A 72,089-nucleotide genomic window follows, 5' to 3' on the forward strand; every position below is an offset into this window, starting at 1 on the left:
TTGGTCATGAGCAGTTGTATAAAGTTTGTAATAATATTAGTTTGGATTTTTCTAATGTAAATTCTGGTTGGATGAATATAATTTGTTACCTTTTTACATTAGTCTTAGATGAACTGACGAAACATATACAAGAGAGTATTCCTTGGTGCATGATGTTTGCGGATGATATTGTTCTGATAGATGAGACACGAGAAGGAGTCAATAGAAAGCTAGAACTTTGGAGAAGTACTCTAGAGTCAAAGGGTTTTAAGTTAAGTAGAACAAAGACAAAATACATGCATTGCAAGTTCAGTGAAGGCCAAACTGGTGATAGGGAAGGAGTTAGTTTGAATGGAGTGATACTGCCCCAAAGTAATCACTTTAAATATCTAGGCTTAGTCCTTCAAGTAGATGGGGGATATGAGGAGGATGTTAGTCATAGGATTAAAGCTGGATGGTTGAAGTGGAGACGTGCCATGGGAGTTTTATGTGATCGTAAGATTCCCAATAAATTGAAAGGAAAATTTTATCGTACAGCCATACGACCGGCTATGTTATATGGTAGTGAGTGTTGGGCACTGAAAGAGTCATATGCATCTAAGATAAGAGTTGCACAGATGAGAATGTTAAGGTGGATGAGTGGCCATACTAGACTAGATAAAGTCCGTAATGAGAGTATTAGAGAAAAGGTAGGAGTGATGCCAATTGAAGATAAGTTGAGAGAAGGGAGATTGAGGTGGTTTGGTTATGTGAAGCGTAGACATACGGAGGCTCCAGTTAGACAAGTAGAGCACATTAGGTTAGAGGATAGAAAGAAAAAAAGGGGTAGACCTAAATTGACTTGGAGGAGAGTAGTACAACATGACCTAGAAGCATTACACATTTCTGAGGATTTAACCCAAAATCGTTCAGAGTGGAAAAATCGAATCCATATAGCTGACCCCAAATTTTTGGGATAAAGGCTTAGTTGAGTTGAGTTGAGTTGAGAAATGAATGCAAGTATTTTGTTTTAATTTGAATGAAATTACTTAGTATTATTTTGGATGATATTTGAATTGGAAATTATTGATTTGAATTTGGAATTTGAGAAATGATATTGAAATTGGTTGTGATGGATGTTGATTTGATGAAGTTGATGAGATAAATCATTGGAAGTGCTTTTTATAGGTATTTGAAAAACTGTTTTATCAAAATACAGACGGTACTCTGCCGAAATTTTTCTAAAATTTGCGAAAAAATAAAAAGGGATAAAAATTTTAACTAGTTTTCAACTCTAATTAAATGTTTTAATACCTATTAGAAAATGCTCACCACTTCTAAAAAGTAAGAAAATGGTTTTAAAATCCCTTGTAGGGTACTTAATGAGTTATCAGTAGGTGAAGTTCGGTAGTTCATTAGGTATTCTACGGGATCATGTTATGCCTTACAGAGGGGTATGGTGTGACTTGTTTTAGTGGTATCAGAGCGAATTTTTTTTTAAGTATGTTTTAGCTTGTGAATTTGTGTCTTTTCTTTGCTAAGTACAACTGCTCAATGTCTTTATTTGTTGCATATAGTGCATTACATCATAAATATGAACTAACAGAGGGAATCTCCTTATGTTATTTATTCAGGAGATATCTTAAACTCCAATTTGAAATGGAAAAAGGGGATCGCTCAGTTGAGCAATCGGTCACCACTTCTAAAAAGTAAGAAAATGGTTTTAAAATCCCTTGTAGGGTACTTAATGAGTTTTTGGTAGGCGAAGTTCGGTAGTTCATTAGGTATTCTACAGGATCATGTTATGCCTTACAGAGGGGTATGGAGTGAAAGGACCCACTACCCATTCTAGAGTGGAAATGGGAAAATGTGGCCATGGATTTTGTTATGGGGTTACCAATCGTCTCTAATAGACATGACTCGATATGGGTTATAGTGGATAGGTTAACCAAGACTGCTCACTTCATTTCTATTAAAGCTAACTACTTTGTGGATAAGTTAGATCAGGTGTACGTGACAGAGATAATCAGGTTGCATGGAGCTCCAGTAATGATAGTGTCCAACAAAGGACCACTGTTCATATCAAGGTTTAGGCGTTATTTTTAAAATGAATTAGGCACTAGGTTAGACTTTAGCATGGCTTTTCACCCTCAAACAGATGGACAGTCAGAAAAGACCATACAGACTTTGGAGGATATGCTGATAATATGTGTATTTGACTTTGGTGGATCGTGGAAAAAGTACCTTCCCTAATTGAGTTTGCATATAACAACAGCTATCACTCTAGCATGAGAATGGCACCATATGAAGCTCTATATGGGAGGAAGTGTAGGTCTCCTATGTGTTGGGAGGAAGTTAGTAAAAGAGCCTTAACGGGAATAAATTTGGTGGAAGTCACTAATCAAGCCATAACCTTAATTAGGACAAGGTTGAAAATAGTAGCCCGTGGACAGAAAAGTTATGTAAATCTCCATAAGAGAGAAGTGGTTTTTAAGAGGGAGACATGGTGCTTCTGAAGGTATCTCCAATGAAAGGTGTAATCCAGTTTGGAAAAAGAGGCAAGCTAGCTCCAAGGTGTATTGGACTATATGAAGTGCTGCAAAGGGCTAGAAATGTGTCTTACAAGTTAGATTTACTGTCAGAAATGGAGAAAATACATCCAGTATTCCATGTTTCTATGTTAAGGAAGTTCATGTCAGATCCAAACAAGGTTATAAGTGAACCAGACATGGAAATTTTAGAAGATCTTTCTTATATTGAACAACCTATCAAGATTATAGACACTTAAGTAAGAAAGCTGAGGAACAAGGAGATACCTATGGTTAAGGTGTTATGGAACTGCCACAACATGGAAGAGTGTACATGGGAAACCTGCGATTCCATGATACAACAATATCTCCACCTTTTCTAGGTATATTCTATATATTATATTTGTTATGTTTGCTTTTATGTGTTTGTTTAACATTTAAGGATGAATGTTCTTAAGGAAAAAGGGGGGGGGGGGGGGGGGGCGGGGGAGAGAATGTAATACCTGCTATTTTTTGATGTCAGAATATCTGTATGTGATAAAATATTCTAGTGAAAACTAAAAATTCACTATCACAGGAGTGGCAGTAAAATGTGAAAGTAGGTGCATGTATGTGTGTTTAAAATATTCAAAATGTATTTAAAAATGTAAAATATTTTAAGAGTGTTGTTTTTTAAAAGTTTTAAAATGGTTGTTTTGGGCATAAGAAGTTTTGATAGCAAAATGACACACTTTCGACAGCTGAAGTTCTTTTCATGATTCAAATGCCCATTTGAGCAAAACCTACTCTGACAGCCAAAAGTTGAACTTTCGACAGCCAAAAGTCCCTCAATAGAGAGGTTATAAAAGGGAACTCGGTTTATTTCCTGTTCAAACACTTGGGTTTTCTTTCTTTCCTTTCTCTCTTAACTTTAGGGTATACAAAGAGCTCTTTGAAGAGATTCCTTTCTGTTTTTGAAGATCCGGAGGTGGATTCTTCCATTTAGAAGTGTGGAAGAGTAGATTCAAGTTTTAAAATTTTGGTTCTCTCACCTCTAAGCTGCAAGAAAAGAGGTAACCTTCTTTTCTTCTTGATCTATAGATAGATCTAAGAGAGAGTTGATGAGGAATTAGATTTCTAAAGCTTTAATTTCATGAAAAGCTATTTTAAGTTAAGTTTTTGATGAAGTTTATGCATATGGGTTTGAGAGAAACCTAAGATTTGGGTTTTGATGAATGTATGTGGGTATTAAGCATGTTTTCTAGTTGTTTTAGGCCCTAAAGATGTGTATATATGATGGGATTGTGTTTTGAAACTTTGAAATGAGCTTGGGTGTTAATGGGAGAAGGGATCTGTAGGTTTTCGATTTAGGAATTCTGGAAATTCCTAGGTTTCGCTGCCAAAAGCCAGAGGTTCGACAGTCGAAGCTTGCATTTTCTCAGAAAATCTAAAAATTTTTTAGGTTTGGTAGCCTAAGTCTAAGAGTTTGATAGCCGCAGTGGCTACTACCCAAAATTAGGTACCTGATGTTCCAAGGTTTGACAATTGAAGTCCAAGATCCAACAGCCAAACTTGGTTTTGCCCACTTATTTTTTCCTTTGATTTCAAGATTTCAAAACCTAATTTCATGGTTCCTAAGGGCCTAAAATAGGATGTTTATGTTATGTATAGAGTTTTAGACCTTGTATAATAATATAGGGTCTGATTTTATAAGATCGAGCTTGAGGGACTTTAAAGGGTATGGATATCTCTCGTTTGAGTAAAGAGGTTAATAGGCTATAAGAGGTGAGTAACTCTAACCTTAATAAAATGAAAACTATTTATAAGTAATTAATGAACATCGTCATGCATTATGTCATATTTATTTAGGATGTATATATCTAGAATACGAAGATGTTGTATAATTACATAAATTATTGATGGTGCATTGATGGATATTGGATGACCCATTACGCCCCCTATGTTATGTTTATGTAATGTTACATATATTGTGGATCCATAAGTAAATCTTAAGGGGAGATCTTGACGTTGCTCTTTAAGGGAGATCTGAAAGTTGCCCCTAGGTGCATGACACAGGTTATGTTTAAAAGGAAAGTTTGGAGAGTTATTGGTGAAAATGTCCATCTTACGTAAAATGTTTGTGATGTGAAAATCCATGTGAATGATTCATTGCACATATATGAATGAATGATAAAGTTAATGATAGTTAGTTATAGTTAGTTTAATCACTGAGCTTGTGTAAGCTTGCCCCATTCCCATAACCCTCAGGTGCAGGGTTGCAGATTAGAAGAGTTCCTTGAAGAGAGAGAGCATCAGAAGTAGTCTTAGCCCTTCTTTATGTATGATGACTGGGTAGATGGACATGTAATTTATTAATGGATAGTGCTGTGCTGGTAATTAAAGGAAATATGTAATATTTGTTTAAGTATAATGATGTATAAATTGTGTTAATTCTTGTGAGGGTACACATGCGGAACCATACACTTTGGATCTTATGTATATTAAGGTTCAAATTATGAACCATTATTATATTTATATATGGATAAAAAACACTAAGGTATAATAGTTTGATGTTGTTTAAATGGTAAGTCGTAGGAATGTATGTAAGTTTTACAAGTTTCAGGCTTGCTACAGGTTCCGACAGCCTTAAGTTTACCTGATCCCTAGCGCCGATAACGGCCCCTAGCCTAGGTCATTACAAGTAGCAATCAATTTAATAACCAAAATCAATGGCTAATAGTAATCGAAATCTAATTAGTTACAAAAAAAATTTTATGTCTTTAATTTTATAATTTTGTTACAATTTTGTAAATCGGTTTGTTATTTGCAATTAATTTAGCAACAAAAAAGTTAGTTGCTAATTTAAAAAAAAAATTCAAATTATAAATAAAAAATTAAAATAAATAAAATTTTCAAAAAATTAATAAAATATAAATTATTACTAAAAAATTAGTATTAAAAAAATTAATATAAAAATATTATAAATAAAAAAACTAATAATAACTATTATAAAAATATTAACAAAAAATTAAATATAAAAAGATATTTATAAGACAAATTACTAAAAAAAATTACCCCATATACATGTATTATAACAAAAAATTATTAAAAATTAATATTAAAATAGTTTTTTAACAAAAAATATATTTGTATAAAAATTTTTAGTTTATGCTGAAGAAAAATAAATTAAATAAAAAAAGATGAGAAAGAAAAAAAAATGATGAAGATAATAGATGAGAAAGAAAAAGATGATGAAGAAGAAAATAGTTGAGAAAAAAATGATGAAGAAAATAGGTGAGAAAGAAAAAGATAATGAAGAAAATATATTATAAAAAAATGATGATGAATAAAATAGATGAGAATAAAAAATGTGATAAAAAATGAGAGAAAAGAGAAGAAATACAGAGAAAAAAAAAAGCATGATGGTGCCAAAAATCTAAACCTTTGTGAGTTTTGGCCTTTTTAATCCAATTCTTCAAATTTTGAATCAATTAACCAAATTTCGAAATTTTGGTTTAATTTTATCCAATTTAATTTTGAAATTGAGATTGGAGGGAGTGTGTCCAATCTGATGTGGCCTTCGACATGGCAGTTTAGGTGGCTTTTTTATTTATATACTGTGGTAACCACATCACACATATGATAAAATTAAAAAATCTCTCTCTTTCTCTCTCTCTCTCTCTCTCACACACACACACACACTCAATCTCTCCTTTGTTTTCTTTGCACAACCCCTGCATCTCTCTCTCTCTCTCTTTCTCTCTCTCTCTCTCTTCTAGTTAAGTATATTTATCTTGAGTTGAATTTTGCTTACAAATTTTGAGAGCTCTTTTTATTTTTCTATGGATATCCTTTCTTTGACACTTTTCTTGTGACCCTTTTCTTGGCTCTTCGTTGGAGGTTTTGCACCTCTCTGTAACCAAAATAAATTCACGTTTCCAAATCACTGAGCTAAAGGTCTTCTCTGTAATCAGTAGCTAATCAATGGCTGCATCTCAAGCCTGTCTCCTCCTCCAGAAGCAGCTCAAAGGTCAACCTCCTACCACCAAACCAAACCAACTGAAATTCTCTTTTTTCTCTTTCTTTTTCGAATTGGGTTTTTCTTTCTTTGTTAAAAGTTTTAATTTTTAACTATTTTTAACTTTCTGTCAATGTTCATTTGATGCCTTGTAAGATATGGGGTTTTCAACTTGGAACCACAAGAGATGGTGCAGAACTTGGTCTAGAAGAAGCAAGATATGATACAAAATATCCTGGTTTTAGGATTAAGAATTATCGCAACCTTTCTAAAAAAGAAGTTAACTAAAATACAAGAAAATTGTTGAAGGCAATTTCATCTTGAGAGATATTAATCAAAATTTTCTCAGCAACAATTTGGAGGGATTCTCTTGCAAGGAAGAAACTTGTTTTCATAAATAAATAGCAGAAGGTGCCAATACACTGACCGATGAAGACTTACATTGAGTGGTTGGGGACCTTTTGTCTAGCAGAATTGAGAATGTAGTGTCGAAAAAAAAAAAAGGAAATCATGGGTCTAAAGAGGGAAGAATGACAGGGCTTTATGTGGTTGAGGAGCACTGGTGGGGGATGAGGGCTTACTTTTCGAGAGAGAGAGAGAGAGAGAGAGAGATTTTAATTTTATCCTATGTGTTATGTGAGTCCCACAATATAAGAATAAAAAAAAGCCACCTAGACTACCACGTCATTGCCACATTAGATTTGACACACTTTCCCCAATCTCAATTTTAAAATTGGATAAATTTTAATTAAATTTTCAAAATCTAGTCAATTGATCCAAAATTAAAAGAATTGAATTAAAATGCCAAAACTTGTAAAGGTTTTCATTTTTGGTACCATTAGGCAAAAAAAAAAAAAATAGTAGGGAAAGAAATTGAGTGTGGAGAAAGAAAATAAGTAGTGGTTTAAATGAGCAAATTAATAATCGATTGTCAATTGCTAATTATTTTTAAAAATTGAGCATTAATTTTTCGGAGAAAATTTTGCAATTAATTCTCAATTGATTGCAAAAATCAATTACTGTTAGTAATCGATTTGCAAATTAGTTACAAATAAAAAAAAAACAAAAAATGTTTAGAAATTTTGGGGGAAAAATCGATTAATAGCAACTGATTTGCAAATTGGTTGTAAATTAAAAAAAAAACAAAAAAATTAAGGGGGAATTTTTTAGGAGAAAAAATGATTGTAAAATCAGTTACTAATAGGAATCGATTTAATAGGTTGCAAAAATTAGTTGTTGTTAGCTAGAGGTGGCCACGGTCCGGTTCAAAACCAAAACCGAACTGGTCAAATTCGGACTAAAACTGATCAAACTCGAAACCATTATCAAACTAAACCTAAATTGCCCTTCCATGGTTTAGTTCAGGTTTAAAATATTGTGAAACTATTGAACCACCGATTCAATTTAGATTAGAATCGTCGGTTTGGAACCGAATCAAACCAATGATTCGATTCACAATAAATTTTTGCAAAATGGTAGGCCAGACCTTGCCCAACTAAGAGTTAGGCACCAGGCCCAACACAACTCTCTTCTGTTGCATTTGAAATGACCATTGGTCATTTATATTAAAAAAAATCCTCCAAATTGAAATTACTATTGATAATTTATAATTAAAAAAAAAATTTTGCAGAAATGACCATTGGTCATTCACAAAAAGGAAAAAAATCCTGCAAATTAAAATGGCCACTAGTCATTTATAATTAAAAAAAAAAAATTCCTGTCAAACGATAAAATTTTTTTTCATTGCATCTTTTTTTTAATTTTAATTGTAAAATTACTCTTTGGTCCTCAATAACAGTAGAAAAACAATTAATTTTTAGGATAATTTTAAAATTAAAAAATTTATAAAAACTCTATAAATACCTTAGTCCACTCTTAATTCATTCACATAACTTTCAAATCTCTCAAAATCTCTGCACAATTATTATTAGATCTCTCTTTAATTCTCAATATTATCTAAATTTCTACACTTTATTTTTATGCACTCATAAAAATTTTTAGTGCCCATTATTTTACTCAATTAACTCTATTATTATTTTTTTTTATAATATCATTAAAATTGAATATTTTCTCTACTATATTTTTTTTTATCCTCATAAAAATTTTTAGTACCCTTTAGTTTTTTTAATATTCTACACTATTTTTTTAATTATCAAATTTCTAGTACCTTTATTTTTTTTATCTTCTACACTTTTTTTTTAAATTTCTAGTACTTTTTTTTTTAATCTTTTACACTATATTTTTTTTTTAATTTTCAAATTTCATCATAGTCATACCATTTTTTGAGAAAATGGCAAGTAGTGGATTTGGAAGTTCATCAAGGAGTAGGGAGAAAAGTAAGATTGGTGAATCAACATATCCAAATCCAAATGAGCTTATTGCAGTTGATTTAGACAACATAATGGAGGGGATGATGATGATGATGATGATGATGTTGAAATTTAAGAGTCATTCCACCACATTCAAGAAAGCCAACATCAACAAACTGAGAGAGATGAGGCAAAAAAAAAAAAAAAACTCACTTATGACATTTTCAAAGTCTACTTTACAAAAAAGCGAAGATCTGAAGATACATCTAATGTAATTTGCAACTACTATGGCCACGTCTATAAGTTCAAAATGGGAGGTGGATATGGCCCATTTCAGAGGCATTTGGAGTAGAAATATCCAACAAAAATCGGGCATGATAAGTCTCAAACTCAAATTTTTAGGTATGCAAATATTAAATCTTAGTCTTTACTTAAATATTCTGATCAAAAAAATAAAGAGGAATTAGCAAAAATAATTTCTATTGAGCATTTATCATTTAGTTTTGATGAAAAACTTTATTTTATTAATTATTATCAAAATGCTTTAAATGCTAGTCCAAAATGTGCTCCTAGAAATACTTTAAAACTCACAAATTTTTCTTTATTTAGAAAAGTAAAAAAAAAAGAATTACAAGAAATTTTTTTAAATATGAGTGAACAAGTTTCTATTTGTAGTGATCATTAGCAAATGCATTCTTATGTGGCTATAACATATCATTGGATTAGTGATGATTGTATCATACAAGTAAGAATAATTGTATTTTGTGTTTTTGATGAGCGGCATACTGTTGAAAATATTTATAGGATGATTAAAAATATTTTAGAAGAATACACATTAGTTTATAAAATTTTTTCAATTGGTTTTGATAATGTTGTTGCATATTCTATATCAATTAGTGATCTTTAAAAAGTATTTGCCAACCCAATCTCAGGGAAAATTTTTTCATATTAGGTGTGCATGTCTGTTTTAAATTTGTGTGTGCAAGATGGTTTAATAACCCTTGACGAATCTATTTCTTCCATAAAAAAAAGCAATTTCATTTTTATAGGGACATCCCCAAATTATGAAAGAGTAGGCTAAGTTTTGTAAAATAAATAATAGAAGACCAAAAAGATTTCTAAAAGATGTTTTCACTTGTTGGAATTCAACATATAAATTGTTAAACAAGTCATTTGGATATAGAGATTTATTGTGCACATTTATTAGCAATAATGTGCCATAAGTTCAACTATATCCACAAAATTGGAACATTTGTATAAAACTTTTGGATATTTTAAAAGTTTTTAATGATGCCACATATACATTGAGTAGTGTTTATTATCCTACATCTCATTTATTTATGATTGAATATAATATTCGCCATTTTCCGATATCGAAATTTCTATCCTTGACGGGATACTCTAGTGAAAGGTAAAACTTCACTGACAAGAGAGTGGCAGCAAGACGTGAAAATATATTTTTGTATGTGTGATGTGTTTAAATGTATTTTAAAATGAAAATTTTTTTAAAAGTTTTATTTCCTAAAAATTATTATTTTGGGCAGAAGGAACTTTGGCAATTGAAGGACAGACTTTTGACAGCCAAAGTCCTTTTTATGGTTTAGATGCCCATTTGGAAAAAACGGACTCTGACAGTCAAAAGTATGGATTTCGGTAGCAGATATAAAAGGGGCCATAGCTTATTTTTTGCCTAAAACACTTGGGTTTCCTTCTTTCGTCTCTCTCTCAACTACTAGGGCATACAAAGAGCTCTTTAGAGAGATTTTCTTAGATTTTTTAAAGATCTAGAGGGGGATTCTTCATTTAGAAATGTGGAAGAGCAGATTCAAGTTTTAAAGTTTTGGTTCTCCCACCTTCAAGCTCAAAGAAAAAAGGGAACTTTCTTTCTTCTTGATTTAATGGGTAGATCTAAAAAAATTAATGAGGGATGAGGTTTTTATAACTTTAATTTTATGAAAGTTGTTTTTCAATTGAGTTTTGGGGAAATTTGTGCATGTTAGGGTTAGGGCTTTATGATCTTGTATTGAAGTTGTATGTTTTATTGTTAAAATAGTTATGTTTAAGTGTTATAGGCCTTAAATGGCTAATTTCCCTTGATGGATTCAAAGAAATCCATGTATATACCATGTTAGGTTTGGGGGAAACCTAGGATTTGAGTTTTTAATTAATGTATAGGGGGTATTAAGTATGTTTTCAAGTTATTTTAGGCCCCAAAGATATGTACATGTGATGGGATTGTGTTTTGAAACTTTAAATGAGTTTGGGTGCTGATGGGAGAAGGAATCTATAGGTTTTCAACTTGAGAATTTTGGAAATTCCTAGGTTTGGCCGCCAAAAGCTCGAGTTTCACAGTTAAAGTCTAGGACTTCAATAGCCAAAGTCAGCACTAGAAAAAAGTGCTGTCTGAAGCCTAAGGCTTTACCAGCCGAAGTTTAGGACTTCGATTGCTGAAGTGAGTTTTGTTTGACTTTTTCTCCTTTCTTTTTTAAGGTTCCAAAAACATGGTTTCATGGTCCGTAAAGAGCTAGAATAGGATGTTTATGATATGTATAGATTTTTAAAACCTTGTGTAACACTATGGGATCCGATTTTATAGGATTGGGCTTGAGAGACTTAGAAGGATAAGGATCCGAGGATAGCTCCCATTCGAGTAAGGTGGTTGATAGGTTGCAAGAGGTGAGTAACTCTAACCTTAATAAAATAAAAACTAGTTGCAGGTCATTAATGAGCATCCTCATGCATCATGTCATATTTATTTAGGATGTATGTATCTAGAACACGAAGATATTGCATCATTGCATAATTTATTATTGGTGTATTAATGGATGTTGGATGACCGACTAACTCCCCCCCATGTTATGATAATATAATGTTACGTATGTTATGAATCCAAAAGTAAATCCTATGGAGAGATTTTTAGGTTGCCCTTCAAGGGAGATCTGTAAGTTGCCACAGGGTACATGACATAGGTCATGTTTAAAAGGAAAGTTTGGGAAGTTATTGGTGATAATGTCCATCTTACGTGAAATGTTTATGACAAGAAAACCCACATGAATGATGCATTTCACATGTATGACTGAATGATATAATTAATGATGGTTAGTTTACTCACTAAACTTGTGTAAGCTTACCCCATTCTCTTAACTCTTAAGTGCAGGGTTGCAGGACTAAAAGAGTTATTTGAAGAGAGAGCATCAAGGGTAGCCTTAGCCCTTTCTTTATGTATGATATATGGGTAGATTGAGATGTAATTTATGAATGGATAGTACTGTGCTGGTGATTAAAGGAAATTGAAAACATGTAATATTTTTAAGTATAATGATGTATATGTTGTGTTAACCCTTGTGAGGGTACATATATTGAACCATTGCACTTTGGATCTTATGTATGTTAAGGTTCAAATTATGAACCATTATTATGTTATGGATGTTAATGTGTGGATGGAAAGACTAAGGTATAATGGTTTGAAGTATGTTTAAATGGCGAGATACAGGAATGTATATATGTTTCTTAGGTTTTAGGCTTGTTATGGGTTCCAGCAGCCTTAAGATGACCCGATCCTTAACGTCGGTAATGGCCCATGGTTTGGGTCATTATATTAAATGTCTTAATATTATTGGTGCATTGTAAGACCATGAAAATAATGTTGATTTAAAAGATTGCATTTCTAATATGAAAAAAAAAAGGTTGAATTATTTCAAAAATATTCCTCTATTTTATCTTGTTGCTTGTGTTTTTGATCCTAGATATAAATTAGATGGTTTAAATGATTATTTATCTTTTTATTATTCATTTTTAAATCTTGATGATGAGATTATTTTTGATGTTCATGTAATAATCATTGAAATTAAAAAAATTAATTTTAGATTTATATAGTGAATTTTGTTCTTCTTCTAGCCAACAATTAGTTTCCCAATCTCACTCTTCTAGTAAAGTTCACAATGAGCCATCCTCTAGAATAAACATGGGTGATCGTGCCTTATTACAAAGGTAAAAAAAGGCCTAGAGGATCTCTTGGCAATAATTCTCAATTTGATATTTATTTAATCACTATTTTTGAGTTTAGTGATAGTAGTGCAAATAAAGAATTTCCAGTACTTGATTGGTGGTGTTAACACACAAGTACTATTTCCACCTTTGCACTAATTGCTAAACAAATTTTAGCAGCATTCATCTCCATAGTTGTAGCTGAATAAGCTTTCAGTGCAGGGGGTAGTATATTAGATGAGACATAATCCAATATACTCTTGGAATCATTAGAATCTCTAACATACTTGGATGATTGGACTAGGGCAGCCTTAACGCAACAAGAGATCACACGTGAAGGAAATGAAGACTTATATGACATTGGAGCCGATGGAACAGCAATGGGATCAAACAGTTATGGAAGCGATTAAGGTAAGGGGGTTATCTAACTCTAAATAAAGGTAAGAGAACTATGTAGACTTTGATTCCTCTAAACCCCAAGATGATATGTAGGCAACTTAATTTTCATAAAATTAAATTCAAGCCCTTCTCCTTTTTTTTTTGACTAAAATTAATTTTATCTCTTTTCATTTCTGTAATTTTTTAATTAAGTCTACACATTTTTTATTAAGATTTATTTGAAAGATTTCCTTTATTAATTTTTTTTTTCTCCTATTTTTTTGATCAAACTGCCTTAAATTGCCCCAAACCATCCATCTCTGAACCATCTATTAAATCATTTCAAATCGAGGCTTGAATCAGAATCGGACTCACGAACCATATCTCAAACTGGTCCTTAGCGTTTGGTTCAGGTTCAATATTTCTTTCAACCTAAACTGGCAGTTCAGGAACCGTAATTGGAAGTTCCTGAACCATGGCCACGCCTACTATTAGTAACTGAAAAAAAAATAAAAAATTAGTTGAAGGAAATTTTATCAACTAATTTTCAATTGGTTGCAAAAATTAGTTGCTATTAGGAACTGATAATGAATCGATTTCAAATAACAACCAATTTTAGCAATTGATTTGTGCAGCTGATTAAAAATCAGTTGCTAACTTTGGAGCTAATTAAAATAATTCTTTACAATTAATTCCCTAAATCGATTGTTATTAGCAACCGAATTTAAAATTAGTTCCTATTAGCAATAGATTCTTGTAACCTATTTCTTAATCAATTATTAATAGCAACCGATTTTAAAATTAGTTGTTAATCACATATTTAAGGTTTTCTAATATCAATTAGTAATCAATTATAAGTCAGTTGCTAATAACAATCGATTTTGACAAATAATTATAAATTGATTGCTAAATTTTTAAAAATTAACTAATTTACTAAAAAAAATCAAAATTATAAATCAATTGCAAAATTGGTTACTAATAGCAACTGATTTTAGTTGGTTACAAAAATTGGTTGCAAAACTTTTTTTTTTTTTTTGTGATCTTTTTTGAGGAGTAGACCTCCACCTTTGCTGACAAGTGGCTGCCCCTGCCCCTTCCGGGCAAAGGTAGCTCTGGGCATTTTTTTTTAGGAGATGAAAGATCTAAGCTAAGCTTTGATCTACTGGTTTTGCATGCCTAAGGTTTTGCATTCTTTGCACTCCTAGGGTCCTTTTATGGTTATGCTTGTTGGGTTTTGTTTTTACGGAAACATCTGTTGTGGCTTCTATGTGCGTAATATGTTTTTGGATCACCAGCCAATCTTCATTGGTGGCGGTGTATCTCTTTAGAGGTGCTCATTCCTTTAGCTGGTTCTCCTTGTCCTTTGTTTGATTCAGGTTTTTTGTGGTTATGGGCCAAGTTGGTTTGAGTTGGTAGTTTAAGGTAGGGCCCTTTTTTAATTCTAAGCCTTGATTTGTAATTCTGTAGGACATGGCTTGTCTTAATCCTTATATTGTTAGGCCTTAGGCCTTTTTAATCCAATATATGTATTATCTTTAGAAAAAAGAAATACAAGCATAGTAGTTGTTTGAAGAGATCAATAGGCTACACGAAGGCCGTACATAAATACACTATAGGAAGCTTAATAGGCACTTTTGGTGGATTCTACGAACACCCCCTAGACCCTGTTTGATTTAATTTTATGGTAAAATTTATTTTATTTGCCAGTGAATTCCATAATAGAATTCATTTACAAATAAATTTCTTTGTTTGGAATATTTTATATTAAACGTGGAATTCATTTCAAATGAAATAAATTTTATATTTAGAATAAATAAAATAAAATAAAATAAAATAAGATAAAATAAAAGGATAATTTTGTCACTTGAAATATATATGATTTTAAGTTTGGAATTTATTTGCAAATTCTATCAATTTTAATGAAATTTGGTTTAATTATAATAAATTTCATGGAATTGATTATTATGAATTCCAAATGAATTTTTATTTAAACCAAACACTAAAATTTTAGATTTATAAATGAATTTCATAAAATTTTATGAAATTCATTTATACCAAATACTACCCCAAGGTTAAAGACTTTATACCAAAACCAATTGAGGAGATAAAAGACCTTCTATTGGAAGAAGATAAAAAGCTAAAGACAGGCACAAACATGATGGAGCAAGTGTAATAAGTAATTGTAGAAATTTTGCAAAGCCTACCACATACATTCTCTTGGAAGCTCAAGAAATTACATCATTGACTTGACAATCATCACTTATAGGTTGAAAGTGGACCTATCACACAAATTAACCTATAAATCAAAAGAAGTGTAATCACACTTGAAAGGTGTCTTGCCATTACATAGGAGGTGAATAAATTTCTTAGCATAGGGTTTATCCAAGAAGTGTATTACCCCTAGTGGCTAGCTAATGTGATTATGATAAATAACATATAATTAGCTATGCAAAAACTTATATTTAGCAATTAAGATCTAAACCCAAGGAGCATGAAATGTATAACTAGACTGAGGTAAAGCATGTTGCTGTCATGAACGATGACTTGGAGGTGGGAGATGGCATCCTCATTGCCAACAATATGCCGACGACTTTGTTAGACCTGTATGTCTCCACCCATGGAATGTCGTAGTTGTTACTACTATTATTAGTTGATGAAGATGGTGATCTTATTAGATTTCTCAACAGCAACACCATTTATTTTAACTACTCTGCTAATTACTTAGTCATGCAAGAAAAAAAAAGGCTTAAAGAAAGAAAAGAAAATAACATGATTGAGTCATAAACATGGTAGAAAGAAAAATACCTATTTCAATAAAGGAATGCCATGGCTATAAGGATGATGATGGCGATGGGAGTGACAATAGCAATAAAGAGGGGTGAGGGGAGTGACTGACAATGGGAGGTGAGTGATGCTAAGTGAGAGAAGGCTCGAGGACAAAAGGCTATAAGAGCCAAAGAGAGAAGATCTAAAAAGTGACTGGAAATGAAATTAGGGATTTAGGCTTTAAAAATGAAATTGCTGACGAATTCTTAACAAATTTAAATTTGTTAGGAATCCATCACTATGACTTTGAAAAAAGTCTATTGCTATTTGTTACTAATTTTATCGATAGTTTAAGTTATTAGCGATTGATTAAAATTCGTCACTAAATCTATCTCTGTAAGTGCTTTTCTTTTTTGGTAGTAGAGGGGAGACAAAGAGAAGCCATTGCCTATATATATATATATATATATATATATATATATATATATATATATATATATATATATATATATATAAGTTTTAAGTTTTAACATGTTTAAGTTTGATTTATTTTTTTTTTAAAATACTCAATTTAGCTAATCAATCATTAGATTATAGCATTTTTTTTAAAAAAAAATATTATATTTAGTAAAGATTTGTCCCTAATTTTTTGTTTGTTTGTCTCTGATACTAGAAAATTAGATTAAAATATTGTATTTATATGTCTTTTTGAAATATGAATATTTGTCACTAAATTAAAAAAAATCTTTCAACAAAATGAAAATTTAATTTTTATTTTACCATTTTATGCAGGTACAAGAACATTGTCAGTATGGAAAAGTAACTTACTATAATAATCAACTTTTGCTTGTGCTTGCTTACTACCTGCTGATGGCAAAAGTGAAATTTGCGAACTACTGTTTAAAAATAGCCGACTACTTTTGCTTCTATTCAAAATTGACAAAAGACATTAGTGATATGAGCAAAACTAGATTGATACTTTCAGGAGTAGCTTGCTATTTTTTGTTGTCTTTTTTTTTTTTTTCTTAAAGATAGGATGTAATTCATTACTAAAAAAGGCTTAATGCCTAAGTACAAGACTAGCTTAAGGCAAATAATATAGATCCCATATAAATAGAGGCTTAATACCTTCAAAAAAGAGGTCCATGGTTTAAAAAAGAACCTAGCTAAGTAACCTGCCCCAGCCCACAATTGAAGTGGGTTATGTGCCTGTACCAACAACTCGGATTAGGAAGCAACCAGATTGCATGATTGAGCCAAACCAAATCCATTGTTGTATCTTCGTTGGCAAACTTCCACTAGGAGGGAAAACACCATACTGAAGCACACTGCTAGGAGCCATTCATGGCTGAATTGCCCAAATTAGGAGGCTCCTAACATAACAAACCCCAAAGGATCCAAACACCATAGTTGAGCTCTAATCAACACATCGTGAAGTTTGAGATCATGGCAGGCAAATAAGAAGAACAAGGTAGAGAGAGAGCTCTTGAGGCATCTCAGTCTCTTATAGCCAGAAGGGGCAACCATAGTCAGAAAGATGGTTAGCTAGCTCTTAATCCCTCGAGATCTCCCTTACTGATGGTTGTCGATTCCACCAGAAATTAAATTAATTGAAATTACCAGCTATAAAATATTTTTTGCAGTAAGTGGTAAATCCAGATTGAACCCTAAAGACTGAATTATTAAATTTCGTGCACTTGTGTAATGGAAAAAGAAACAAAGGTGGGGGGGGGGGGGGAAGGGGGTAATTCGCAGTCCAAAGAAGAAATCAAAAATCAGAAATTAAGAACTAAAATTAAATATAAAACTCTCAAATTAAATAAACTTCAGTCCAAGGTAATTCGCATTCCAATGAATGATTCAACATAGACAAAAGAAATACAATTATCTCTTATTGAATACTTAACGTAGATTTACCGAACAGCGAGGTAAACCCTTGACTTTCCTATACTCATCAATTCTAGCCCAGCACTCTTATTGACTCTAATTATTAACTGAATTGGTATTAAGCAATCCTCATCAAATTAATAGCTGCTTTAAGAAAGTGAAGTAGTTAAGCTGAACAACAATTTAATTCATTGGATCATAATCATTTAATTCATCTTATTGTTTCCTTAGGTTATTATAGAAAACTTGGATCATAATCAATAAAACCTAATTGCTACTCACATTCAATCTTACACAACAATTATGAATTATGAAGATGAACTAGCAATTGATCACATCAAACAATTAACTAATAGGCATTTTTAGCAAATCATTCAATATATCAAAGACAATGAAATAAAAAAACAATAGATATTCAAAAAGACATAAATTAAATTAAGAACCTGGTCTCACAAATCACGCATAAGAACTAGAATCTCTTGAACTAAATTAAGAACTTAGCCACTCATGTTCATAGCTTATAGAAAATTGAAGAAAAATAAAGAAGAAATTTAAAAAGAGAATGGAGAATGAAGGTCTTCTATGGTGTTCGAAGGTCTGAATGGTTCTGTCTATGCTGCTGCCCAAAGATGCCTTTATAATAAAAAACCTAATCCCAAAGATAGGAACCAAACTAGGAAAAGTTTTGAAATTCAAAAGATAGATTTTCAGCCTACACTCACGTCTCTGCAATCAAGGCCATTTTTTAGCCACTTCCCTTTTGAATCTGTCTCTGCCCTCTTCAGGAAAGTTGTAGCCCTATTTCTTAGCTTTCCAACGGATACTCATTTTCCCAAATCCGAGGTCTACAGCCTAAGTTATGGCACAAAAACTGAGACTGGTTCTGATAGAGTATCTAGCCCTTAATGACGACTTCATTGCCATTTTTGACAATTAAAACGGCCTCATCTCGCTTCTATCCCCTCATAGAAGTTGTAGAGGTGGCTCTTAAGGATCAATTGGGCCTAGTCTTGCTTCATTTGGACCTCTGGGACTCCAGATACAAAATAAACACTGAAACTGGTCGTGACACATCAAGTCTGGGCTTTTGTATTAGATTCACAACTAAGTTTAACAACCTTAGAGACTGATCTGGGCTTTGGTCCCTCTTTGTCATTTGTAGTGCTCTGACTTAGCTTTTTAACAAATTAAATAGCATTGGATTCGGAGACCCACAACTTCAGAAACACCTGAAAAATACAGCAAAGGTCAAATGCTAAAAATTTCTCCATTTAACACAATTATTCCAACAACTATCTAAAAATATGCCTAATTGATATGAAATGCCTAACTAACTTAATTAAACATAAAAAGACACTAAAAACAGTAAATGTGATGGGAGTAAAATTAATAAATTATGCACTTATCAAATTCTCTCACACTTATTCCATGCTTATCCTCAAGCATGACTTAAACTCTCAATCAACTCTACTTAGAAGTTCCTTAACTTCACCCTATCACAACATTCTCTAACAAAACATTAAAAGTTTGAAAGAAGAGGCAAGTAAGGTAATAACCATCACAACAAATTCCATCAACACTATACCAATATATCTATAATTTTTCAACACAAAGAAAAAGGCTTGAAATCAATTAAGCTGACACAATTTAAGTTCCATAAAATTTTAAATCAATACACACTAAAACACAAGGCTAATTTATTAAGGCACAACAATTATAGCTCTTTGCAAATCTTAAGGGAGATAGAAATACCCCTTTTTTATATATATATATTTGAAATTGGTACTTCTCTCTTGTGATAGTTACTTTTTTTTTTTTTTATTTCAACCATCACCTTCAGAAAAGTACCTTGCTCATATCCTAGCTAGCTTTTGGCCTGAGAATCGACATGGGGTTCATGAAGACCCCTGGTTAGTTTGCTTAACTAAAATAGCGGAGCAATTTTCAAGTTCAACCTTTTATTTCCCCCAATTTATGCATCTACATATTATAAAGTGCCCTGATAGATTAAACAAAGCTTTGAAATATGCACGACATTAGTTTAAAGCACACATAACTAATCATTTCACCATTAAATTAAGCCTAAATGATTTATGCAAGAAAAAAAATTGCTCTATGGTATGGAGAAGAGGGAAAATCCATCATTAAAGTTACTATTACCTTGCCTAAAATCTAAAAAATTCAACCTAAAATAGAAAAGTCATTGCAAGGACAAAGCACTTTTCTCCGAGAGTTAATATAGAATCATGAATCAAGCTTATGAGAACAAATTTTATTTTATTTTATTTTATTTTATATTATTTATTTATTTATTATTATTATTTTTGAAATCAAATTTCTCCTTCCCCACACTTAAAACTTACATTGTCCCCCATGTAAAGCCCAAATGCAAAAGAAAAGAAAAAAAATGCTAGAAAATAAAATAAAGTAAGGGAAAGAAAACTAATCTGATTGTGGCTAACAAGCTACCCATGGGTTGCCTTCCAAGAAGCGCTTTTGTTTATCGTCGTTAGCTCGACATGGCAAAGCTCCTTAATCCATTGAATGCTCCTGAAACCCCTCATAAAATGGCTTGAGTTCATGACCGTTGACCTTGAACACTTTGTTAGTTCCTAAACTTTGAATTTCAACTGCACTATAAGAAAACACATTAGTAACAACAAAGGGTCCAATCCAACGAGAATGCAACTTACCAGGCATCAGCTTTAATATGGAATTATATAATAAAACTTTTTGCCCAATCACAAATTGCTTCCTTAGTTTGTCATGGAATGCCTTTGTCTTTTCTTTATAGATCCTAGAATTCTCATAAGCCTTAAGGCGAATTTCCTCTAATTTATGCAATTGTGATTTTCTTTCTAACTCATCCTCCATGCTTAACTTAAAAACATCCTGCACAAATGTATCAACAACATCAATATAAAAGACAGAATGATTATCAGCAGGATACTTTATGGCATCAAAGATATTAAATTTGACAGTCTCTCCATCAAACTCCATAGTTAAGGTGCCATCATCCACATCAATTTTTATCTTGGCAGTTTTTAGGAAAGGTCTTCCAAACAAAATCAAAGCTGACTTTGATGTGGGAACACTGTCCTCCATGTCCAGAATGTAAAAATCTGTAGGAAAAATCAACTCTCCAACCTACACCAACACATCCTCAACTACTCCCAATGGGTAAGCATTAGAACGATCAGCTAACTGAATAATGACACTGGTTTCTTTCAAAGGACCCAAATTCAAAGTCTGGAAAATTGAATATGACATGACATTAATAGATGCTCCTAAATCTGCCATTACATGTTCAAATCTAGAATCACCTATTTTGCAGGGAATAGAAAACGAACCTGGATCCTTACACTTAGGGGGTAATTTTCGCTGAATTAATATCGACACATTTTCTCCCGCATTGATCTTCTCATTAGTACTCAACTTGTGCCTTGTAGTGCATAATTCCTTAAGGAATTTAGCATACCTGGGGATTTGTTTGATCGCATCAAGTAAAGGTATATTAACCTTTACCTTCCTAAAAGTCTCCAAAATTTTTTTCTCTTGTTCTTCTTTCTTCGTCTTGGCCAACCTGCAGGGGAATGGAGGAAGAACAAAATTATTAACCTTATTCAGTTAGGCTCAGTATTTACCTCAACTTCAGGAACTTTAGATTCTTTTGCTCCTTGCTTCTTCTTTTTCATTGACTCATGTGGAGTCTGGTTATCAACTTTTTTCCTACTTCATAATAGTATAGCACTTGCATTTTCTATGGGATTCATAACTGTTTGTGATGGAAGCTTTCCAGAGCCTTGAGCTTCAAGCTTACTCACAGATGAAGCTAACTAACCAATCTGCCTCTCTATGTTTTGAATGTTATTTCTGGTCTCCTGTTGAAACTGTTGTGAATTGCTAGCCAAAGCTTTAACAATTTCATCAAGTGACATACCTTGATTTGAGGGAGGCGAAGGTTATTGATTCACTTGTCTCTGCTGCTGGCATCAGTTTTGCACCGGTTGATTCCCATAACTCAAATTGGGATGATCTCGCCATCCTGGATTATAAGTATTGGAAAAGGGATCATACCTGTGTTGTGGCTGTCCATAATTTCCTACTGCATGCTGTCCATAATTTCTTACTGCATTAGCATGTTGTATTGATTCATCCTCTTGTAACGCAGGACACATGTCAGTAGCATGACCCGAACCCGAATAAATTCCACATACCTTAGCTATTTGTATGTTCCTTACAGCTAATTGTCTCACCAAAGAAGTTAAATTAGAAATCCATTTCTCAAGGTTAGATGTACGTACCTCATTAACCTTCTTAGGTGTGTGATCCATTCTCATTCCAAACTGCTGAGAATTTGCTGCCATGTTAGCAATTAGACTCTTAGCTTCATCTGGTGCCTTGTCAACCAAAGCTCCTCCACTGGCAGCATCTATCATACTGCGGTCTATTGGTCGAAATCCCTCATAAAAATACTGAATCAATAGCTGCTCACTTATTTGATCATGGGGACAACTTGCACACAGCTTCTTAAATTGCTCCCAGTACTCATACAAGCTCTCTCCATTGTACTGTTGGATGCCACAAATTTCTTTTCTTATGTTGGCAGCACGGGAAGTAGGAAAATACTTCTCCAGAAATATCTGCTTCATCCCATTCTATGAGTTGACAGATCCAGAAGGAAGGTAATACAACTGATCCTTAGCTGTGCCTTCCAGTGAGAAAGGAAAAGCTCGAAGCTTGATTTGATCCTCTTAAACTCCTTGAGGTTTCATGCTGGAACACACAACATGAAATTCCTTCAAATGCTTATGTGGATCCTCACCTGCAAGACCATGAAACATAGGCAACAAATGGATTAGTCTAGATTTTAATTCAAAAGCAACATTTAAAGCAGGGTATTGAATACACAAAAGCTGTTGGTTTATATCAGGAGCAGCCAACTCTTTCAAAGTCCTAGCAGCCATGATTTCATTTTCGGAATTTGAATCTGAATCTGAATCTGAACTTAATTCCCTTGGAGATTGGACTCCTTTAGATGTACTCAGAATCAGCATAACTTGCTTAGCCAATTTTCTCAACTGTTTAGCTGTTTTTTCTATTTCTGGATCAATGATCAACTCACCAGATTGAGAAGTTCTTGTAATAAACAAAAAAAAAAAAGTAAAAACAGAAAAATGCCTCAAAACCCAAGAAAACAATGGAATTTAGCCTTAAGAGGGTGGGGCCAATGAATCTTATAAATTGATTGGTCTTGATCAGAACGTCATTTCCTTCAAAATAGGTATGGGCCGCCCTCCTAATTCAACCAAAAATCTGTCGATGAATAGTAATGTAATTTTTTTCCAAAAACCTGAAAACAGTAATACTTCACAATCAAAGGTTATAATAGAATATCCTAACACTAAAAACACGAAATCCAATAAACTTTAGTCTCTGGCAACGGCACCAAAATTCTTGATGGTTGTTGATTCCACCAGAAATTAAATTAACTAAAATTACCAGGTATAAAATATTTTTCTGCAGAAAGTGGTAAATCCAGGTCGAACCCTAGAAATTGAATTACTAAATTTCGTGTAATGGAAAAAGAAACAAAGGTTGGGGGGGGGGGGGGTGGTAATTCGCAGTCCAAAGAAGAAATCAGAAATCAGAAATTAAGGACTAAAATTAAATATGAAACTCTCAAATTAAACAAACTTGAGTCCAAGGTAATTCGCGTTCCAATGCATGATTCGATCATAAACAAAAGAAATATAATTATCTTTTATTGAATACTTAATGTAGATTTACCAAACAGCAAGGTAAACCCCTGACTTCTCTATACTCATCAATTCAAGCCCAGCACTCTTATTGACTCTAATTATTAACTGAATTGGTATTAAACAGTACTCATCAAATTAATAACTTCTTTAAGAAAAGGAAGTAGTTAAACTGAACAACAATTTATGAAGTATAAATCATTTAATTCACCCTATTGTTTCCTTAGGTTATTATTGAAAGCTTGGATTATAATCAATAAAACCTAATTGCTACTCACATTCAATCTTACACAACAATTACAGATTATGAAGATGAACTAGCAATTGATCAAATCAAACAATTAACTAATAGGCCTTTTTAGCAAATCATTCAATAAATCAAAGACAATGAAATCAGAAAACAATAGATATTCAAAAAGACATAAATTAAATTAAGAACCTGGTCTCACAAATCAAGCATAAGAACTAGAATCCCTTGAACTGAATTAAGAACTTAGACACTCATGTTCATGGCTTACAGAAAAATAAAGAAGAAATCTAAAAAGAGAATGGAGAATGAAGGTCTTCTATGGTGTTTGAAGGTCTGAATGGTTTTGTCTATGCTGTTGTCCAAAGATGCCTTTATAATAAAAAACCTAATCCCAAAGATAGGAACCAAACTAGGAGAAGTTTTAAAATTCAAAAGACAGATTTTCAGCCTGCACTCACATCTCTGCAATTAAGGCCATTTTTTAGCCACTTTTCTTTCGAATCTGTCTCTTCCCTCTTTAGGAAAATTGTAGTCCTATTTCTTAGCTTTCCAATGGATACTCATTTGCCCATATCTGAGGTCTACAGCCCAAGTTATGGCTCAAAAACCAAGACTGGTTCTGACAGAGTATCCAGCCCATAATGACGACTTCATTACCATTTTTGACAATTAAAATGGCCTCATCTCACTTCCATCCCTTCATAGAAGTTATAGAGGTGGCTCTTAAGGATCAATTGGGCCTACGCTTGCTTCATTTGGACCTATGGGACTCCCGAAACAAAATAAACACTGAAACTGGTCATGACACATTAAGTCTGGGCTTTTGTATTAGATTCACAACTAATTTCAACAACCTTAGAGACTGATTTGGGCTTTGGTCCCTCTTTGTCATTTGTAGTGCTCTGACTTAGTTTTTCAATGAATTAAATAACATTGGATTTGGAGACCCACAACTTCAAAAACACCTGAAAAACACAGCAAAGTTCAAATGTTGAAAATTTCTATATTTAACACAATTATTCCAACAACTATCTAAAAATATGCCTAATTGATATGAAATGCCTAACCAACTAAATTAAACATAAAAACACACTAAAAACACTAAATGTGATGGGAGTAAAATTAATAAATTATGCACTTATCACTCACCAAGACAACATCAGATGAAACATAACCCCAAGGATCAACTAAATCTCATTCAGAAGCCTGCATGTAGAACACAACAAACAAATGAAAAATCTACCCAAATCCCTCTCTCTGACGCTCAAGATCTGTATCCAATGCAAACCACTCTTATTTATTCACACAACCCACCCGAATGATGGGGAAGGAAGAAACCCACTCCTCCAAGCGAGGAACTTGCCATCCCCTGCTCAGAAGGGGTAGGGGAAGGCCACTGATAGCAGATGAAACGAACGAGTTTCATAGGAAAAAAGAAAAGGTGAGAGAAAAGTTGAAAAAAGAGATGATATCGAGGAGTTTGACAGTACTCTAGTGATACACTTGTATTATATAGATGTTTTTAAGCACATTTGTATATTATTTCACAGCATTTAGATAAGTAATCTCATGCATAATCATTAATTTTATCAACTTTTGTAAATTCCATTGTTAAACTCTAAATTCCATGTTTTTTTGCATCATTTCAGGTGTTTGGATAAAGTTTCAAGGCATAGGAGTGTAGAAGGGAGCTTAGAAAGACTAAAGGAAAGAGAAGTGCCACTGATACACTTTACACAGGTTGTGTAATTAAAGCCACAGACTCGTGTAACCTACTGCCAAGGGAAACTAAAAGATCCAAGGAAGAAACGCAGTACATGGGCTGTGTACACAGACTTGTGTAAACCATGGAGACCCGTGTAAGTCTCTGCCTGGCCAGGATTAAAGAACTCTCTGTAAAGCAAAAGAACACGGGTCGTGTACTTGGACCCGTATAACTAGCAATGCCCTGTGTAATCTTTTGTGCCAATACGAGATGCAGTCTTCAAAGCTCCAGTAAGTTATACGGCCCTGGGCCGTGTAGTGACACACGAGCCGTGTATCAGCCAACAGCCAATTTTCTGATTTGGCTCCAGCTCTAGTTTTTAACAGAGAGAAGAGACTTCTAATGCTTCTGGGACTCTGAAAACCTAACCCTAGGCATTGAATATAAATAAAAGCAGTAAAAAGCAGAAAGAGGGGGATCTAGAGTCGGACAATAACACCTTTATCATTTTCTCAAAGTCGCTTAGAAGAGTAGTGTATCAGTATCAAGGAGGAGCCTTCAGCTGAAGTTCCACAAGATCAAAGCTGCAGATTCTCTTTGGTTCTTTTGTTCTATTTCTTTAAGCGGACTTTTATTATTCTTTTATTTTATTTTTATTATGTTTGCTGAACTCACCATGAGTGAGTAATTTCCATATTTTGGAATTAGGAGAGTAACACTTGTAATCATTATTATGAACAAATATTGAGTTTTATTTATTGGATTTGAGATTTGTTCTTTGATTTAATTTCTTGCGATCTTAGTGCATGCTATGTGTTGGTACCTACTTAGTATTGATTATAGATATTAATTGAAGAATTGAAAGGTGAAAATTAATATTAGAAAATCAAGATTTTGAACCTAGAAAATCTGACCTAGGGATAGGCTGGTAACCTTTTTGGAGTTCCATAATTAATCATAGGTTTTAAAGGGTTTTTATAAGAACCGATCACCTACGAAAGTAAGGTTTAGCTCTAATTGAGACACACATTAGGTGCTTTGAGAGAGGACCTAGGATATTTTAGGATTAATTTCTATCAAGGTAAACGATTCTCAATCTAATGAATAGACAAGACTACATCCATAATAAGGTTAAAATGTGAAATCTTAATTCTGGAATTATTTCAAAATAGATTATTCCATTTTAAATTCATTACCCTTTTTATTATTCCCAGTATTCAAAATAGACGAATTTCACTCCCCCATTTTATTCGATAGCCTAGACAGCCAAAATCATTGTGTAGTCTGGTACTTACTAGTTAAATTCCTCGTGGGACGATACTATACTCACTACTTTATTACTTGTTCGCAATCCGTGCACTTGCGGGATTGAAAAAACCAGCAACCAAGTTTTTGGCGCTATTGCCTGGGAATCTAATTTTAGTAATATTAGGCGATGGGTAATTTAGCTGATTTAGGCATTTTCATTTACTAATTAATTTTGTTTAATTTGTTTTATTCTTTTATTCTCTCTCAGGTAATTGGTTTAGTGCATGACCAGAATAAAGCCAGGGGAAGAAGTTTTTGATTTAGATCCAGAGATGCATAGGACCCTAAGAACCATCAGGAGAGAAAGGAAATACTAAGAACAAGATCAAGGAAATCCAGAAACTCCAATCATGGCCGACAACAACAACAATAGGCCAAGACTCTTGAAGGACTATGGAGCTCCATCTGTACAAGGATTCCAACCTAGTGTTACAAGACCCACAGTGGATGCCAACAATTTTTAATTAAAATCGGCATGGCTCTAGATGATCCAACAAACCCAGTTTGGGGGTTCACTAACAGAAGATCCATATTACCACCTCCAGTGCTTTCTTGCCCTATGTGACACATTCAAGATGAATGGAGTCTCTGATTAAGCTATAACACTCAGAGTATTCCCATTCTCCTTTTGAGATAGAGCAAAGAAGTGGTTACTTTCTCAACCAGCTAGAACATTCACCACTTGGGAAGACCTCTCACAAGCTTTTCTAGCAAGGTATTTCTCACCTACAAAGACTGCAAGGTTGATGGTTGAACTCAACACCTTTAGGTAAAAGAAAAGTGAATCACTCTATGATGAATGAGAGAGATATAAAGACTTACAAAAAGAATGTCCACACTATGGCATAGAGGATTGGCTCCTGGTTCAAAACTTCTATAATGGGCAACTACCCTCTATAAGGAGCACAGTAGATTCAGTTGCAGAAGGTGACCTGATGGAGAAAATAGTGGACCAAGCACTTGAACTTCTAGAGAGGGTCGCGTATCACAACTACGAGTGGTCAAATGAAAGGAGGAATACAAAGAGAACATTAGGGATCCTGGAAGTGGATGCCCTAAGCATGATAAATGCTCAATTCGACCAGCTCATAAAAAGGCTTGATAGAATGCAAGCCAATGCCATAAGGATGAACAACCAACACTATGACAGCTGTGGAGAAGGATATATGACTTCAGAATGTAACATCTTCAATAAACTCTCCACAGAACAGATGAACTATGTGAATAATGGAGGGAACTTCAACCATAGGCAGCTCAACAATCCATATTCAAATACGTACAACCCTAGATGGAGGAACCACCCTAATTTCTCATGGTCCAATTCACAGAATCTGCCAATGAACAAACAGCAAGGATACAGACCATCAGCAACCCCAGGATTTCAAAATAGGGGATAAAACCATACACAGCCACTGCCACCTCCACAGAACCAATAGCCTAAACCAAAGTCGACTATGGAATCCATGATGAAAGGCTTCCTAGCAGCCCAACAACAGCAGAATGAAATGATCAAATAGCTAGCTTCTAAAATGGACCAACTTGCCACCCACAACAAGATGCTTGAAAATTAAATTGCTCAGCAAGCAGGTCCTTTAAGCAAGATTGCTGGTAAGCTGCCTAGTTAATCAGAGATGAACCCAAGGGAGCACTGTAAGGCAGTTACATTGAAGAGTGGAAGAGTTTTAGAATAGTCAGAGGAAGAACCAACTGAGAGAACCTCTGATAAATATGAAAACCAAGCAGAGGAGAAAAAGAAAGAAGCTAAAGAGGACCAAGAAGAGGAAGCAAGGAAGAAAAAGAAGTTTTCAGAACCATATCAGCCTCCTCTACCTTTTCCTCAGAGATTCCAGAAAGCCAAATTGGACAAACAGTTTGGAAAGTTTCTAGAAGTTTTACAGAAATTCTATATAAACATTCCTTTTACAGAAGCACTCTCTCAAATGCCATCTTATGCCAAGTTCCTTAAAGACATTTTATCAAAAAAAAGAAAGCTGGAGGATTATGAGACTGTTGCTCTTACAGAGGAATGTAGTGTCATATTGCAACACAAGCTGCCACCAAAACTCAAGGATCCAGGAAGCTTCTCCATACATTTTCTTATCAGTAACGTGAATATAGATAAAGCCCTCTGTGATCTAGGTGCAAATGTAAGTCCGATGCCTCTGTCGATATGTAAGAAGTTGGATGTAGGGGAGCTTAAACCTACAACAATTTCATTGCAACTGGCTGATTGATCTGTAAAATACCCTGTGGGCATCCTAGAAAATATCCTTATCAAGGTGGGAAAATTCTTTATCCCAGTTGATTTTGTTGTACTAGAAATGGAGGAGGACATCCATATTTCTATCATCTTGGGAAGAGCCTTCTTGGCAACTATTGGAGCTGTCATAGACGTTAAGAACGGGCAGTTAACTCTCAAGATAGGAGATGAAGAAGTGGAGTTCATCCTGTTCAGTGCAATGAAGCATAAACTTGAACCTGACGAATGCCTTAAGGTTGATATAATTGACAAGCAAGTTGAAAAGGAATTCCATAAAGCACATCCTGAATATCCTCTTGAAGCATGCATCGTGCACAACCACACAGCAGGGAATGAGAATACAGAAATTACAGCTTGTGCATAATCCTTGATAGCTAATCCACCCCTACCATTGGCTCAAGTTTTCAAGGTAGAAGAGTTAAAGGAAGAACAGCCCAAAGGCAAACTTCAAGAAAACACCAAATAGGTAGAATTGAAACCTCTTCCCTCTACGCTAAGGTACGCACTTTTAGACTCAAATTCTGAATATCCTATTATTATCAATGCCAGCCTATCTGAAATAGAAGAGGAAAAATTATTAAGGGTATTTAGGATCCATAGTAAGGCTATAGGGTATAAAATAGAAGACCTAAAAGGGATTAATCCTTCCATTTGCATGCATAGGATACCTATAGAAAAAAATAGTAAACCCATTATTGAACATAAAAAAAGACTTAACCCAAACATGAAAGAAGTAATAAAAAAGGATATTCTTAAACTATTAGATGCAGGTATTATATACTCAATTTTTGATAGCAAATGGGTTAGTCCAGTACATGTAGTCCCTAAGAAAGGTGGGACAATTATCGTTCAAAATGCAAACAATGAACTAATCCCTACCAGAATAGTCACTGGTTGGCGCATGTGTATAGATTATAGGAAATTGAATAGTGCCACTAAAAAAGACCATTTTCCTCTTCCTTTCATAGACCAAATGTTAGAAAGGCTAGTAAAACATTCCTACTTTTATTATCTATATGGGTATTTGGGAATTTTCCAAATTCCTATTCACCCAGAAGACCAAAAAAAGATCACATTCTCATGCCCTTATGGAACCTTTGCATATAGAAGAATGTCTTTTGGTCTTTGTAATGCTCCTGCTACTTTCCAAAGGTGCATGATGGCCATTTTTTTCGATTATATTGAAAATATTATGGAGGTTTTTATGGATGATTTTTCTGTCTATGAAACTACTTTTGATGATTACCTAGCTAACTTATCCAAAGTGTTGCAAAGATGTGAAGAATCAAACCTGATCCTAAATTGGGAAAAATGCCACTTCATGGTAAGGGAAGGTATAATTCTTGGACACTTGATATCAGAAAGAGGAATTGAAGTTGATAAGGAAAAAATTGAAATCATTGAAAAAATGCCACCACCAACATCAGTCAAAGGAGTGCGAAGCTTTTTGGGACATGCAGGCTTCTACAGAAGATTCATTAAAGACTTCTCCAAAATAGCTAAGCCACTTACCAACTTGTTAAGTCAAGATGTTCCCTTTGATTCTGATGAAAATTGCCTTGTCTCTTTTAACAGGATCAAAGAAGCCTTGATTTCAGCACCAATAATGCAACCACTAGATTGGGAGCTACCATTTGAGGTGATGTGCGATGCAAGTGACTATGCAGTTGGAGCAGTACTCGGGCAAAGAAAGGATAAAAAGCTCCACACCATTTATTACTCCAGCAAGATGCTTGACGAAACATAAATCAACTATGCTATCACAGAAAAGGAATTCCTAGCAGTAGTGTTTACAATTGACAAATTCAAATCTTATCTAATTAGATCGAAAGTCATTGTATTCACAGACCATGCTGCCATCCGATACCTTTTAAACAAGAAGGAAGCAAAACTAAGGCTGATTCGATGAATTTTACTCCTGCAAGAATTTGACCTTGGGATCAAGGACAAAAAGGGATCCAAAATATAATAGCTGACTACCTCTCCAGACTAAAAATGGAAGACATAGGGGACATTGAGGATTTGCTAATTGATGATTCATTTCTTAATGAGCAATTACTAGCATTCTTCCAAGCTCCATGGTATGCTGACTTTGTTAATTTTCTTTTATGCAGGGTATTACCTCCAAACATGTCTTATCAGTAAAAGAAGAAATTTCTACATAATGTGTGATTCTACACATGGGAAGAACCTCTGCTATACAAGAGATGTAATGATGGGCTAATAAGAAGATGCATACCGGAAGAGGAAATAGAGAACATTCTGCAGCACTGCCATTCATCATTATATGGAGGACACTTTGGCACCACAAAAATAGCAGTCAAGATTTTGCAAGTAGGGTTTTACTGGCCATATCTATTCAAGGATGTAAGATCCTTTGTGCTAGCTTGTGATCAATGCCAAAGAACGGGAAACATTTCAAGAAGGAATGAGATGCCACTGCATGGTATACTTGAAATTGAATTATTTGATGTGTGGGGAATAGACTTCATGGGTCCATTCCCAACTTCCTTTGGAAACAAGTATATCCTAGTTGGTGTTGACTATGTGTCAAAATGGGTAAAAGCAGTAGCCACACCAATAAATGATGCTAGAGTGGTAACAAAATTCCTCAAAAAGAACATATTCACAAGATTTGGCACACCAAAAACAATAATCAGCGATGGAAGGAGTCACTTCTGCAATTAACAATTTGAAAATTTATTAAAGAAATATGGAGTGACTCACAAGGTGGCAACCCCTTACCATCCTCAGACCAGTGGCCAAGTAAAAGTTTCAAACCGGGAGCTGAAACATACCCTTGAGAAAATAGTCAATCGCTCAAGGAAAGACTGGTCCATAAAGTTAGATGATGCATTGTGGGCATACCGCACTGCATATAAAACTCCCATTGGAATAACACCCTTCTGCTTAGTCTATGGAAAATCCTGCCACCTACCTGTCGAACTTGAACACAAAGCCTATTGGACTAACCAAACCCTAAACTTTGACCTTAAGGCTGCTGGCAAAAAAAGGCTTCTACAGCTCAATGAGCTAAAAGAAATCAGACATGATGCCTATGAGAATGCCAGGATCTTCAAGGATAAGACCAAAAGATGGCACGACAGGCGCATATCGAGAAAAGAAATTAAAGCAGGGGATTTTGTCTTACTGTTCAATTCCAGATTAAAACTCTTTCCAAGGAAGTTGAGATCAAGATGGTCCAGACCCCTTAAGGTAACCCAAGTCTTCCCGCATGGAGCAGTAGAAGTGTGGAGTGAAACCTCAGGTGCATTCAAGGTCAATGGGCAGAGGTTGAAGCCTTACTTCCAGGGAGAACCCATAGAGAAGGGAGCCAACTGCACCTTCGACAACCCTTCAGATAGATCGTGAGCAACAAAAGCAAAGTCCAGCTAAAGACTATAAACAAGCGCTTTTTGGGAGGTAACCCAAAATTTCTAAATTTACTTTACTTTCTTTCTTATTTTATTTTTTTTTTAATGTTTGTTCGTATTTTATTTCATAGGAACCCCAAATCTCAATTCTGGAGAAGCAAAGAACTGAAGGCAAGAGAGGAGAGGAATCATCAAGTCAAATCTACACAAGAGGAAATTGAACAAAACTGAAGAAGTAACTATGTTGTTAATACTTGCATTCATCTCATTCATATAAATAGGAATACTCTAGCATGAATCAAGCATAACAAAAAAAAAAAAAAGAAAAGCTAGAAGATTACACGGTCCGTGTAAGAACCTTACATGCTCCGTGTAACATTCTGGAGCCCAAAACTATAACTGCATAAGCTACAAAAACTTACACGGGTTCACCCCGTGTAGAGATACACGCCCCATGCACCATAGGGGGAGAGAAAAGCTTTTGAAATTAAGTGGAATAGAAGGTTACATGGGTCCCCGAGGTAATTTACATGGGCCTTGTAACTTATTCAGTGAGGCAACTTGAGGGACAGGAAGTTACACGAGTCCTCGAACGGAATTACACGGGCTGTGTAACTTAGTAGAAGTGAGAAATTACGGACAGAACGTTACACGTGCCTGTAGGTCGGGACCTATGTAGTGATACAAGACCCGTGTATCACATTGCAAACGCGATACCTGGGGTGAGAAACGCGCGAAATGAAGGGTCACAATGACCCTTTAAATTCACCTTTCGCCCTTAAACTGCCTCCCATTCTAAAACTCTTCCTCTCCATGCCTTCTAACTTTTAAAAACCTCTCAAATCTCCTCTCCCCTCACCAAACCCTAGTTTTGCCCTCTCCCAAAGTCACCAATGGCTCCTACAAAGAGACTGGCAAAAAGAATGGGCTCCTCCTCAAGGCAAGGAGGTGACTCCTCACCCTCACCTCCTCAGCCATAACCTCAGTGCCCAAGAACAACAGCAGCCCCACCTCCACCACCTCCCCCACCTCTACCACAAGCAGCCCTACAACCTCAACTACCACAACCTCAACAGCCAGCACAACCGAAATTCTCCATCACTTGGGATTTTGTGACAATGCCCGCAGAGATCTATGTGCTCGGCTTAACAACCGAAAAATAATCTCCATAAAGTATATAGACTTTGGGCTGTTGGAGCAAATAGGGCTGCAAGATGAAATCAATGGGCTCCTTGACAGCATTGGGTGGACCAGATTCGCCCAACTTCAATTCCTTGCCTACCAGGACACCACACTAGAGTTCCTTGGGAGTTTCAAGGCCACCTTATAGCCCACTGACAGGGAGGATAGGGGCAGGATTGAGTTTCGGCTCCTTGGTATTGATCGGGTAATGAACAAGGACGAGTTCAACACTATCTTTGGATTTTACAGCACCAGGCTCTAGGAGATCCCACAAAACTGGATGGTCTACAACAGCGTTGAATTCTAGCATTCTATAGCCCCGAACATGGAGGTTTGCAACTCTAACAAGTCAAAATCTATAGGTATCACTAGCCCTACTTTGTGGTACATGTACCAATTAGCCGCCCACACCTTCATGGGCCGTGGTGACAGCTTAGGTGTGGTGAACGCTAATGAACTCTTCTTCCTTTGGTGTATGGTCACCGGGCAACATTGTAGCATGGGATTATTCTTGTGCAACCACCTTCACTACCTATCTCACCAGTCGACAGGGTGTATAGTGCTTGGAGGCCTCATCATAGCCATCGCACTCCACTTCGGATTCATTTCAGAGCATCACAAGCTGCACTTTATCCTGGGCACCTCCAGGATTGACCAGACCATCTGCATATCCATAAGGATATGTAAGAAGGTTGACAACACCTGCTACTTGGTCGATGTCGAAGGGAATGTCATCCGTAGGAGGGAAAAAGCATGAGAAGACCTTGGTGAACCTTCATAGGCCCAAGGGGAAGCCCAAGAGCCACTCCATCATGAGTCTCCCGCTCGAGTGCCTCCCTACACGCCACCGCCAACGGACCCCATCATTGCATAACTTTAGCGCATGGAGACTACACTCAACAATAGAATGCAAGTGCTCGAAGACAGCCTCCAGGAAGCCCACAACAAGCTGGACATAATTATTGAGAGGCTCGATGAAAAGGGACCATTTTCACCATCAGAGACTTTTTAGAGTTAAGACTATAGGATAGGTTCTTTAATGTAAAAATTCATATACCTTAGTCCCAAACTGCACTCATAAGTCTCTTTTACTTGCTTTTTGTCCAAACTTTCAATCCTTAATACATAATATGCTTTCTCATAATTTTTGTGCTACCTTTTAATTTTGCATATTGTGTTGACATTAAGGACAATGTCAGATTTGAGTTTGGGGGTACAGATGCATTTCATACATTGCATATCATTACATTGCTTGATTATATCCATATTATACTTGTGTATCAAAATTCCAGAAAATTTTGAAAATTTTGAAAATTTTGAACCTTGAACTAGTGAAACTTCGAATTATAACCACAATTACTAGTAAGCTAATAATTGGACTCCATGGGATCGAGGAATGAACGTATCTGGATAGGCAAAAAGGACTTTAATATGTTGTTTGTGAAAAGCCTAATCACCTTAGTGGAGCTAGACTAGTTAAACCCCTTCATAACTATTAATTTATCACATTAAACTTGTAAAGTTAGGAAAAAATTTTTTGAAATGTAGACAAACCTAAAAATGACTCACCAGCTCTAGAACATGTCTCTTGGACCTATTGAGGCGAAATCCTAGCATATACTTGATAACGAGATGATTAAGGCATTCTTTGACATAGCCTCATTAAACCTTAATAACCCTAGTAAAATATATATATATATGTATATCCCTTGTAGCCAATTTGAGCATATACTTTACCTGTATAAATTTCCTTATTTACCCACAAAAATTCACCTAGCCCCTAGCCTAAACACTCACCTTACCCTTTTTGAGGAAGCCTAGTGCACAAAGGATAGGTATATCAAGTGTAAAAGAAGACATAAGAAGAGGGTGTGAAAAACCAAAAAGAGTGCGAGTGTGCATCAAGGAAAATCTTGCCTTTTTAACCCAACAAAAGTTTAGGGTAAAGGAGAGATACAAAAAAAAAAAAAAAAAAAAAAGAGAAGAAAGGGGTATGCTTAGCACTATAAAGAACCCCATTTTTCCATACAAAATTAACAGAATAAACTTGGTATACTTAAAACTTTGTGCATAAAAGCTACTCTCATATTTGCATTCCTTAATACTCTTCATTGGTAGCCAAATCATCACCCCCTTAACCCCAATACAACCTCTCTAAAGACCTTTTGATCTTTTGAAAGTGTGTGCTACATTAGTGGAGATAAGAAATTAAGATGTGCCTATGGAGCTGGAATTGAGCACTTCATCACAATTATCCATAATAGAGGCAAATTTGGGGAGTAAGTGTTCCTCAAATCTATTCTGATAAAACAAGTTATTTGTGACTTATTAATAGCCTTGCATAGAGGAATAACTAGTTGAAACACCATGAAGGGGGGTGAAGTTCTAAGCAGGCAGCTATTGGAACCCTTATGCCTTGAAAGAGGGTAATTGGTATGAAGGATTAGAGGAGTTCAATTATATGCATATCGAATTGTTGGTTGTGTTCCTAAGTTATCCCCTAAAATATTTTCTAAAACAAGGTTTTTATTTGCTTAAGGACAAGCAAAGGTTTGAGTTTGGGGGTATTTGATATACTTATATTATATAGATGTTTTTAAGCACATTTTTATAGTATTTCACAGTATTTAGATAAATAATCTCATGCATAATTATTAATTTCATCAACTTTTGTAAATTCCATCGTCAAACTCTAAATTTCATATTTTCTGCATCATTTCAGGTGTTTGAATAAAGTTCCAAGGCATAGGAGTGCAAAAGAGAGCTTAGAAAGACCAAAGGAAAGAGAAGTGCCATTGATACACTTTACACGGGTCGTGTAATTAAAGCCACAGACCCGTGTAACCTACTACCAGGGGAAAACTAAAAGAGCCAAGGAAGAAATGCAGTACATAGAGACCCGTGTAAGTCTCTGCCTGGCCAGGATTAAGAAACTCTCTATAAAGCAAAAGAACACGGGTCGTGTACTTGGACTCGTGTAACCAGCAATGCCCATGTAATCTTATGTACCAATACGAGTTGCAGCCTTCAAAGCTTCAGTAAGTTACACGGCCCTGGGCCGTGTAGTGACACACAGGTACACGAGCCGTGTATCAGCCGATAGCTAGTTTTCTGATTTGGCTCCAGCTCCAGTTTTTGACAGAGAGAAGAGACTCTAATGCTTCTGGAACTCTAAAAACCTAATCCTAGGCACTGAATATAAATAGAAGCAGCAAAAAGAGGGGGATCCAAAGCCGGACAATAACACCTTCATCATTTTCTCACAACCGCCTAAAAGAGTAGTGTATCAGTATCAAGGGGGAGCCTTCAGCTGAAGTTCCACAAGATCAAAGCTGCAGATTCTCTTCAGTTCTTTGTTCTATTTCTTTAAGCGGACTTTTATTGTTCTTTTATTTTATTTTTATTATGTTTGCTAAACTCACCATGAGTGAGTAATTTTCATATTTTGGAATTAGGAGAGTAACGCTTGTAATTATTATTATTAACAAATATTGAGTTTTATTTATTGGATTTGATCTTTGATTTAATTTCTTATGATCTTAATGCATGTTATGCGTTGGTACCCACTTACTATTGATTATAGATATTAATTGAAGAACTGAAATGTGAAAATTAATATTAGAAAATCAAGATTTTGAACCTAGGAAATTTGACCAAGGGAGAGGCTGGTAACCTTTGTGAAGTTTCATAATTAATCATAGGTTTTAAAGGGTTTTTATTAGAACCGATTACCTACGAAAGTAGGGTTTAACTCTAATTGAGACACACCTTAGGTGCCTTGAGAGAGGACCTAGGATACTTTAGGATTAATTTCCATCAAGGCAAATGATTCTCAATCCAATGAATAGACAAGACTACATCTATAATAAGGTTAAAGTGTAAAATCTTAATTATTGAATTATTTCAAAATAGATTATTCCATTTTAAATTCATTACCCTTTTTTTATTCCCAGTATTCAAAATAGACAAATTTCACTCCCCCATTTTATTTGATAGCCTAGACAGTCAAAATCGCTGTGTAGTCTGATACTTATTAGTTAAATTCCTCATGGGACGATACTCTACTAACCACTTTATTACTTGTTCGCGAACCATGCACTTGCGGAGTTGAAAAAACCAGCAAACATCTTGCTATTTTTGTTGTTGCGAGTAAAAGTTTTTGATTTTGAAATGTTATGTAAAAATTATTATTGGTCCTTCAAAAACCTTAAAAACATATCTTATTTGTAAAAGTTGGAAAGGAAATATAAAAAAAAAATAAAGCCTTTTAAATGGAAAAAACTCTCCATCTTTGTAAATTATACTTGTGAACCATAAACCTAAGAATCTACTTGACACTTCTAGCTTCTTCAAATAATCTTCAAGCCTTTTCTTACACATCCTATGACATTCTTTGGAGATTTTTGCTTCTTTCCATTTTAGCATTTCAACCATCAAAAGCAATCATAAATGTTTCAAAAGATTTTTTTTTTTTGTTTCAAAGGTAGATATAATTACAGTAAATAGTTACTTAAACTATGGGACTAACAACTATTTTTTAATAATGACAAACTATAATACTTATAAAAGAGAAATTTGATAAACTTAGTTTACCAAGTTAAGAAAATGATTTTATGATATTATACTCATGGATAAATATATGTAATTTAAATTTCAATTATCATTATATATATAAATATAATTATAGATAAATATGAATAATGTGAAGTGTTTTAATTAGCTAAGTTTACAGATAATATGATCTATTGAATCTTGTCAAATTTGGAAAGAGTGTTGACAAATTATATATTAATTCATTTTAATTTGGGTTATATAAGTGATTGAGTTGTTTTACATATCAAAATGATTAGCTAATTTAATATTGCAACTCAACTATTTATATTTACCCTTTCTTTTTTATATTTTCCCTATGTGAGACATTCTCAACACACTCCCCTCAAGTGCAATAACATGATTGTCACTTGATAATTATGCAATATTAACCCAATACATACTCAACTACATGGCTTTATGAGCAGTTAAAACCCGCCACAATTTAGTTCAGGCTCTGCCATGTTAAATTTGAAGAGAGTGCTGACAAATTACATATTAATTCATTTTAATTTGGACTTATATAAGTGATTGAGCTGCTTCACACATTTAAATGACTGCCAATTTAATATTACGATCCAAACATTTATATTTACCTTTTTTTTTTATATTTTCCTGATATGAGACATTCTCAATAAATCTATTTAAGAATCTCTCGTTTTAAAATATTAAATAGAGAATGATTTCTAATTTGAATTTTTTTATTTATCAATTATAAACTTTATCAACTTTATGATTAGAGCATCTTAATTTTTTTTCTGATAAATAAAAAAAATTATGATAAGAATTACAAAATGCTGATAGTGTAATCCATTAATCATCGCTCACCTCATTTAATATCTTTAAAAAAATTTTAGATAAAAAAAAAAATCAATCCCCTTTATTGAGCCAACTTGTCTTATATTATTCTTTCTTATCTTTAGCTATTCCACCACCTAAAATTAACATGTCTTATTTTATTGTAATTAACAACAAATGAAATGATTGCATACTTTAATTTTTCTAGAAGCGGGGAACTAAGTTATCCTTGTAATTGCTTGGTTGAATGAGTGGTGGAGACAAATGAAGCAAATAGCATGAGGCTATTGTGTTTGTTACGTTGGCAACATCTCATGAATGGCAGTCGATCAACATCATCGGAAACTCGCATGTCTTGCTTCTTTTGGCACCACCAATTGTTTCTCAACCCCATTGATTTTAAAATAAAATGTGCTCCAATATGCCAATCAACTCCTTGTTAAATGCCTTTTCCCTTTGTCCCTCTTTTGAAATCAATACTACAAAAGCTGTGATTAATTATGGTGGTCTTGGCGACACTTAATATTTAATTCATGTATATGTAAATTAAAGCTACATTTGTTTTATAAATCAATTGAAAATATTTTCTTAATTAAATGAAAAATTAGTTTTTTTTAGAAAAATAATTAAAAAAAAATTATTTTTCATTTTTTTAGACTTTAATAATCTTATTAAAGCCGAATATACTATTTCACACATGAACTTTTACCTAAAAAAAAAATTCTTGTAGCATCCTAAATTTTTAAAATGTCTTATGACACACCTCATCTACGGTAAAATAGATTTAAGATACATAGTTAAGGTGTATCATAGGATGTTTTAAAAGTTCATAGTAGCATAATTTTTTTTTTGTAAAATAAAAATACTTATATATACATGATATAAATATATACTATTAATTTAATATTATAGCTAAATAACAATGAATATTTTCATAAAAATATTTTTCATATATAAATTATTTTTCACAAAACAATCAAAGTTAGTGTATTTTTTAAAGTCATTGAGAGAAAATATAATTTTATTTTTTTTTAAAAAAAGAGATAATCTTAATTAGTTTATGAATTGATTTGAAAATATTCTTAACATATATTTATCAATTAGAATCAGTTTATTTATCACCATTTATTTTTATATTTTAATATAATTTTTAAATTTTCATTACATTTTTTAAAATTATTGAACTTATTTTCACTTTTATTAAAATCCGGCCAGTCCTTTGTCAAAATGTTGATGTGGTAACCAAATTGAATCCCTTAATGTTAAAAAGAAATATTATATTCCCTTCACAATAATTTCATTGTATAATAATCCATCATATTTTATCTATTGTGGCTGCCATATCAGCATTTCACAAATGTTGGCCAAATTTTGATAAAAATACTCCTCGCAATGATTTAAAAAAATTAATAATTTTTAAATTATAAATTAAAATATAGAGAATATAATGATAAGGAAATTTTTATCTAGAATAATGAATTTACTTATTAAATATATGAATTTCATATATTTATATTTTAAATTTATAATATATCGAATTTAGATAAAAAAAATTTTATAATGATATAATTAATGAGAAAAATCTATATAAATATGATATATTATAAATTAAAAATAAAAGTATATACATATATGTAGATGATACCATATGTGTTGTGTTTCGGGTTGATAATAAATTGAGTAGTCATGCAAATTAAAATAAATGAACTGACAAGATTTTATCACGCAAATTAACCAACTATATCAACTAAACCAAATAAAAAGGCACTATTCTGAAACAATTTAGTCAAAGTTTATATTTATTAATATACGAAGCCAAGGATCACCGTATATAGCAAATTACTTTAATACAACGACTCGAGTAGTTAGCTATAAAAATGGAAAATGGCAGTGAATTAAAGCTGAATATATAAAACTGAAAAGACAAGCCCAAGCAATATCACAGAAGAGAGGCAAAGATATCTAGTGAACTACTGTAACATTATAGCCAACGATAGCATCTCCAGTAGTAATATCAAACCAAAGCGTCTTCGCAATTGCATATCCGCGAGCCAACCGGAAAAGCCCAGTCCCGCCAACGATCGGCATCTCACGTACAGGACTCATGGCTGAGTTCTTGCCAAGGAGGCTGATGGAGCTACCATTATAGATACCATCAATGAAGGCGAAGTTCATGGCCATGATAAGGCAGACTTCACTCTGTCCAGCTGAACCATAAAGCCCTTGTGCTCGACCCACCAGTTTGGAGTTGGGATCTGGTCCTTGAGTTAAAGGATCATCTGCCATCATAATAGCACCAAAAAGAGTGGGAGATTTTTCGGTGTCAGCGGACTGAGCCACCTTGATAGCACTAGGGTTCTTGCCACTAACTGTGTCGTGGAAATAGAATTGGAGATTGGTTACTGTCTCCTTCTGGTCTTTGTGTCTCTGAGGCCAGTTATCTAAAGGGAAAGCTTGCGTCCATGGCATGGCTATGACGAGGGAAATGATGAAGAAAACTAGACATAACTTTGCCATGTTCTTCCTCAGCTCTAGCAATAAAAAGCCAAGAAAATTCACTCTAACACCAGACAAGACACAAGGAGAGCCAGGGACTTGTGATTCTGAGAGATTTTATAAAATGGGTGTGTCGGTCTTGCATTTTGCGATGCAACTGCTAGCTCCTTTTATATTCAAAGGCCGTTTAACAACAATTGGGACTAGGGACCCACCTTTATTGGGCCTTGTTTACAGCCCAATACATTTGATTTTTTTAGGCTAATAGTGTCAGTCGTCCAAACATTAGTAATTAACATTATTTTTCTATTTTAATAAAATTTTGAAATTCATAACCTCTTACATTATAAAATAAATATTTATCCACTGAATTAAAAAAAAAAGTTTTTATTAATAACCAATATAAAATAATCAAATAAATTTTCTTGCATGATTTTCAAAAGAAAATCAAACAATTTTTATTTTTGAAAGCAAATCAAGCAAGCAGGTATTTGTGTTGTAGATTTGAGGCAAAACGAGCTTTCAATGCTTTTGACTATCTGAGTAATTTTTGTGGGAAAAATAAGTGGGTAGGTGGATGCATGTGACTGTGACTGTGACTATCTGCCCCCAAGCATATTGGACATATAGAATAGATTAAATTTGGATCATATGAATATGAATGGTAGTGTTCTGGATCCTCCACGTAGTTTCTGGTTATATATTAGTCGACCTAACTCTCCTCTCTTCGGATTTCAACATTCTTGGAAAGAAATTAGGTCCATTTGCCAGTTTGTCTTGGATAGCCTAACCCATGAAAACCAAAACTTTCAACAAGTTAGGAACCCTAGGAAATGCTTGTCGTATTAGATTCCTCGTGTTAATTAGTTACATCATATTAAATTCTATGGTATGAGCTACGTCACTTAAATATTGGCCCAAATCCAATTCTCCATTACTACAACTATTCAAAGCTAACTGCCGAATTTTGGTCACTTAATGTGTATATTTTTTTTCCTTCTAAAATTGGAATTGCTATCTGGCATCATAAAATAGTTTGTTAATATAATAGAAATAATGTGCCACTCGTAAAGTTTTGAACAATTAAACTAATTTTTGAGTTGAGTTAAACTTGACTTATTTTTTTAAAATGATATCAAAACAGAAACTCTTTTTTCAATATTGGGCTTTTCATAAGTATTCCATACTTTAGATATTCTAGATATGAGGGTAATATGTTAATATCCCACACTAATTCAGAATAAGGATAATGTGCTTTTTATAAAATTTTAATACTTTTTCTTTTTTAGTTAACTTTTGGAGATAAGTTAAGCACCACCATTTTTTTAAAGATAGTTAAGCTTAATCCTTAGTTTTACTTTAATAAAATGTCATTACAAGACTTTTGTTCTAATTAGAATTAAGGGATTTTATATTATTAGGAATTAAAGAAAATTAAGTCTGTAGATACACATAAAAAATATGAATAAATAAAAACATTTGAATGGATAAAATAATTTTAATTCATATTTATAATGTATAAGACATACTTAGCTTAGTCCACCAAATATATATATATATATATATATATATATATATATATATATATATATAGGTAAATAGTGATTAGGTATTTATATTGAGCAGCAATAATTTTTAAAGTAGCATTTAATATTTTGATCGTATTTATATTATTTGATTGTATAATGTTTACACTAATATTTTGAGATTAAGGGAGTAGTTCATGAAAAATTATTTCTTCCAACTTTTAAAAGTTAAGGGAGCGTTTTGACTAAGGTCAATAAAATAATATTACTATTTTATATTTATTAACTAATCTAATAATTATTTTTATTAAACACTTTTATTTTAAATTACTATATAAATAGTTAACCATTAACAACTAATATGTAACAACTAGTAAAACAGTCGATGATAAATAAAGTAATTAATAATTATTAAAATAATTAATATTGTCAAATAAGACCTTAAACAAATGTGGTTGTTTCAATAACAGTAATTAGTTTTTTGTCATTAAATAATTTGAATTATTAGTAGCTAATATAATGCTTGAATATTTATTGTTTACCCATCTGTCAACATGTGTTTTCATTTCCGATCAAGCATAATAATAATAATAATAATAATAATAATAATAATAATAATAAACAAGAGACCCATGAGGCTACGTTGTTCCTTTATTTGAGGATAACAATTAAAATTTTAGAATATATTAAACTATTTTGGAGAATAATAAAATTTTAAAATATATTAAACTATAATTTAGTGCAGATATTTGATATGTGGAAATATAAATTTAATCTGACCAAGAAAAACATATTAACTGCTGAATTTAAGGCTATATTTATTTGGAAGTAATGCAATTAAATATATAATGAATTTTATATATATTTAGTTTTAATATAAAAATGAAATAATGTAATAATAATTTCATTTTAATATTTACTTTATTTATAATAATAGTAATAATAATGGAGTGACAATTGCTATGGTGACAAGTGGTCAGATGGTGTTATAGAATAGTCATGGTCACTGGTTTAGCTTTAATCCAAAATCGATTTTTGTCAAACCATTTCAGACTGGCTTTGATTCTAGGTTAGACCAGTGTGATTCTAGGATAGAGCTAGACTATGGTTATGACTACCATAGATCTGATTACGATCCACGATGAATATAAAACCAGATTGGAACTTACCTATTAAACTTGGGATCGACATTATTGGAATCATCTTGGGGAAGTCTAGTCTAGGGGTGAGCAGATTTCGGTTTAAATAGAAAAATTGAACCTAACTAAGTCAATTTGGCTCAATCAGTTTGGTTCGATTATTTTCATAAAAAATTGAAAAAAATCTAACCAAACCAAAATATATATATATATATATATATATATATATATATATATATATATATATATATATATATATATATATATAAAGAAAACCCCATAATTTTTGAGTTTTGATTTCTAATTTTTTTTTGTTATTGGGATTTAATGTTAAAAATATGAATTCTTGAAAAATTCAGTTTGATCAGTTTAAAACCAAATCGAACCAATATTTATCAGTTTGGTTTGATTCGGTTCCCTCTCAATGATCGATTTGGTTCGATTTTCAAAATTTTTTATTTTTAATTTTTGGTTTTATCGGTTCGGTTCTGTTTGGAACCGAAACGACCATTTGCACACTCCTAGTCTAGTCCCTCCCCCCCTTGAATTGAATTAGAATGGAACTAGCGATTCAACTGATGGCTTAATCTAGTTCGAGCATTTTTTTAAAGCAAAAGATTAAAAAAAAAAAAAAAATTCAACCAATAGATTATGTGAAATCTAAATCAAACCAAAAGCAAACGAGAATCAGAATCAAAATTAGAATTGGACTGATATTGTCAATTTTGAACCTTTTTAAATCAAACGCACACCCCGAAATCAGTCCAAGGCTGAGACTAGACCGTGGAGAATTAGCCTGAACTGAATTATAACTATCTCCCTCCCTTACTAATTAAACCAGATTGGATGGTTTCTATCTGTTTTGATTCAAAACAATTTTTTTTTTAAGAAATAAATTTTAAGTAATTAAATTAAACCAAATCAATTTGAACTAAAATAAAACGAAAATTGAAACTGAGATCAAAACCCTACTTTCCGTTTTAGGGCATTTATCCATAAAAATCAATGAACTGACTAGATTTTCTTAAAAAAAAAAAAAAAAAAAATTCTGATTAGATTTATCAAAGCAAATTAACCAACTTATATCAAACCTAATAAAAAGCACTATCCTTAAAGAATTGAACCAAAGTTTATATTTATTTTTTTGATAGAAAATATTTATTAATATCGGAAGCTAGTGATCACCATTATAGCAAACTACTTTAACACAATGACTCGAGTAAGCTATAAAAATGGAAGATGGCTGTGAATTAAAACCGAATATAAAACTAAAAACACAAGCACTAGCAATATCACTGGAGAGAGGTAAAGATATCTAGTGAACTACTGTAACATTATAGCCAACTATAGCATCTCCAGTAGTAATATCAAACCAATGCGTCTTCGCAATTGCATATCCACGAGCCTACCGGAAAAGCCCAGTCCCGGCAACGATCGGCATCTCACGTACAGGACTCATGGCTGAGTTCTTGCCAAGGAGGCTGATAGAGCTACCATTATAGATACCATCGGTGAAGGCGAAGTTCATGGCCATGATAAGGCACAATTCACTCTGTCCAGCTGAAGCATAAAGCCCTTGTGCTCGACCCAACAACCTGGTGTTGGGATCTGGTCCTTGAGTTAAAGGGTCATCTGCCATCATAATAGCACCAAAAAGAGTGGGAGATTTTTCGGTGTCAGTGGACTGTGCCACCTTGATAGCACTAGGGTTCTTGCCACTAACTGTGTCGTGGAAAAAGAATTGGAGATTGGTTATAGTCTTCTTCTGGGCTTTGCGTCCCTGAGGCCAGTTGTCTAAAGGGAAAGCTTGTGTCCATGGCATGGCTATGACTAGGGAAATGATGAAGAAAACTAAAAATATCTTTGCCATGTTATTCCTCTGTTCTAGCAATAAAAAGCCAACAAAAACTCACTCTAACACCAGAGAAGACACAAGGAGAACGAGGGACTCGTGATTCTGAGAGATTTTATGAAATGGGTATGCCGGTCTTGCATTTTGCGATGCAGCTGCTAGCTCCTTTTATATTCAAAGGCCGTTTAACAACCGTGACTAGCGACCCCACTTTATTGGGCTTTCTTTACAGCCCAATACATTTCCATTTTTTAAGCTATAATAATTTTTTTTTTTTAAGAAAAGGGTACCATATATATTTGGTTAATTTTTTTTGGGAACATGCGCACCATTTAAAGAGTTTTCTTTCTTTTTTTATTTTTTTTTAAACAGCAAACTGCGTTTAATCAAGGGTACCCGTGGGCCTCGATATTCAGAGACATCCATTCCAATTTTTATATTTGAAAGCAAATCAAACGAACTGGCATTTGTGTAGTAGATTGGAGACAAAACGAGCTTTCAATGTTTTTGACTATGTCTAAACGAGTAATTTTTTCATGGGAAAATAAGTGGGTAGGTGGGAGTAGGGGTGGCCACAGTTCAGTAATCGCCGGTTACGATTCCTGAATTGCCGGTTCAGATTTAATGAAATTATGAATATGAACCAAATTGTCATGAGATGGTTTGGAAGACGGTTCTTAAACCGTCGGTTCCGGTTCGAGCCCCGGTTTAAAATGGTTTAAAGGACGGTTCAAAAATTGATAGTTCAAGACGGTTTGAAAGGGGTTTAAGAGCAGTTTAAGAGCGACTTAAAGGAAAAAATTAGAGAAAAATTTTATTAATTTAGAATTTAAGTTATATTTAAAATATTTTAACTTTTTTTAGAAATCTTTCAATCAAAATAAAATAAGAAAAATAAGAATAAAAATAACTTATTTTTAAGAAAAATTTAATAAGCAAAAACTTGAACTTATTAAAAAATTAGAGATGAAATTAATTTAAAAAAAAATTAGAAAAATGTGCATGAATTTAATTTTGCCTATGTATCCCTTTATGATTTAGAGGAATCAAAATTTTCAGTTATAAGTTGAGAGAAGGGGGATTGAGGTGGTTTGAACATGTGAAGCATAGACATAGGAAAACTCCAATTAGACAAGTAGAGCATATTAGGTTGAGAATAGAAAGAAAATAATAGGTAGACCTAAACTGATTTGGAGGAGAATAGTACAACATGACCTAGAAGCATTACACATTTTCGAGAATTTAACCCAAAATCGTTTAGAATGGATAAAGAGAATCCATATAGCCGACCCCAATAAATTTTTTTGATAAAAGCTTAGTTGAATTAATTTGAATTGAGTATTACTTACCCTTTTTTAAAAAATTATATGATAATTGATAATTAAAAAATATAATAAAAAAAATTAAAATGGAGGGTATTGAAAATTTTATTGAAGATATAAAATAATAACAGAGTAATTGAGATAGCATAAAAATAATAAAGTAGGAGAATTTTGAAAGTACTGAGAATTAAAAGGAATGTAGAAAATAATTATTTAGAAAATTTGAGAGAAATTGAAAGAGTATTAAGAATTAAAGAGAGTGTAGAGAATAATTGTGTAGAGAATTAATAATATATATATATATATATATATATATATATATATATATATATATATATATATATATATATATATATATATATAAATGAATTAGGAGTAGAGTGAAGTATTTATTGAATTTTTTTGTATTTAAATCGTTGGTTTTTTCTGATTCGGAATCGTCGGTTCAATCTGGTTTGAAACCGCCGGTTCACGGTTTCAAAAAATTATGAACCTGAATCAAACCGTAGAATGAGGGTTTCGGTCCGGTTCGAAGCCGGTTCCGATTTTGACCAGTTTCGATCCGGTTTTGACCAAATCGGTTTCGGTTCGAAACTGGACCGTGGCCACCCCTAGGTGGGAGGTCTGTGAGTGTGACCGTTTGCTCCCAAGCACATTGGACATTTTGGGTCATAAGAACATGTATGGAAGGGTTCTGGATCCACCACGTAGATTCTGTCTATATATTAGTCGACCTTTTTTTTGGCAAATATATTAGTCGACCTAACTCTCATCTCTTTGTATTTCAACATTTTTGGAAATAAATTAGGACCATTTGCCAGTTTGTCTCGGATAGCCTAACCCAAGAAACCCCAAATTTCAATAAGTTAGGATCCCTAGGAAATTCTTGCTCCTAAGGGAAGTGTTAAGCTCCATTGTTTTTATTTTATTTTATTTTATTTTTTTACGGGTATGATTAAATCTATTTTCATATATCAAGTTTTAATTTTTCATTGTGGATGATTTTAAAAACACAGTCCACCACATTATTTTGACGTATTTTTATTTCGGAATCCCATATTGGATATGCAGTATGCGTGTGTATGGGTCATATAAAAATAAGAATACTATTAAAATTATTATGATTTTAAAAGTAGTCAATCTGTGTGTGCGTGTATTCTATTTATTAACAAAAAAAAAAAATCACTTAATTCTCTTATATAGATCTCTAATTAATAAAGAACGAGAATTTCCATTCTTACCCACTGCATTAACATTGTTGGATTAATCTCATCATGTTAATTAGATCACTTGTACGTTGACTATAAACCCGATTCTCCATTACTCCAATTATTCAAAGCTAACTGCTGAATTTTTGTCACTTTAATATACTTGTGTTTTTATAACTGAAATTGGAACTGCCATTATGCATCATGAGATAGTTAAGCTTAAGTCATAGTCTTACTTTAATAAAATGCCATTACAAGACTTTGCTTGCAATTGGAATGAAGGGATTTTATTTTATTGGAAGTTAAAGAAAATAAAATCAATAGATACATATAAAAATATATGAAAAAATAAAAAAACCTTCCAACTAATAAAATTAGTCTTAATTCATATTTATTATATAGTATATATTTCTTTTGTAAATAGTGATTAGGTATTTATGTTCAAACAAATGTTTTTATTTCAATAAAAGCAATTGGATTTTGTCATTAAATAATTTGAATTTTTAGTGGTTAATTTAATGCTGGAGTATTTATTGTTTACTCATTTGTCAATTTTTTTTTTTAAAGCACACTTAGCTATATGGTTAGGCTCTTTGTTTTTATTTTTATTTTTATTTAAGGATAACAATTAAAAATTTAAAATACATTAACTTAGTATTATCACATGATATTTTCCATTGTATTGCCACATGACATTGTCCATAAAAAGTTTACCTTACTTTGTAATTACATAAATACCCACAATTATATATTAGAACCGATTAGAGAATAAAAAAAAAAAAAATTAAAGTTGACATTTTTTTTTGGTTAAATTTAGAAATTAGTGGATGATTAACTATCTAAATTAAAGAAAATTAACTTTTTAAAATTGTAAAGATTTTGATTTTCAACATTTTGAGTTGGTGAACAATTAATTTCAAATTAAAAAAAAAATAAAAAGGAAGTAGTTACAATTACCAATTTAGCAGCAGTTACTATTGCCAAAATTGTAAGCTTTGAAATTTTAATAATTATTTTGGTGAGGAAACATTCTATTTAGAAAAAAAAAATTTACTTTATTTATAATATTTTATTTTTTTAGTAAAATATCCAAAATCGCCTTGATGTTATATTACCTTTAATAATTGAATATATTTAAAAAAAAATTAATTATTAATTTCTCACAAAGATTCAAATATTTAATTTTCATTAATAAATATTAAGATTATTTAAATTTGAAAAGCTAAATTAATTAAGGAGTTATATATTACAACCGTTTATGAAATATAAAAAATAAAAAATTATTGTTAACCTTCCTCTTTTTTCTTTTAAAAAACTTTAAAATTAATTAACACAATTTAATGATGAAATTAATGGATAGTTAACTATCTAAATCAAAGATAATTAATTCTTTTAAACTATTAAAATTTTGATTTTCAGCATAATTAATTCTTTTTTATTATTTAAATTTGAAAGCTTAAATTAATTAAAGAGCAAAATTTGGATTGCATTTAGAACATTAAATTAAATAATAATTATAAATTATAACAGTTTAGGAAATATATAAATAATTTACTATTATTTATAGTTGAAAGGTGAAAATTAATGTGGAAGTGGTATTTGGATTTTAATTGGGTGATTAAAGTAAATGATTATTATTGTTATCTTTTTTAGAAATAAGTAAATAATTATTATTGTTATCTTTTTTAGAAAGTTTGGATAAAAAAAATTGTATGTTTTGAAATTTTGATAATTATTTTAATAACGAAACAATATACTTGGAAAATAATTTTTACTTTATTTATAATATTTTGTTTATTTAGTAAAATGTCCAAAGTCACTTTGATGCTGTATTACTAAAATTTGATAGGTTAAATTAATTAAGAGTAAAATTTAGATTGTATTTAGAAAATTAAATTAAGTAATAATTATATATTATAATCATTTAATAAATACTAAAATAATTGTTATTAATAAATTAAATGACAATTATATATTATAACCATTTATGAAATACTGAATAATTATCATCAATAAATTTAATTTTAATTATAACCATTTAGGAAATAATGAAATAATTGCTATCAATAAATTGAATTAAAATTTGCCACTTAGTATAAGTGTAATTCATTTGAAATTTTATATGACAGTATTAAAAGAAAACCTACTTGCTATATATATATGTTAAATTTAATTCTCTTTTATTTTCTTTTAAATATCATTATTAATATCATTATTATCTAATTTTAATTTTTATGATTTAAATTATTATTTTCTTTAACAATTAATTGTTAAAACTCAAAGTTTTATAATTAAAGTTGTTATTTAAAATCATTATATTACTTTTTTAATGAAAGATAAAAATAATAATTATTTTTATTCAATTAATTTATTTATAAAATATAATTTATTTAATTTCATTAATTTTTTTTCCTTTTTTCCATTAGTTATTTAATTACTTTAAATTGTAATTAAGTTACTAATTCTACATGTAAGTTATGAATTACTTAATAGTTGCCCTCTTAATACTATAGCAAATAGCAAATAGCCATTATTATAAGATAAGTTATATATATATATATATATACATGTTAATATGGTTAATCAATAGAAAAATATTTATATTAAAAATATATTCACTACATTTTTATAATATTATAAATATCATACTTACATCTAATAAACAAAGCCATTATAATCTATCAAAAATTATTAATTAAAAGCATTTAATCAATTCATTTGAAATAAAATTTTAATAATTAACTATATTAATATTAAATATGTGTATATAATTTTTTTTAAGACCAATTAATATTAATAATATAAAATTTATTTTTTACTTATTATATTTCATTAAATAAAATATAAATTAATAATAAAAATATTTAATTTTAGAGTTTAGTTATAAAAGAAGATAAAGTAATATTAATAAAAAAACCAATATAAAAAAAAGTCTAACACTATTACTATAGTATAAAAATAATTTATATGCACAATGGTTTAGAGCAATTTTTATTTTTTAAAAATTAATTAAATATATTTTAAATTATATCAAAATTTAAGAGCAAAACAAATTTAATTATTTATTACTTACACATAAAATTTACATATTTAATACACTGCAAATCTACATAGATAAAATATAAAAAGTCTATAGATATTATTTTTTTAATGTTTTTAAGATGATAATAATAATAATAATAATAATAATAATAATAATAATAATAATAATAATAATAATAATAATAATAATAATAACTTTTCATTATTATATATTTTTTTTATATTTCATTAATATAATGTTGGTGTATAAAATAAAATTTATTTATAAAATAAAAGTTATTTTATCATAAAATATACTCATTTTACAGTTGTTTTAAGAAAAATTATAATAATTAATGTAAATTTGATAATTGAATATATAAATAATTCAAAAACAATTAAGATGATAATAACAGGAAAATAAAAATAGTAAAAAATAATTTAAATTCATTTATGAACACTTAAACAGTTTAAATATTAAAATAAATAAATAATAATTTAAAAATTCAATTAAAAATAAAAAATTTAAATAAAAATTTAAAAGGGACTCAAGCATTCTTTATAATTTAGAAAATTTACTATTTAAAAAAAAAAAGTAGGACAGCATGTTAAAAGATACCAAAATATATCATTATTATTATAAATATATTTTTTCACACATATATATATATATATATAAAAGAACAATTTATAATAAAGTACAATTTACTATTTAATAATAGTGTTTTGATATTTTATTCTACTGTGATTATTTATTTCTGGTGCTTTTTTTTAATTTTTAATTTATTCTTATATTCTTTTATATATATATGCGTCAAAAAAATAAACTTATAATAATAAGGAAAGCATAATAATTTATACATAGAATAATATAATCTCAATTATATAATATTTTTTCTTTTTTAATTTTAAATTTGTCCATCACCACTGATTAATCTATGTTTTAGGATATATATATATACCATTAAAGTCGGAAAGTAAGTGTTTACACAAAAAAATTATTTTATTTATTAATTATTTTTAAGTTTAAGAATTAACTGAATTAATTTTTTTTGAAATTAATTTAATTAATTTTATTTTCTTATGGCTTGATATAATTAATAATTAAATTAATAATAATTATTAGTTGGTTATCTGAAAGAAGGGAGTTGACAACAATTTTAAGCGGTTCTAAGCAGTTCCAATGAGTAGACATGTGACTACAAGTAACTACAGAAAGGTGATAAAGTGTGTTTCAGAGTCTTCTAGGAGTCTTCCAGATACTTGCAAGTAGAGCTATAAAAGTCAGATATGCAGCAACGTGAACCCCCCCCCCCCCCCCCCCCCAACAATATCAAACAATAACAACTCAACCAGATTCTAGCAGTCTTTTATTTTTTCAATGCTCTTGCATTTAATTTTAAGTTTTGTACTTTTCTTTTAAGAAATCAAAGCATTCAATTCCAGTTTTCTTACTTTTAATTACTTGTTATTTGTGAGATTTATAGTAAAGTTCGTCCCTACAATCGTTTGATTCGAGAAGTCATAGCATAATTTCAAGTGATATATTTAGTATTTGGCATGCTCGCACATTCGTAAGCTATGAGACAGCCAAATTGCTTCCTAAATAGGAAACAATTTTTACCACACCTAGTGGGACACATCTCCTATAGTGTTAAAGCATCGTTCTACACCAATTTCCATTGTTCTTCACTAAAAATTGGCAAACAATTTTTGGCACGCCCAGTGTTCACATCTCCTACAGTGTCAAAACATCGTTCTACACCAATTTCCACTGTTCTTGGCCAAAAATTAGCAAATAATTTTTGGTATGTCCAGTGGGACAACTGTCTCATTTCATTCAACATTACTGTTTTCATACTGTTTTTGCAGGCAACACCATGCCTACAAAAACCATAAGTGCTCTTGGCAAAGAAACCACTAGGTCTCAGGACACGGAGGATAGTCCTACTACAGTTGGCCCAAATCTTCAAGTTCCTCTCATAGTGGAACAATTTGAGAAAGGATCAGCTACCCATGGAGAAGTGGTGCAGAATCTAGATGTTTTAGAAACTGTATATACCTTGACTGATGCTCTAAACCAAAAGCAAGGTGTTTTAGCTTTTGTTATTACTGAAATAAACCTCATAGCAAACATAGCTGATGTCCTGGAGAAGGGCATAGAAGGCGGATGGATATAGCTTTTGACAAAATTAATATAAATATGGAGAAGATTATTTTGCTGATTCAGTCATTGGCTGAAAAGTTTAATTTGCCTATTCTGTTACCTTTTAATGGTAAGGTCTCTAGGCCAAAAGAGTCTAAAGTGGTACCCAAAGGTGCTATGGAGCCTGAGAGGCAAGTCCATAATTACTGTAAGTACCATGACTCCTAGAATCACAACACCAATAGCTGTTGGGCTCTCAGGGGAGTGATCCAGGACCGTATCAACAAAGGTGTCTAGAAGTTCCCTGAGAAAAAGGAGGTAATGCTCATAATGATGATCCATTTCCTCCTATGGCTCCCATCAACACATCCACTATGGGTTTAAAAGGCATCATCAATGAACTGAGAAGATTGTAGGTTCAAATTGAGATAATCCAGAAATCTAGAAGTCCCTTTCACATGTATTCAGCCTATGGCACTCTCCCAAGGGTTGCTAGGGGCCCAATCAGGAGATGCCTCCAATTTGAATCACTATCCAAAAAGTGGCTAGGTGATAGGTACCTAGATGACAGGTACCAAGGTGATAGGTACCAGAGTTCCAACAGATACCTAGGTATCAGAGGAGTCAACAGGAAAGCTAGTTGCTAGCCGGACCACTTTCCTCAGAAGGCCAAAAATCTCACACCTGCCATACCTCCCCAGGATTGTGGCACCACCCCCAATATAATCAAGCAAAAAATGTAAGGTGGTGTGCCATCCTAAATTTACATGGCTACCGAGCCAAACATAGAATAGGAGGCTTCAGAGGCAGAGGGCAACAGAAAAAAGATGAAAAGAAGTTGAGAAAGGAAAGTCTTTGCTAAAAAGCAAAATCAACAGAAAGGTGATAGAAGATTCAGAGTAAGTGGGAAGTTTAGAGAAGGTGCCACACTAAGGAAAGAGAGGTCAGAAACCACCTATTGATTATAATGTTACTTACTTACTATTACCTTTTTCTTTCTAGAAGGTGATGGTGGAAGAGCCTAAGGAGGTTCTTGAGAAACCAGCAGATCCCTTAGAAGTTGAAGTGTGCAATGGAGTTACCATACAATGCACCAATCTAAGGGAGCCAAAGAAAGTTACAATTGACATGCTATCTAAAAGAATAACTAGGAACTTGCATCCTTTGTACATAATGGCTCATCTCAATGGCTGTCCCACTTTTAGGGTGTTGATTGATAAGGGTTAACACTTAACATTATACCACTCAGGATGTTGTTGACATTGGGAAAAACAAAAGAGGACCTAATCACTACTGATGTCTCAATATCAGTTTTCATTGGAGTTATATCTAAGACTCTCAGTGTCCTGCCAATGGAGGTAACTATAAGGTGTAAGTCTTCTAATACTGTATTTTTTATTATTCATTCTACAATAACTTATCAAGCTCTATTGGGGAGGGATTAGATACATGCAAATTGGTACATTCCTTCCTCCTTTCATCAATTTTTACTGTTTTGGAAAGGGAGTGATGTAGAGGTGGTATAGGCAGATGCTACGCCTTTTGTGAGTAACTTAGAAGCAATTAAGGCCCAATACTATGATGCAGATATTAGTCCCATTTAGTTCCTTAAGAAGAAAGCTCAAGGGGCACCAGCTCACAATGCCCTTGGAGGAAGTCATGTGGTGTATGCTAAGACCATAGTAGTACCCTCACCTGTAAAAAAGAAGTAAGAGGAGGAATAAGAGGAATTAACAGAGAAAGACCAAAAACACTTGCAATCATGCCTTACCATTGGTCGATGAAAGAGCCTTTAATTGAAGAGCTCTAGGATGAGTAGCAAACACACACAGTAGAAGTTGGCAATAGTTGCAACTATCATTTCTAGAGTTTAGATGCAGTAGTTCCTTGACAGAATAGAGATGGAAGAGATCCTAGAGATTTAAAGAGTTAAGGTCATATATGAAAAACAACTAGAGGAGGAGGAACCTAGAGAACTACAACTTCAGGACCTAAACCCAGCACCTATAAAGCTGGATGACATATTGACTGGTGTATAAGATCCTTTAAAGGAGTTAAACTTAGGCTCACCTGAAGGACCACAGGTAACTTATATAAGCTCTTTATTAAAGAAAGATCTAAAATAGAAAATAACCTATTTGCTTCATGAATACAAAGATTATTTTGCCTAGGATTACCATGAAATGCTAGATCTCTAAAGAAGCTTAGTGGAACACAGGTTGCTTATTAAGCTTAAATAAAAACCTCACCACCAGGTACCTAGGAGAATGTCAAGGGAGGTAATCCTGAAGGTCAAAGAAGAGATAATAAAAAACTCTTAAAAGTGGGATTCATCAGACCAACCAGGTACAGTCCATGGTTATCTAACATTGTACCTATGGTAAGAAGAATTAAAAATTATGAGTCTATATTAATTTTAGAGACTTGAATGTTACAACACCAAAGGACATGTGTGTGATGACAATTGCAGAGATGCTCATTGATGATGCAACCAAAATGAACTACTATCCTTTTTAGATAGTTTCTGAGGCTACAATCAAATCTTCATTACTCTAAAAGATGTGTCAAAGATTGCATTCAGGTGTCTTGATTCCATTGGGACATTAGAATGGCTGGTCATGCTTTTTGGCCTGAAGAACATAAGTGCATTTGAGGAAAATCCTCTAGAGGATGAGGCAGTATCAACTAAAGATAAATTCCCTTAAGTGTGCCTTTGGTGTCAAAGCCAAAAACTTCTTAGGTTTCCTGGTACATCAAAAAGGAATAGAAGTAGATCAGGACAAAACCAAAGCCATGTAGAAGCCAAACTACCCCAGACTAAGAAACAGTTGTAGAGATTCTTGAGGTAGGTAAATTACTTAAAAACACTCATATCTAATTTTGTAGGTAAAGAAAAAGAATTCTCTAACCTGTTAAGGCTTAAACAGGAGAGTGAGTTCATATGAAAAAATAAGCACTAGCAGGCCATTGATACAATCAAGGAGTATGTCACCAGGCTGCAAGTACTTGTTTGTCTAAGGTATGGTGATCCATTGGAGCTTTATCTATCAGTCACTTTTGATTGTATTGGGTCTCTACTAGCACGAGATAGCCAAATGGGACATAAGCTGTCACACTTTACCCCTCTGTAAGGCATAATATGATCCCGTAGAATACCTAATGAACTACCAAACTTTACCTACCTATAACTCATTAAGTGCCCTACAAGGGATTTTAAAACAATTTTCTTACTTTCATAAGTGGTGAGCATTTTCTACTAGGTATTAAAACATTTAATTAGAGTTTGAAAACTAGTTAAAATTTTTATTCCATTTTATTTTTTCACAAATTTTATAAAAATTTCGGCAGAGTGCCGTCTGTATTTTGAGAAAACAGTTCTTCAAATACCTATAAAAAGCACTTCCAATGATTTATCTCAACAACTTCATCAATTTCATAACCATCCCAACCAATTTCAACATCATTTCTCAATTTCCAAAATTCAACAATCATCAAAATACTATTAATCAATTTCATTCAAATTAAAACAAAATACTTCCATTCATATTTCATTAAAGATAAAACAAATTATACACATCATTACAAAAATTTACTTTAAGAAAAAATCCAAACTAAAATTTATTACAAGTTTTATACAACTGCTCATGATCAATTTCTACATTTACATACATTACATACATCAAAATAATTTTTATACTTAGGGTATAAAATATACCTGATGAACTTCAGAGTAAGTAGCTCCTCAATCCTCAGCAGCTCACTCTGCTGCTCCTCTAATCTCAATATCTGTGACAGTAATAACAGCCATCGCTGAGTACTAGGACTCAGTGGTGCACAACATACTAAAATAATCTTTATGCGGAATTTAAATCATATTTATTCAAAAATTAAACTGAACATAAAATATAAATTCAAAACATGATTTATAAGATTTTAATCCAAACAATTTCATTTCAAAAGTCTCAAAATAAATTTCATAAAAACACACAGTTATATCATACCATTCGAAACAAATATCATCTCAGTAGCTAGAGGCTAAGGAGAAGTCACAACACAAGGCTAGCTAGCTCAAATATATGGGAACCCATTCTTTTTCTTCTTCTACTGGAACACACCTCAGCACTTCAGCCAGAAAAGGAATCAAAATTCGAAACTGATTTCCTTACTAGTCATGCTAGTGAGGTATTCAAATATATGGTTATGACACTGTGGTTTCAAAACTATCTTAATAATTTACTAAACATTTATTTCCATTTCAAACACAACCAATTAATCTTTCAACAATTTAAATCAGAAGCATAGTAAACATTTCAAGACAATGGTGTCATAATTCAATATTTCAATTTATTCAAAACAATGTGCAGAAGAAAATTTACAGAAATTCTATGTTGTGCACAAACCCTATTCGAGTCGCCTCTTGGCCTTGACTCGATCCCTCGGGTTCTTTCCTGGTATTTTTGTCCACTGAAACACACAATTTTACAGTGTTTTAGTATCATAACTTATTATAAATCCAAAAATAATTTCAAATTTACTTTTACCTAGTTTTAATATGCTAAACTTGGCATTCTTTAAAATTTGTGTTTCGGGGTTACTATTCACTATACTATTTAAGTCAATTGTTGATTTTCTAAGGCTTAATAGGTATGAAAATTCCAACTATACTCACATACCACATTTTGGTCACCAATTTTGTTGGTTTTGGTTGTTTTCTCAGAACTTAAGTCTTTTAGGCAAAATTTGCAAATTTTCAGTTTTGATGTCCTATGTTGCATTGTTCTATTGGTCATGTTGCTGTTAGAATTTAGCTAAGTTTTCTTCATAGAAATTGTTCCTTATTGTCTTAACTTTATTCTCCTTTTTGAATCACTCAAATTGGAGTTTTGTAGCTCAAGTTATAGCCATTTGAATCATGGCTGCCGGATTGGACTTACCCAGATTTCTAGGCAAGTTTCTGGGTTCTGGCAGTTTTAGGTCACCAATTTTGGGTGGCTAAATGACTTGGTTAAGGGCATAATTTGGGTTTATGTTCTTCATAAAAGTTTTAGGTCTATATATCAGCTTTCCACTGGTAAAATTTCAGGTTATTTAGACCTGCCTAGCCCAAGTTATGGCCAAATGAACAAATACTGTTCATTTGGTCATTTTTGTACAGGGCAGCATACCTAATTCCGGATTTGGTCAATTTGTTCAGTAGGTTTTAGTCACTTTTTGGGCATGATTCCTAAATGAAAAATGTGTCATTTTGTGTCTAGTTTCATTCGCAATTGGCCTCACACCAATTGGATTGGTAAATTTTCAGTTTTGGTCCCTGAAAAGGACCTTGGTCCTGCTGCCTGCATAATGGCCCTAAGCAATCCGAATTTCCATTCAATTCCAACACTTCCAACATACCTCAATTGGTCACAACTGACCATTATTTAGCTCAAACAAGGTCAAACACACCATTTGACCATTTCTCCAATTTTTGGCTTCCAAAACCCTAGGTCCAAAACCCTAACTTACTAATTTTGTTACATTTTACTAAATCAAAACATGTAAACATAATCACTCAACTCATTAAAGCTCATGTTCACCTTTAATTCAATCAAACTCAAGCAAACCCTAGTTCACTACTTGATGGCCAAAAATTACACTTTTCAAATTCACCCATAATTGTCTTCAATTTCTTACTTATTTGATCATCTTTAAACTAGTTTACAAGGAATACATGAAAATAATAGATCAATGGGCACTAACCTCTCTTAGGGAAAATTTTCAAGCTTGTTACTTCCAATTCCTTTCTTCTTTATGCTTCTAAGTAATTCCTCAAGAGGTTAGCAGAATTTTTTATGAAGACTACTAGGTGTTTTAAGGTGAGGACTTGGGGGAAATCTAGTGAGAAGATGAAGAAAATGTGTAAAGAGAGAGATGAGAGGTGAGCCGACTATAGTGAGGAAGAAGAGTGTTTTTGTTTTTTTTTTTTTTTTTTTCTTTTCTTTTATGACTTTTTATCCTTTAGGAAGACCCCAAAAATTAATTTTTTAATTATAATATTTATTGCATCATGCATGATGTCATGCATGATGTCATCACTTTTCACTTTTCCTTTTCCTTTTTTTTTTAGTTTATTTTTCCATTAGTTCTTTAATTTAATTCCCAATTCCGAAATTTTTTTTTCTCCGATTTTATTTGACAGTTAGGTCAGGAGTCAGCTCCAGTGGTCAATTGACCAAATTGCCCCTTGCCGGTTCGACCCGGTTTGTAAATAATTCAATATTTCTTCTGGATTCCTGACCTAATTATTTGACCGGCTTAACATTTCTTTTTTGTGATTTTCTCTTTTCCACTGTGTTCGTAATAGTCCTAAGGATCACAGCGTCACATTTTATGGTTCGAAATTTGAGTTTAAATCAACTTTGTAGTCCTTCCCGAGAAGGTCACCCATCGCTGTGACTCTCGGCTCATTTAACTTCTTGTGTTCTGTTTTTCTTATTTATACTTAACTAATTGACAATTACTAATTACTTGTGTTTAAGGCTTATCTAGTTATCTTAGATGTGGTTCTAATCCCCTTAATTGTCCGGACCGACACCGATCACCGAAATAGTGAAATATACCAGGCTATGCAATAGGGGTGTTACATAAGCAGGCAGTGTACTACTTGAGCCAAAACTTGATAGATACAGAGACCAAGTATTCTCCGATTGAGAAGCTCTGTTTGGCCTTGTATTTTTCCTCTACAAAATTAAGACATTATTTAATAAGTTCTAGGGTATATGTAGTTTCACAAACAGACATAATGAAATACATGTTGTCCAGACCACTGATTACTAGAAGGATTAGGAAATGGTTATTAGCTTTATCAGAATTTACCTTGATTTATTTTCCTTAGAAAGCTGTGAGGGGACAGGTACTTGCAGACTTTCTGGCTAACCACCCATGTTTGGAGGCAACAGACTCAATGGAGTTAGGGTTGATGTCTGCAATGCAAAAAAGGTACCTTGGTCCCTGTGGTTTGATGACTTTACTACAAAGGCTTGAGTAGGTGCAGGGATCATCATTGTGTCACATGCTGGTACTATGACAACTCTTTCCCTCAGTATAGAATTACAATGTACGAACAACCAAGCTGAGTATAAGGCATTAATTATTGACTTGGAGATCCTCAAAGAATTGGGAGCAGAGGAGGTACACATTTTGAGAGGCTCGCAGCTGGTCATTAAGTAGCTGACCAGAGAATACAAGTGTGGTGGTTTCTCCCTTGCCCCTTATTTTAATACTGCTGTATAGATTTTGGACTATTCTAAGGAAGTTTCATTCACACATGTGCTAAAGGAAGCTAACTAGGAAGCAGATGAGTCAGCTCAGCTAGCTTCTAGCTTAAGAATGTCCCATGAGCTGATACACAAGATGATTCTAGTAAGAAGAAGAAACATCCTTCCATAGAAGGAAGAGGTATACCTATTGATTTATTTAATACTGACCTAGTTGTTACAGATAAATGGAGATCCTTGTTGAACAGGTACCTAGAGTCTCCATCAGTCAAAGTACCCCACCGCATCAAAGTCTAAGCTATGAACTATTAGTTGCTTGAAGGTGAACTCTTCTCGAAGGGCTTTGATGGCTTGTTGCTCAGGTGCCTTGGTTCTCCCGAGGATATGAGAGTGATGCAATAGGTGTATGAAGGGATATGTGGTACGCACAAGGTAGGTATCAAGATGAGATGGCTCATTAAGAGACATGGCTATTATTGGCTGAAGATCCTCAAGGACTGTATAACATATGCGAAGGGTTGCCAGCAATGTCAAAGGTATGATGAAGTGAAGAGGAGACCAATTGAAGAGATGCACCTTATCTCGAATCCATAGCCATTTAGAGGTTGGGCTATCAACCTCATAGGTAAAATTTATCCACCATCTTTAATGGGCCATACTTTTATTATTGTTGCTATAAACTACTTCACCAAGTGGGTGGAAGCAGTGCCTATAAAGAAAGTGGAACAAAGAGACATGATTTAGTTCATCAAAGAAAACATCATCCACACATTTGGAATCCCTCAGACCATCACAATTGACTAGGGAACAATGTTCATCGATCAAGATATGAAGGACTTTGCAAAAGATTATGGCATAAAACTACTCACCTCAACTCCATACTATGCCCAGGCCAATGGGCAAGTAGAAGCATTTAATGAGGTCTTGATTGGTATCCTGTAGAAGAAGATCAACTGAAACCAAAGAGAGTGGTACCTAATCCTATTAGAGACCTTGTGGGCATACAACACCTCCAAATGGGATACAATATAGATAAGCCCTTTTGCCTTAACTTATGGGCATGATGCAGTACTCCTGATAGACGTAGTAATTCCTTCTCTCAGAGTCTCTTTGCAAAATGGCCTTACTCCAGATAAATACACTCAGGCTATAGCCATGGAGACAAAGTTTGCATACAAGCATTCAATCACATAGCTCCAAAGAAGAAAAAAGTTTCAAGGATCTACAACAAGAGAATAAAGAGGTAAAATTTTTAACAAGGAGACCTAGTCTAGAGACTGTGTTACCTGTTAGTGCTAAAGATAGGCAGTTTGGTAAATGGTCTCCAAATTAGGAAGGTCCTTTCTAAGTGCATTGGGTACTCAGAAGTAATGCTTATTGGTTGGCAAACCTTATTAGAGAGCCACATAAGAAGTCAATCAATGGTAAGTACCTGAAGAAATACTTTTCCACTATGTGGGAAATGCAAGATAAACAAACAGAAGAAAATGGTTGGGGCCAACCCATAGCCGCATTACCACCCATGGCTGGTATAGAATTCTTGTATAAACAATGTAATTGAAGTTGACATAACGACTGGACATTAAATGTAATCAGATAAGATAGGCTTCATAGTTGGCTCTTAGGCCACTTGTAGCACATATAAATAAAAAAGCCAACATATGGCTTATCATTCACAGTAAAGCTGTCAAAATCAATCATATCATAAAATAAAATAAATATTATAGTCAGATCACTGGTTCGTAAGACTAGGAATCGAATAACGAAAATCTACAAATGAGAAAGAATAGAATCGCATAGAGCAGCCTAATGGCTTCGGCAGGAAGCTAGGAAGTTGAACAAGATTGGTGCTCTCGAATCTTAGCCTTTTAGGAGCAGCCAGCTCCCATAAAGCATCCCCCTTAGATAAGATCACACCCCTGTCTATCATGTGATCAACCAGTAGATTGTCCTCTAGCCGTATGAGGGAGGCCTCCTCGACCTTCAGTTCGATGATCTCTACCTTTAGGCGAGATATCTACTCCTCCAAGTCAACTACCTTGCCCTTAATGGCTTTCACCCTGTCCTCCCTCTCCCTGGCTTGGACCACATAAGATTGAGCCTTTTGAACAAGTTCCCTAAGCTCATAGTGCCTAGTGAAGAAATCTCTAATAGAAGCAGAGAGTACTATAAAAGGCTGAATCTTCTCAACATAGGTAGTAGAATCTCAAAAACCTATGTCTACGCTTCTTGGAGCGGTGTGCTTATTACAATCAGGGTGGACAAAGTAGAAAGCAATAGAGACCTCTACTCCTCTGTGTGAGAATGGAACTCCATAAATAGCAGATAGTGTAGCTAGTTCTTGGCTGCCATGACTAGTTAGCCTAACTAAAAGATGAGTATTGGAGCTTAGAGAACTGAGCTAAAAATGAGAAGTCGAGATCCTGAAAAAGTTCAACTATATTAGCCAAGGGGATAGTTATTTGTCTTGAAATAGCAAAGGAGCTTAGAGTAGAAGAAGTCATAAGAGCTGAAGCTAAGGTAGCAGGTACCTGTAGAAAGAAAGGTAAGTACCAGCTCAGGTTAAAGAAAGTTAATTTAGTAAATAGTAAATGCACACCTCAAGAGAAGTGGGTGAAGGAATATAACCTAGAGGATCATCATCATCACTAAAATTTGCTACCTTTTATGTAGTATGGTTACTCTTAGAAGTGATACACTTGTATTATATAGATATTTTTAAGTACATTTGTATAATATTTCATAGCATTTAGACTAGCAATCTCATGCATAATCATTAATTTCATCAACTTTTGTAAATTCCATTGCCAAGCTCTAAATTCCATGTTTTCTGCATCATTTCAGGTGTTTGGGTGAAGTTCTAAGAATAGGAGTGCAGAAGGAAGCTTGAAAAGGCCAAAGGATTGAGAAGTGCTACTAATACACATTACACGGGCCGTGTACCACGACCCGTGTAAACTATGGAGACCCGTGTAAGTCTCTACAGGGCCAGCCAGGCTTGAAGAATTCTCTGAAGAACAGAAGAACACGGGTCGTGTAATCGGACCCGTGTAACTAGTAATGCCCTGTGTAATCTCCTGTGCCAATACAAGACGCAACCATTCAACTCCAGTGAGTTACACGGCCCTAGGCCGTGTAGTGACACACGGGCCATGTATCATGCGGTAGCCAGTTTCCTTATCTGAATTCCAGCTCCAGTTTACACACTCCAAACAGTCTCCTAATGCTTTTAGGACTTTAAAAACCTAACCCTAGGCCACCTATTATAAATAGAAGCAAAAGATGACAATAGAGAGAGCTTTTTTTTTTGGGAGTTTTAGAAGAGTTTTTATTTTCACACATACATTATTCTTCGCAGCCGTCTTGAAAAAGAGAGCATCAGCGCAAGAGGGGAGCCTTCAGCCGAAGTTCCACAAGTCCAAGGCTGCAGAAAACCCTCATTGGTTCTTTTGTTCTATTTCTTTAAGCAGACTATTCATGTTCTTTCACTTTATTTTCATTATATTTGTCAAACTCACCATGAGTGAGTAATCTTCTTATTCTAGAATTAGGAGAGTAACATTTGTAATTATTATTATGGATGAATATTCAATTCTATTTATTGGATTTGAGTTCTATCCTTTGATTCAATTTCTTGTGATCTTAATGCGTGCTATGTGTTAGTACCCACTTAGTATAGATTCCAGATATTAATTGAAGGATTGAAAGGTGAAGATTAATATTAGAAAATCGGGATCTTGAACTTAGGAAATCTGAACTAGAGATAGGCTGAAGACCTTTATGGAGTTCTATAATTAATCAAAGATCTTAAAGGGTTTTTATTAGGACTAATCACCAACGAAAGTAGGGTTTAGTTCTAATCGAAACACACTTTAGGTGCCTTGAGAAAGGACCTAGGATATTTTAGAATTAATTTATATCAAAGTGACGATCCTCAATCCAATGAATAGACAATATTGAAATCCATAATGAGATTATAGTGTGAAATCTTAATTCTAGAATTGCTTAAATAGATAGTTTCATTTAAAGTTCATTTCCAGTGTTCAAATTAGATTTAATTCACTCTTCATACATATTCGGTAGCCTAAACAGTCAAAATTATTATGTAGTTTAGTACTTGCTAACTAAATTCCTCATGGGACGATACTTCACTCACTACTCTATTACTTGTTAGCGATCCGTGCACTTGCGGTGGTTGCAAAATCGGCAAACAAGTTTTTGGCACCGTTGTCGGGGAATTTAGTCTTAGTAATATTAAGCGATAGGCAATTTAGCTGATTTAGGTTTTTTTATTTACTATTTAGTTTTATTTAATTTGTTTTATTTCTTTTATTTTCTCTCAGGTATTTGGTCTGGTGCATGACCAGAGCAAAGCTAGAAGAAGAAGTTTTGGACTTGGATCTTGAGATAGATAGAACTCTGAAAGCTATCAGGAGAGAAAGGAGACACCAAGGACAAGATCAAGGTAATCTAGAAACTTTAGTCATGGCCAATAACAACGATAGGCCAAGACTCTTGAGAGACTATGGAGCTCCATTTATCCAAGGATTCCAGCCTAGTGTTACGAGACCAATAGTAGAGGCCAACAACTTCGAATTAAAACCGGCATCGCTTCAGATGATTCAACAGAACCAGTTTGGAGGCTCATCTACAGAAGATCCATATTACCACCTCTAGTGCTTTCTTGCCCTATGTGACACATTCAAGATGAATGGGGTCTCTGATCAAGCTATAAGACTCAGAGCATTCCCATTCTCCCTTCAAGATAGAGCAAGAAAGTGGTTACTTTCTCAATCAGCTGGAACATTCACCATTTGGGAAGACCTCTCACAAGCTTTTTTAGCAAGGTATTTTCCACCTGTGAAGACTGCAAAGTTGAGGGTTGAACTCAACACCTTTAGATAAAAAGAAGGTGAATCACTCTATGATGTATGGGAGAGGTATAAAGACCTACAGAGGGAATGTGCACAACATGGCATAGAGGATTGGCTCCTAGCTCAGAATTTTTACAATGGGCTACTCCCCTTTACAAGGAGCACTGTAACACCCTCCCGGTAGCAACTCCGTACATTCTACTGTTCCGGTGACCGGTGTCGGTCCGGACAGCTAGAACGTCCGAAAAAATATTTAAACTAAAGTCAGGAACCATAATTAACTCAAATACTAATAAGAAAAATTTAGTAAAAATTTTAGAAATAAAATACAACCAAGTTAAACGAGCCGGTGCCCTAGCGAGGGGTAACTCAGAGGGAAGTTGCGGTTCTGGCAACGAGAAGCCCTAGACCCGGGGGAAAAATTATAAAATAATTTTTGGGACTCCAGAGAAGGGTTATTGAGGTTCCCATGGCATTAGAATGCCAAGAAAATACCTAGAAAAATTTTTCAATCGGTACAGACAATTTTGACCCGTTAAGCCAAACGGAGGGCATTTTGGTCATTTCGCCTTCAGAGGTGATTTTTGGCCGACTTGTCCAGTTGAGTAAATAATTATTATGACATAAAATATGAATAAATATTGCTAAAAATTAAATTGAAATTTGGTAGAAAAGAAAAGAAAGAAAAAGGAGCTAAATGGGGAATTATGATGTCATGCTTAGGTAATTAAAAATGCTATGGCCAATCAAATTAAAGCAAGACAATTAAAATACATTAAACTAAAGAAAAGGAGGCAGAATTCTAGAAAAAAAACAGCAGCCCTTTCTTCTTCTTCAAAACGTTTTACACCTCCTCCCTCACTCCTCCATTAACAAACTTTCTAAAGCTTCAATTTCCATGCTTTCCTCACCCCAAAACCCTAAGTCACCTTCACTAAAACTTATCCACACACCCTAAGGAAGCTCTAGGCAGCCACAAAGAGGAGAAATTCTAAAGAAAATACAAGTCCAAGAAGTGTTACTTAAAGGTTAGTGCATCTATATACCTAAACCTCTTTACTTTCATGATTAAGGACTTGATTTTAGTAAGAAATTGAAATTTAAATGGACAAAAACTCATGTGTATGTGCACATAGATTTCGGCAGCCCTATTGTAGGGATATGAATGAGTGTTTTGTTGGACTTAGAGTGGATTAGAAATGATGTTTAAGGTATATGTATGCATGGATAATGAACTAGTGTGCTAACTAAGGTGTATGGGTAAATTGAAATGGAAACTAGGGTTTTGAGAAGTGAAAATTTGCCTTGGCTTAGGAAATTGTTAGAGAACATTTTAATGGTCAATTAGTGACCATTTTAGGTAAGTTGACCACAATTTGGACTGAAATGTAGCATGGCAAAGTGAATGAGAATGCTGCCTAGGGACAGCAGCAGGGTGACTGAAATTTCAGTCCACTTAGACAGCCATAACTTTGGCTGTGTAGGTCCAATTGGTGTTTGGCCAATTGGACATGAAACTAGGCTTATAATGGCACATTTTTGCTGAAGAAACCATGCCCAAAAGACCAAAGCAAGAGGACCAAAAGTTGGCCCCAATCCGGATACCCTGCAACAGCACCTGCAGAAATGGCCAACTGTTCATTTGGCCATAACTCACGGTAGATATGGTCAATTGACCTGAAAGTTTTATAGCAACAAGTTAAGACATAGACAAACAACTTTCATGAAGAAACCTACCCCAAATTATGGCCAGAACCTATTTAAACATGCACTCACAGTCACTGTTCATGTTACTGTAGATATGGTAAATTCTGCAGTTTGGCAATCCGGCCAGCTGTGGTTTTTGGACCATATCTGGAGCTACAAAACTCCAAATGGAGTGATTCAAAAAAAGAAATTTAACTAGACAAAATAAGGAACAACTTTCATGTTTACCATTTCCTCAAATTCCCACTACAACAGTGTCTAATGGAATAGTAAAGTTAGACTTCACAAACTGAAAATTCTGCCCTCTTGGTTTTAAGCTTAGAAATAGTAATGGTAATCAATTCCAACAAGTTTTAAATACAAAATGTGGTATGTTTGGGGTGTTAAAACCAATACACCTATTTTCTATCCAAAAGTCAACATTTTTGTTGATCAATGAGGTGAATAGTGACACCAAAACTTGAAATTCAAAAATTGAAGAATTTAAAAGTATCAAATGCCCTAGTATACCTAACAAGATTGGTTTGGATAGTTTGGCATGCCAATAGGGTATTGTGATAGCAGTACTACGAAAGGCTTTATGCCTGTATTCATGGCTTTATGCCTGTATTCATGGCTTTATGCCCGTATTCATGGCTTTTATGCCCGTATTCATGGCTTTTATGCCCGATTATGTGATATCATGGCTTTTTAGCCATACTGACTGCATACATGGTTGACATTCTGCGTCCCATGGTATGACGGCCCGAGGCACCGCGGTGTCCAGAGCCAACGACCCGTTATCCAGTCCAGTCGTCCAGTATAGGTTACTTGGGCAACCAAATGAATGAAAATGGACAAAGTTAACGAAATAAATGAATATAACAAATACAAAACAAATAATATATATATACATTCAATGCCTATCTATTTTCTGCTATTTTCTTTTATTTTATTATTGCACCACTAAGCTTTATGCTTAGCGCGTCGCTTTTGCAACGCGTAGGTACTGAAGACTTGGACAGAGGGCCCAGTAGACCACAGATTAGGTAAGGCCGTTCACAGTTCTGCATAGTGTCCGTGTCATCTCACCATATACAGTGCATTGGTAGGACACTAGGCTTCATTTTGGTATTTTGTAATTAATTTTTATTTTCCTTTGTGTAAATAAAACTTATGTAATGTATTTTGATATTCATGTAAATAATGGAAATTGTATTTGCGAATGGAAAAGTGAATGTCTATTTACGACTTGTACATGATTATCAAATGGGTTGAATGATTGAGAAATGAATGGTTGAAAGATATTGAGATTTTGATAAATGGAGTTGAGATGATTGAATATGATCACAGGAAGTATTTTTCACAGGTTCCGAAGAACGGTTTTCTCCATTTTTAGCCAGTACTCTGCCGGATTTTCTTTGAAATTTTCGTAACCTCAAATAAATAATAATTTCGATAAATGGCTTAAATAAATTATATTTCATAAATTATATTCAAAAGCATGATATAAATTAATTAAGGTATATTAGAGTGTGCCGGTACACCGTGTGGCATTACTTATTCGGGTATACTGTACACGGGTAAGGGGTGTCACAAGCACAGTAGATTTAGCTACAGAAGGTGATCTAATGGAAAAAACGATGACACAAGCACTTGAACTTCTAGAGAGGATCGCATATCACAACTAAGAGTTGTCAAATGAAAGGGGGAACACAAAGAGAATGGCAGAGATCCTGGAAGTGGATGCCCTAAGCATGATAAATGCTCAATTTGACCAGCTCACAAAAAGGCTTAACAGAATGCAAGCCAACGCTATGCGAATGAACAACCAGCACTGCGACAGCTGTGGAGGAGGATACATGACTTCAAAATGTCACGACTTCAATGAACCCTCCATAGAACAAATGAACTATATGAATAACAGGGAGAACTTCAACTAGAGGCAGCTCAACAATCCATACTCAAATACTTACAGCCCTGGATGGAGGAACCACCCAAATTTCTCATGGTCAAATTCCCAGAACCAACCAATGAACAAATAGCAAGGGTACAGACCACCAGCACCCCCTGGATTTCAGAATAGAGGATAAAACTTTACACAACCACCACTACCTCCTCAACCTCAACAGCCTGAACTAAAGTCGACTATGGAATCCATGATGGAGGGCTTCCTAGCAGCCCAACAATAGCAGAATGAAATGATCAAGCAGCTAGCTTCCAAAATGGATCAACTTACCACCCACAACAAGATGCTCAAAAATTAAATTGCTCAACAGGCAAATTCTTCAAGCAAGATGTAACACCCCTATTTGTATAGTCTGGTATATTTCACTGTTCCGGTGACCGGAGTCGGTCCGGATAATTAAGGAGATTAGAACCCCACTTAAGACAACTAGAGAAGCCATAAACACAAATAATTAGTAATGTCCAATTAGTTAAGTATAAACAAGAAAAATAGAACAGAAGAAGTTAAACGAGCCGAGAGTCACAGCAATGGGTGACCTTCTCGGGAATGACTGCGAAGTCGTTTTAAACTCAAATTTCAAACCGTAAAAAGTGACGCTGCGGTCCTTAGGACCCTTACGAACACAGTGGAAAAGAGAAAATCACGAAAAAGAACTGTTAAGCCAGTCAAATAATTAGGTCAGGGAGCCGGAAGAAATATTGAATTATTTGCAAACCGGGTTGAACCGGCATGGGGCAATTTGGTCAATTGACCCCGAGAGCTGACTCCTGACCTAACTGTCAAATAAAATCGGAGAAAAGAAAACTTAAGAGTCGGGAATTAAATTAAAGACCTAATAGAAAAATAAATAAAAAAAAAGGAAAAGAAAAGAAAAAAAAAATTAATAGCCTCATCTTTCTCAAAGTGGACGTCTCCATCCTTCTCCCTCCCTCTCCCTCCCTCACCATTGCAAATCTCATTTAAAGCTTGTTTCAAGCTTTGAAACCATCATTAAACCCCAAATCCTCCCATACTTGCTTCACAAAAGCTTGATTTAATCACTTGAGAGGAAGATTGGTCATCAAAGAATTGAAGAAAATTGAGAGGAAGTGAAAGTTCAAAGACACCTAACAAGGTTAGTAATACAAACTTCAAATTTTTAGTTTAATTAGTGTATGTATGGCATTAAAAACTTGTAAATAAACTTAAAATGAAAAAAAATGTGTGAGGGACTAAATTGAAATTTGGCCAGCAAGGAGGGGAGAGTGATTTGCATGATTTGAATGGTTTGAATGGGTTTAAGAACTTTAATTAGTTGAATGGTTAGGATTAAAAGCTTTGAAGGTAGCTAAATGCATGAGGTTAGTGAATTAGGGTTTGGACATTAGGGTTTAGAGACCAAAAATGTGAAAAACTTGTAAATGGTGTCTTTGACCTAATGTGAAGTGAAAAATGGTCATTTGTGACCAAATGAGGTGTGTTAGAAGTGTTTGAATCAAAGCCAAATTCGGATTGGGTATGCACCATGACCAAAAGTCAACTTTGAGGGACCAAAAATGAAATTTTACAAATCCAATTGGTATGGGACCGATTGGGACTGAAAATAGGCACTAAATGACACAATTTTTATTTAGGAAGCATGCCCAAAAAGTGACCAAAACCTAATGAATAAATTGACCAAAGTTGAAAAATTACAGGCTGCCCTGTATAAACTGACCAAATGAACAATGTTTATTCATTTGGTCATAACTCCATCTAGGTAGGTCAAAATGACCTGAAATTTTACTAGTGATTAGATGAGATATAGACCTAAAACTTTCATGAAGAACACCAACCCAAATTATGCCATTAACCCAATTAAATTGGTGAGCAAAGTTGACTCACTGAATATGCAAAACTGCAGATTTACCACATGAACAGTAAAGTTTCAATGGCTACAACTCTCTCTAGAAAACTCCGATTTAAGCGATTCTTGAACCGATGGAAACCTAAGACATAGTAGAACATTTAATATGAAGAAAAGTAGACCAAATTATGGACTTAACTTGATCAAATTGCTGAATGAAGTTAGATCAATAAATCTGCTAGAACCAAAATCTGCAGCATGAACAGTAACCATAATTTGGATATAACTTGAGCTACAAAACTCCAATTGGAGTGATTCGAAAAGGAGAATAAACTTAAGACAATAAGGAACATTTTCTATGAAGAAAGTTTTGGCAAATTCCAACAGTAAAATGACCAATGGAACAGTGTAACTAGGGACATCAAAATTGAAAATTTGGCAATTTTGCCTAAAAGACCTAAGTTTTGAGAAAATGACCAAAACCAACAAGTTTAGTGACCAAAATGTGGTATATGGGTGAAGTTGGAATTCCCATACCTATCAAGCCTTAGAAAGTCAATAATTTGACTTGAATAGTGTAATGAATAGTAACCCGAAACACAAAATTTCAAGAACGTCGAATTTAGCACGTTAGAGCTAGCTAAAAGTGAAGTTAAATTTATTTTTGGATTTATGTTAAATTATGGTACTGAATCACTGTAAAATTGTGTGTTTCAGTTAAAAAGAATACTAG

At 33.4% G+C, this 72,089-nt stretch overlaps 2 protein-coding genes and 1 non-coding gene across 3 annotated transcripts; 1 reads left to right on the forward strand and 2 right to left on the reverse strand.

The window, feature by feature from the left end:
• The first annotated feature begins 22,307 nt into the window (after nt 1-22,307).
• LOC131176390 (small nucleolar RNA R71) lies at nt 22,308-22,414 on the forward strand. Its single transcript, XR_009146482.1, has one exon. It is a non-coding gene; the product is annotated as a small nucleolar RNA R71 (small nucleolar RNA).
• An 18,405-nt stretch (nt 22,415-40,819) lies between these two features.
• Nucleotides 40,820-41,657, reverse strand: LOC110642478 (dirigent protein 23). Its single transcript, XM_021794557.2, has one exon. The coding sequence runs from the start codon at nt 41,551-41,553 to the stop codon at nt 40,999-41,001; it is 555 nt and encodes a 184-aa protein (XP_021650249.2). The 5' UTR covers nt 41,554-41,657; the 3' UTR covers nt 40,820-40,998.
• A 3,787-nt stretch (nt 41,658-45,444) lies between these two features.
• LOC131176334 (dirigent protein 23-like) lies at nt 45,445-46,170 on the reverse strand. The gene has a single exon (XM_058141400.1). The coding sequence runs from the start codon at nt 46,065-46,067 to the stop codon at nt 45,603-45,605; it is 465 nt and encodes a 154-aa protein (XP_057997383.1). The 5' UTR covers nt 46,068-46,170; the 3' UTR covers nt 45,445-45,602.
• Between the last annotated feature and the right edge of the window lie 25,919 nt (nt 46,171-72,089).

Source organism: Hevea brasiliensis, unplaced genomic scaffold, assembly GCF_030052815.1.
Source record: "Hevea brasiliensis isolate MT/VB/25A 57/8 unplaced genomic scaffold, ASM3005281v1 Scaf1, whole genome shotgun sequence".
Taxonomy (NCBI): domain Eukaryota; kingdom Viridiplantae; phylum Streptophyta; class Magnoliopsida; order Malpighiales; family Euphorbiaceae; genus Hevea; species Hevea brasiliensis.

Excerpts from the sequence above, each read along its gene's own strand:
- LOC110642478 (XM_021794557.2), bottom strand. The coding sequence starts at position 41,553 with ATGGCAAAGTTATGTCTAGTTTTCTTCATCATTTCCCTCGTCATAGCC.
- LOC131176334 (XM_058141400.1), bottom strand. The coding sequence starts at position 46,067 with ATGGCAAAGATATTTTTAGTTTTCTTCATCATTTCCCTAGTCATAGCC.